The sequence below is a fragment of the Colletotrichum graminicola genome (genome assembly GCF_000149035.1).
Source record: "Colletotrichum graminicola M1.001 genomic scaffold supercont1.8, whole genome shotgun sequence".
Lineage (NCBI taxonomy): Eukaryota > Fungi > Ascomycota > Sordariomycetes > Glomerellales > Glomerellaceae > Colletotrichum > Colletotrichum graminicola.
The window spans coordinates 1,069,231-1,137,566 of record NW_007361012.1 but is presented as its reverse complement, the minus strand read 5'-3'; the positions used below and the strand labels follow the sequence as shown (position 1 = coordinate 1,137,566).

Sequence of the window (68,336 nt, the reverse complement as noted above, 5' to 3'; positions counted from 1 at the left end):
GGCGAGGATCGAACCTGCCCGACGATCCGTCCCTCTTCTCCCGCCTACCCGCACCGCCGCCTTCCATGCTTTGTGTGCTTGGTCAGCCTCCATGTTGTGTGCCAGGCTAGCGAGCCCGTTTTCTTGCAGAGTCGTGACATGACCCTGGCTGCACACAAACGGTCATCTGATAACACATCACACACGACCCGTTAAGTGCATCGCAAGTGTTTGCTCCAGCACAGCAACACCACGTCTGAACCTGCACCCTAACCCCAGGCCCAGCATCAAATCACATCTCATTATGCCGAACTGAGACATGCCCAGCCGCCCCCCCCCCCCTCATCACAACATCACGCTCGCCAGCGCACCAACCAACAGCGAACAACAAATCAACCTTCCCTCGTCGAGAAGGCTGACAAGATATGCTGCAAACCAATATACTGCTCTACGCGGAAAAGAAACCGCACCACCACCCTCTCTGCCTTTATAGTATCAGGTGTGGGATCTTGACCATCTAACTACACCGGTAACCGCACCGGCAACCGCACCGACAACCGCACCGGCCGGGCCGCTGCTCGTTCCATCATAGACATGATAAGTGAGTAGGCCCCGGCCGCCCCGCCATGGGAAAAGGCGCCGCGAATCGGCGGTCGTGAGTTGTCATCGATGATCGGCCAGAACATCGCATCGAGCTGCCTGCCCAGCCCATATTGGCCCTCTCGCCCTCCTGGTCTTGCTGGGCACTTCCTCGACATCTGGCGGCAAGGAGGCGCAACACATTGGTCCATCCATCCATCCATGCCATGCCCCTTTGCCAGCGACTGTCAAAGACCTGATGGCAGCATAACGTCCGCAGCCTGCACACCCCTCTTTCTAGACAAGTCTGTATAGTTTCACGTTCCCTGCCCTGCCCTCCCCTCCCCTTCTTCCCCCTCGAGGCCTCTCGTCTTTTTGGTCCCCAAAGTCTCGAATAATCTCACATGACTTGAAATGGCGTTTCGCCGCTGGCTCTTGGCAATGCCCGTCCCGCGACCTCCGAGGTCACACAACACCACGCCGTCCACAAGGCTAGCTTCCGTCCCTCCTGTGGTTTGCCAAGCATAGCTTGCGGGCACGTCGTCTACCGTCGGCATAGTCGAGATAACATATCTCCGACACACGAGAAACCGGGAGGGGCAGGACGAAGAAGCACAAGAAAGCGTTCGACAATGCGGGGCCGCATCATTCAAAAGTTGATTAAAAAAAAGGCGACTACTAAAAAAGACCTAACGTAGAGGGGAACCTCTTATGCAACCCTTTTCCCCCGCCGCATCTCCAAAAGACTCCCCTCGCTCCTCATCCGTCGTTTGAAATTCCTAGTTTCCCTACTTTGGTGGGGGGTGAGCAACGGCAGCAACAACCCTTCCCCAGCGAAGGACGGCTGCTCTGCTCACCCCCTAACGAATGATTTGTTATTGTTGTTGTGATTGTCGTCGTCCTTGTTATGTCGTAGTCGTCGGTGTTTGCTCATACATACTCCCCCCCACAAGCAATATTCTCCTAATTGATTCCAGTTTTCGTTTTACCCCGCAATGCAATATCGAAGAGAAGACGGCCACGACGAGAGAGAGGGGGAAAAAAAAGGCCTTTGCCTGGGCCCGAGTGACATCCCTTCTCATGCATACCGGAGAGGGTAAAAATATCCTGCACGCCCCGCCCACCGTCCCGTCAAAATCCATGTCTCATGTACCCTTTCATTCTCTCACCTCATGCTGGTTTGCTGCATCTTTTCTCTCCCCCTCTTACTGCGTGCGGTAGAACTTCTTGTACAGAAGATGCAGCAGCAAGTTGACGTTGAGCTTGAGATTCCCTTCGAAAAGGTTCATGAACTGGTGAGCCTCGAACTGTGCCTGTAGCAGATCCTCAATCGGTATTTCGGCGCTGGCGCCTGGCATCTGGATGTGGCCGCGGGAACCCTCGAGGGAGAAGACGCCCACCTCGTCGCAAGAAATGGTGAGGTTGACCCTCTCCCAGTCGGTGACGCCACTCCACCCGACGAGCACGCCTTTCTCCGCGAGAGCCCGAGCGCTATATTTGTAGCTGCCAAACTTGGGGACCCGCCCGGTACGTTCCAGTTCGCGCTGGTGGTTGTACTGCTTGGTGAACGGAAGCAGAAACCGTTTCTTCCTATAATGACGAGATTTAGTCAGCTTATGGCGACACACATGGACCGTGCTTATAATATGGAGAAATGGGGGGAGGTGGACCCATCCGGGGTCCGAAAGGTTGAGACGGCACAATGGAGTTCGATAGACCTACCCTTTATTCTTCTGTAGCGTCGCCATGGCTGACTCGATGTAATCGTCATAGCTCTTGCGTTGCTGCTCGAGGTACTTGGCTTTCTCGTGCAAGTTGGAAAGAGTCGACCGGACACCATCCAGTTCGCGCTGCCGCTGCACGCGTCTTCTGCTCTTGGTTCTGATGTCGAGAGCGATGGCGTTGAGGATGTCCTGGTAGTAGTTGTGCTTGGAGATTCTGCCCATGTGCTCCAGTCTCAAGATGTTCTCCAGAGCTATCCGCTTCAGGTCGTAGTATGACATCCGCGTCACGTCCAGCATGTTGGCGTCCGAGTACGCGCCTCTCGTGTTGGCGTCCTTTGCGAAGTCGTCGTGCAGGACTGCCCGCCACTTGTGCTCGTCCTCGGGGTTGATGGGCTTGACGAGGATTTCCAGGAGATTGGCGCCCGTCTGTACGCGAATAATGTAGAGAATGCATCGCTTCGTCTCCATGAAGAGGGCCTTAACCTCTGCTTCGGGGTCGTCAACGTCGTGCAGCTTCGGTGTGAGATACATTTGAATGTCGGATGACCCCGCGGCGAGCATTTCGTTCTCGTTGTTCTTGGCACTACCCAGGTCTTGCAGGATTTCCCGGAGGACATCATCACGGTTGGGGCATATCGTCGGGAGATCGCCAGCAACCAGGTTGTGGATGGCGAAGATGTCCGTCATCTTGATGTATAGGGTGGGCTTGTTCTTGGAATACAGGTCGTTGAATTCGTCAATGTCGAAGTTGCGCTCGGCATCCGGGACGGAGATGAGCTCGTGGGTGATCTGAGCAAGCCGCTCCATCGAATCGCCCACGAAGGCGTTCAGAGGTTGAAGATATATGTTTTCGCCGCCAAATGGTCTTCCAGATGCGATCTGGCCGAGTACCTTGGCAACCTCGCCCAGATTACGCTTCTGGAGGGGGCTCAGCTGTTTCTCTATAACGCCAACGTTCTCGGGGGCAATGACAGCGGGTTGCATGTAAAAGCGCCAGAGCCAGTTCGTGACGATCTGGAGCAGGTGGTGCTGGGGCTCCTTCTTGAAATGCGCGCAGAGAGCCTCGAATAGCTGGCGGCAAAGGAAGCGGAGACCGTAGGGCATCTTCGGAAGGAGATCCTCCAGAGCCAGCATATACTGGTCGCAAATCTCTCTGAGGTCGCGAAGATGGTCGATGAAGAGGTCGCGGGTCTCTGGGTCCTTGATGGCCATCTCTCTGGGAACATCCAAGGGGCGTCGGCTGGGACGACCGGTCCGCAACTCTTCATTGTTGATGGCTGCTCTGTAGATTTGTAGAGGGTCGCTTTCGAGATCGAGGGCCGGATCCTCGACGATATTGTCTCGCACGATCGGACCAAGAAGCTCTCGGAGGTACTTCCGATCGCGAGGGGATCGTGTGTAGTTGGCCAGGAGCTTGGTCCAGAAGAAGTTGCCTCGCAGATAATCCTGCAAGCTTCTACTGCCCTCAATCTCCTCTCGCATGGAACGGGCGAGGAGCTTGAGGAGGTAGTACTCCTCACGGCGCTTCTGAGCGTACCCGAACAGACCCATCATCAGGTGCTCAATTCGCTTGCATTCCTTCTCGGGAGTGCCTTGTTCGCGGATGCGCTTGAAGAGACGTGCGAGGTATTGGGGTTGTGTCTGGAGGTTGAAGAAGAGCTGCTGGTACGATTCCAGCTTCTTCCGTGAGCTCTTGTTCAGCGCCTTCAAGTCAAAGTGGTTGGTGGATGATATTGACGAATTCGCCAGAAGACCGATGGAGTGCCCGCCGTAGTTGTTTTGGTGCCTGATAACCTCGTCTAGGGTGATCTTGTTTTTGACGAGCAGCGCAATCTTGATGTCTAGCTGGTCGATGTATTGCTCCAACATCTCGTTCTGGCGGACTTGCTGGACCACCGTCTTTCTCATTCTTTCAAACTCCATCTCCTCGTTGAAATCGAAGTCGCTGTCGTTCAGGAGATGGACAAAGTTCTTGACGGCGTTGACTGGCGGGTTCTTGCCGTGGGTGAGACTCTTGTACGCGTCTCCTTGGATCTTGGCGCGGACGAGGCTCTGAATCTTGACGACCTTTTGCATGTTTTCGTTGAAGTACCGCTTCTTCTCTTCGAACTTGGCTCTGACAATAAAGGCCTTGGCGGCAGCCTGCATTTCGGTGATGACGCTCTCTTCTTCTTCAAGATCCGAGATGAGGTTGAAAACGTCTCCTCTGACCATCATGGCGCGTGCAAGTCCCTGAAGCTTCTCAATCGCTGGAGTGTGGGACTCGAGCTCTTCGAGAAGCTCTGCATGTTGCCGGCGATGCTGGTAACCCCGAATGCGGGCCTGGAGTTTGGTGATCTTCGGCTCGGCACGAGACAGAGCGTCTTGTTCGGAAGCAACGCGGCGTCGCTCCATCATTCCGCGGATGAGAGACTGCAGGTCGATGAAAACCGCCTCGTAGCTGCTCAACTCATCAAGCGTCTCGGCAACATCGCGTCGAACGGCTGCTGCTCTGGCGTGTGCTTGGAGTTGCTCGACCTCGGTGACGTGCTTGGCGAGCTCTGCCTTTGTCGCTGAGACCTCAAGGCGCACTGCGTTGCCTCGAGCCGCTGCTTGAAGATTCTCAATTTCGGGAGTGTGCTGAATGAGATCGGCTGTCGTCGCAGCGACCCTATCGCGAAGTGATTTGCCTCGGATCGCGGCTTGGAGACTCTCGATTTCGGGTGTATGTTGACCAAGTTCCGCCCTGATAGCACCGACTTCGGTACGAAGCGACTGGCCTCGGATCACTGCTTGAAGAGCGGTCCATTGCGGCGCGGAGCCTTGGAGATGCCCTTGTTCCCGCGAAACCTGATCTCTAGTCAGCAGCGCCCTGGCAGCAGCCTGGAGCCTGATTATGTTATCGGCCTGTTTGTCCAGGAGGTAAAGGTCATCGGCAACACGTCCTCTCAACAGCATTCCGCGGACAGCAGCCTGAAGACTTTGAACTTGTCCAGATGTTTGTACCGTTTCCTGCTGTTGGATAACGAGCTCCTTTCGGACCAAGAACCCCCTAAGTGCTGCTTGGATTTTGCGAACAGGTCCAGCATGACGGGCCAATTGAGATCTCTTGTCTCGCACCTCATCGCGGACCTTGTTGGCCCGAAAGATACTTTGGAGCTCCAAGATGTCGGGTTCCAGCATCCTCCACATGCGCTCCTTGTTGGCCATCTTGTTTCGGACGAGGAATCCGCGAGCAAGACTCTGCAGGTCAACCGCAAAGCGTCTCATCTGAAGCCGATAGCCAATGACTTGACGAGTAAAATCGGCTCGGATGCGAGATTGCAGATCAATGAGAGCCTGTTCAACGTCCCAGAGCTGCTGCATGGTGTCTCCCAGGCGCATTCGCACCATGGCTCCACGGGCTTGTGCCTGAAGCTCAACAATAGACGCCTCGTTCTCACCCAGTTCACGGTCGATTCTCTCCTCCTCGGTCTCTTCGGGCTCCGGGGTTGCGGGTTCGACGCCGAAGTCGGCTCCCATGTTGCCGAAACTGGGCATGTTAGCGCCGAGTTTATCGAGACCCTTTTGCATGGCTTCGAGCTCGTGGTGCTCGAACTCAAGCTGTCCGACAAGGTTACCGATGCGGAAGTCGACTATGCCCTTTCTGAAGAGAAGCCAACTCAAAGCATGGATACAGTGGATGACTTTGGGAATGTTCTTCTTCTCGTATAAGTCGATAAGTTCGAACCTGAACAAGTCTGGGAGTTCGACTTCGTCCAGGTATCTGAAGAAGATGGCGATGTTGTCGGAGTGTCGGAATTGCAGTTTTTGATGCCGGAAAATGCGGAATCTTCTGTCAGGGTTGAGAGCCTCGACCACCTCGGCGAGCGTGACTCCATCACGAAGGGCCTCCTCCAGCTCAACGATGGGAGGAATGGCCCTGTGAATGATGTCTTCGATCCACTCCTTGGCTTCACCGATATGGCAGAGGTATTCGTAGGCCTGGAGAAACTGACGCTGCTTGTCCATCCAATTTCGACCTTCCCAGCCGTATCCGCCGGTGCGCTGGCCAGCGCGAGTTGTGTTGGGTTGGCCTGCCCTCTGCAACCTGCGACGGCCCCTCAGGCCTACCACTTCTTGAGCTGGTGCCGTGATTGCAAAGTCATCGGCAGATTCGGACTGAGCAAGTTTGGATAATGTGCGCAGCTGGCTTGTCGAAGATCTGCCCAGCTTTTCTAGGTCCGGACGGGCAAGTGCGGCAGAGTGTACAGCGGAAGGGGGTTCATGGGCGTGGGGCAGGGCCGCGCTTCCACGGCTGACCGAGTCGGAACGGGGGATGAACATCGAGTTGGGGCGGATTGTCAGAGTTCGTGACAGCGGAGTCGGAGACGTGCTGCCGTCGCGTTGGGAGTGTGAGAGCCTGCCACTGTCAACGCTCTGGGTGCGTTCATGGCGGTAGGTTGAACGAGGCGGCGAAGGAGTTGAGGGCGTCGTCGTCGGCACGGTGGCAGTGGCACGGGATGGCGAGGCGGGAGCTTGGGGGAGTGGACGAAGCGACTGCCTAGCCATGGAGTAGATGTTGTTGTCCTGGTCTTTCTTGCGGTCTTGGTTCTCGCCTCCGAATGAGACTTTTTGCAGCCGTGAGCCATCGCTTTTGCCCCTCTTATGAGAACTTGGTAACGAGTAGCCGCTGGAAACTGAAGAGAGTTGAGTGCTTGCTCTGCTGTTTTCAGAGTACAACGAGTACCCCGAGGAAGCAACGGACGATGTGGTGGAGGACTGACGGTTGAGATGGCTGGGGTAATCCAGGGTATGCGACTGTCTGAGAGGGTGTGGTCGGTGCGACATGGTGGGCGGCGATGATTATGATACCGTAGGAAGCCTGCAATCGAAAATCTGTGGGCTCAGGAATTCGGATGACAACATTAGGGCGCCTTTGTCGGACGTCGATGGTAGTGGAATGTAGCGAGACGGATTAAGGTCGACCTCGGGGTCTCGTTCTTCTATGGTGCTCGTAAGGGCCTCTCGACAAGACAAGCAAACAAACGCCGGGTTAAGATTCGAGGCGGCGGGCTCGGCGGTAGGTCGAAAATGCGAGTGAAGAATGGGGTGGTTGGGGGGGCCTCGAGACGCAACATGAGCGCGCGCTGCGCAAACGAAACAAAAATCAAAAGAGGTTCGACAACAGCGAGGAAAACAAGGCCGACGACAAGGGCAACGATGATGATGATGATGATAATGAGAAGACTGTTACGGCGGAATATGAACAACGAACAGACAGACAGCCCACTTCACGCCAGTGCAGCCACTGCCATTCAAAGCGCAGTCGCAATCTCGTCAAAATGGACCGACCGGGTGTAGGCGGGATGTTGGGTCGATGGAGGGGAGGCGAGGGGAGGGGGGAGAGTGGGAGGGAGTCGGGACCTGTTAAGGCAGTTTGTTTGTTTACTGCTGCAAGTGGGAAGCGGCAGCAACCAGCCCAGCCCAGCCCAGCCCAGCCTCCTTGCAGCCAGGGTACCTTACTCCGTACATACTCAGTGTCCGTAGGTGGTAGGGTACCTAGGTGCCTAGGAAATCCGGGTGGCTTGTGGCTCACCAAGGGTGGCCCCTGCGTCACACCCGCCCGGCTTCTTCAAAAGATATGGGTCCTGATGCGCCCAATCTTCCGTTGCACGGCCCTCCGCCCCCTCCGCCCGCTTCCGCTGTCCGTCAATTGGACTGTCGTCCGGTTTTCTCTGGGCCACGCGCTTCTGCCGAGGGCTGCAACCTGCCGAGGGCTGCAACCCAAGAAAAGTCAACGAGACCATTACCCGGTGAGGCCCAAAGCTGCCAGGCCGATTAAACTACCTACTTATTGTAAATGTCTGTATGGTATACTGAGGTCCTTACTTCACCTTTGAGAGCGGTTGTTGGGGAGCAGGCCAGCATGCTGTCTTTCTTCATCTCTGATTTAACACATGCGGGCGTCTGTTCCCTCTAGAGAGAGCCCTCTGACACGTCGGCCAATCTAACCCCAATTGTCTGTCGTCTCAGAAACGCCGTCTAGTACCTACCTACTGCGTAGTTAGTGTACTAAATTGGGAGACTCTCTTGACTGTCCAAGTCAAGGTTTGATGGGTCGTGCCCAACGACCAGGATGAGCATTGCGTTTTCAACCTGCTGCATGGATCACATTGCAAAAGTGACGAACCCCCCACGAACAAAGGTCTGGCCCATTGCTGTGGCACCACTGTCTTCTAGCTTCATTGGTGTATCTACGACTTGCGAATACCGCAGCGTACGTATGCCATCCACTCGCGGACGGTTGGCATCTGTATGGCATTATCGTCTCCTTACCTGGCGCCGCCAACAAATAAACCCAAGCAAGAGTACGCCGACTACAATATTTGCCGTTGTTTGGGGGGTTTGGTGCATCCATTGTCCTCCGAGTTCCAAGAAAAAGACTTGTTGTTTTCCATCGGATGTCTTTTCTTTGTTCCTTTTTTCGATGCAGCTGAAACAGCCAATCATACTCTCGCGTTGGTCTCGAGGGGGGGTTTTTCGCTAGTTTTTTTGTTTTTTTTTTCCCTTTCCTTTTTTCCCTTGTTTTCTTCTCCTTCATCCTCCCACACAGTTTTGCACCTTCAGCAATGTGTTTTGACCAATGAGGCACTATCATGATATCCACACAGATAAACGTTTTGGCTCGTAGGCAGACCATCAATATATGAAAAAGGCTAATGAGCGTTGAGGCTCTCGGGGATTGGATGGGCTCGGTTTCTCCAGTCGCCAACGTCCACCCTCTCCAAGTATGCGTTGCACTGCGCGGACATGAACCCGTGTTTCAATCAGACGCTACCGGTAGTTGGGCCTAAGCGACATAAAAAAGCAACAGTAACACCACCAGTCTTATTGCATTCGTATTCCCTAACATTTGGCGGCGTGGAGACTTCGGACCTTTTCACTTTTCCACACCTTGAGGGACGGGTTCGACGATGCCTTGTCCCACCGCCTCCCCGTCGTCAAGCGCAGGCATGTGTGATGCTCGACGTGTCAGCCACTGCCCAGTTCAGTCTGGTCTGCGCAACTGCAACAGGGGTTGCTGTCGGTCGGTTGCTCTGGCCAACCAGACGCTACAGACTCTGCAGCAAGACCGTTCGACAAGGCATCTTGGTTTTATTCGAATTGAAAAATTTTGCACAAACGCAACATATCGAAATGAATCCGTGTGGGCGTACATCATCAAGAAGGGCCATGCCCGTTTGTTATCCTCTGACTGCAACAATCAAGGTAGTTCTGTTCGATCTTGGAACCGCTTATTTTCCTGCCCCTCGCCCCCAGGGTTCCATGTGCTGTTGCGTCATTTCGAAGGAGCTCCGATGCCTTCTTACATAAGGCTGGGTCTACGGAGTACTCCTGTATATCTGCCATGGCCAGACACTGGCTGCTGTGCTTAGAAGCAGTTCCGGCTGCACCAGACAGATATACATACAGAAAGAGTCGGGAACACCCTGGTCTCTGGCATCTTATATTATATTATGCAAAGAAAAATTAAACACTCGCTGTCTGGTATGCAGGTGGTCACAGGTGAAGGGGAAAAAACAATGTGCATTTGTACCATGCTTCTAGGAAGAAAGCATAAAAGGCAGGAGTCAAAGTCGTCGCCTGTCACAGTACATCTACCACTCTTATAGTTGCGCCGCACTGTATTCTCTCACCGCCTGCCGCAGTTGCCCCTCGTTTGGCCGCCCGCGCAGTGCTCAGGTCCGTTCACGTTAAAAAATTTCCTGCGGGGTGTCGTCTCAAGATTTTTTCCCTCTTCTTTCTTACGGGAAGAAGAGACATAACCACCCTTAGTCTTCGAATCGGCCTGACTTTGTTTTTCTTGCTCCAATTCGAACGACTAGCTGTTTCTTCAACTCCGTTTTTTTTAACCTCTTCTTTCTCCTGTTTCCTCGAGAAGAATAGAAGAAGAAAAAGAACTATACCCTCCAAGATGCCTTCCACCAACGGAATCAACGGCGCCAAGGTGCTCGACTCCAAGTCCGCGCTGCAGGTCTTGAAGGAGTACGAGAGCCGCGATGGCCTCGACATCCACGAGCTCATGGACACCAAGAAGCACGGTGGCCTGACCTACAACGACTTCTTGCTCCTCCCCGGCTACATTGGCTTCCCCGCCTCCGCCGTCGTCCTCGACTCGCCCGTTACCAAGAGAATCACCCTCAAGACCCCCTTCGTCTCCTCCCCCATGGACACCGTCACTGAGCACGAGATGGCCATTGCCATCGCTCTCCAGGGTGGTCTGGGTGTCATTCACCACAACTGCTCTCCTCAGGAGCAGGCCGACATGGTCCGCAAGGTCAAGCGTTACGAAAACGGCTTCATCTTGGATCCCGTCGTCATCAGCCGCGACACCACCGTCGGCGAGGCGAAGGCTCTGAAGGAGAAGTGGGGATTCGGAGGTTTCCCCGTCACAGGTTTGTCAACCCTCTTGGATTTTTTCTTACTCGCCCACCCACGTTACTCGCTTTCATGATTACAAACCTTTTCAATATAACTTTCGTTCCACCTACTTGACGACCATGTCGTTCTGAGGAGACATTTTATAATATGATCGAAGCCTTCTACACGGATTCCTTACTGCTGCAGCAACCTTGTTTGGAAAAACATGGCTAACAAAGTCCTGCAGAGTCCGGCAAGCTTGGCTCCAAGCTGCTGGGTATCGTCACGAACCGCGACATCCAGTTCGAGGAGGATCCCAACCAGCCCATCTCCAAGGTCATGGTTACCGACCTGATCACCGCCCCCTCGGGCATTGACCTCCCCGAGGCCAACAAGATCCTGGCCAAGTCCAAGAAGGGCAAGCTGCCCATCGTCGACAAGGACAGCAACCTCGTCTCCATGATCTCCCGCTCCGACCTCAACAAGAACCAGCACTTCCCCCTGGCTTCCAAACTGCCCGACAGCAAGCAGCTCCTCTGCGGTGCCGCTATCGGCACCCGTCCTGAGGACAAGGACCGCCTCAAGCTCCTTGTCGAAGCTGGCCTCGACGTCGTCATCCTCGACAGCTCCCAGGGTAACAGCATGTACCAGGTTGAGATGGTCCAGTGGATCAAGAAGGAGTTCCCCGGCCTCGATGTCGTCGGCGGAAACGTCGTCACTCGCGAGCAGGCTGCCACTCTGATTGAGGCTGGCGTCGACGGTCTCCGTATCGGCATGGGCAGCGGCTCCGCCTGTATCACCCAGGAGGTCATGGCTGTCGGCCGTCCTCAGGCCGCCGCCGTCCACTCTGTCAGCAGCTTCGCCGCCCGCTTCGGTGTTCCCTGCATTGCCGATGGTGGTGTCCAGAACGTCGGCCACGTCGTCAAGGGTCTCGCCCTCGGCGCCTCTACCGTCATGATGGGTGGTCTTCTGGCCGGTACCACCGAGTCCCCCGGTACATCCTTTGTCTCCCGTGAGGGTAAGCTCGTCAAGGCCTACCGTGGCATGGGCAGCATCGACGCCATGCAGGACAAGAAGGCCGGCAACGGCAGCAAGGACAGCCAGAAGAGCAACGCCGGCACTGCCCGCTACTTCTCTGAGGGTGACAGTGTCCTCGTTGCCCAGGGTGTCACCGGCTCGGTTGCCCACAGAGGGTGAGTTTACATCCACCACCACTACCATGTCACGCACAGAATGCTAACTGTTCCTCAGTCCCATCAGCAAGTTCATCCCCTATCTGGCTGCCGGCCTGAAGCACTCCATGCAGGACTGTGGTATCCAGTCTCTCAAGGAGCTCCGCGAGTCCGTCGACAACGGCACTCTCCGCTTCGAGATCCGTACTGCCAGCGCTCAGCTCGAAGGCAACGTGAACATGGAATCTTACGAGAAGAAGCTCTTTGCCTGAAAAATGGCAAACACAGCTTTGCAGACATGATGGAATGGTTACAAGACGTGAATGGGACATAGGCAAAAGGTTGATGGGTATCAAAAAGGAGGTTGGCCAGGGGAAGGAGGGGGGAAAAAACTGGGTTTCTTCAAGAAAACATAGAAGCCTCCCCCTCGGGAGCACACACATGCACACATGCCAAAAGAAGGGCGAAGCAAAAAGATGGCTTTTATAGGGGGTTATCGGGCGGCAGTTCTTCAGTCTAGCGGAGTTTTTGGAGTCTATACAATGGGAGTGGGCCGAGTCGCCTGGAGACGATGCAGCGTTCTGAATACCAAAAAAGGGAAAAAATACACAAACCCTCCATCGGGAAGAGAAAACACTCAACGAAACAAAAACCGAAATCTCGTTCCCAATGTTGCCGACGGTGCTCTCTGGTGCTGATTGTGACCTGTCCTGTCCGTTCTGGGCTCTGACCTGCCAGGCGGATATGCCTTCATGTTGCGGGCTGGGAACGTGACAGTGTCGTCCGGAAGGCGGAGGCGAGAGTGCATCTGCCGCTTGCGCTGGAGCATGGTGAGGATGCTGGGAACGACGACTTGTGCGAATTCGTCGCGCCACGACATGTCTCGACCAACGGTGGCGTAGATGCCGGGGTGAAGCCTGAAGCGGGCTGCGCCAGGCGGAAGAACGTTGCCGGGGTACGTTGCGGGATGGAAAATGCCCTTCACCTTGCGATTAGCCACAGTCGTGACCTCGGCCTCCGGGTCGTACTTTGGGTAGTACATGAGGATCATGTCGCCCATGTCAGCTCGCGCGGGGGCCGTCTAAATCTTGTCCTCAAACCCTGCCCACATCTTACGGTAAAGTGTTATGATGAGGACGGTGAGGTCTCTAATATAGTTGGCGAGGATAATTGCTGAGACGAAACATATCGCGTTGGACTGCCCACAGATGAGATTCTGGAACATTTTGCCATCATCCTTTTTGCCCTGGTGGGCCTCATCGACAATGATTCGGGCCCAGGTTCGTTTCCAATCGGCCAAGCGATGAAGGATGCTCCACCTGCCGACGAAGCAATGAGCCTCGGATTCATCCAAGACAGCCTCATACTCATCCTCTGCGAGATAGTCATGGGGGGGGGAGGTGCTCACAAGTCTCGTCAGGTATCCCCAGACAGCGAGACGAAAGACCCGGAGCACTCGCAGGGCGCCGGGTCCCGGGTGATCGACCAACAGGTCAGAAAAGAGAGAGATCATGCACACATCGATGGAGAACATGACGGGAATTTGGAAAGTGACAAAGCCGTCAGGTTGTCCGCATACTACTCGGGTTGCCGCCGAAGGGGGTGGGGGGGCCCTGTCGCGATTCGAGAGTTCTCTCAAGCCTACGCGGGTCGCCTAGATCAAGTACAAGAAGGTTTCTACAGCTCAGAAAGGTAACTAAAGGGTTTGTCATCTCCGCCAGCAGGCCCTTTCTTTTCCTTCCGACTGGCCGAGCTGAACAGATTCAACCTTCCAGGCAAAGGGAAGGGGGGGGGGGGGGAAGAGAAAAAATCTCCCGACTCACACGGTCCGACTCACAACAGTGGTCTGGTTCGGACCGATCAAGACAGACACACGCACATGTTTGGGAAACACGGACACGGGCAGAGATGAACAAGAGAGGCCTCGTAACACGATCATGGTTGGTTGTTAGATGACTCGGGGGGGTTCCATCGCGGGGGGGGGAAAGAACCCAGAAAAATGTCATCCATGCGTCATGCATGCTGAATCGTATTACCCGCTGAGATGCCGCCAGGACGGAGCTAGAAAGAAAAAAAAAACCCTCCGAAATAAATCCAGTGAACAATGCTTTTTTATGGTAGTCCCTCGGAACAACAATGATCGCAAAAGCCTTCCCTGCCCATGCCAGATGCCAGCAACGAATGGATGGCCTTGAATGTATATGCCTCCTGTCCTGCCCTTTCCAATAGCAAACCAAACGAGGAGAAACAAAACTGATGCCGGTGGATGGATGGGGGTGGAATGTTTCAATCATAAGAGGGGCCGTGGATCTCGTGTTTCGCGTCTCATCTTCGAAAGCCTGTTTCGATGGCCAAAAAAGAAAACAAAAAGGCCAAAAAAGGGGGGGGGATCTCTGCATGCCGCGAATAGACGGCCGCCTTCTACGAACGGGAAGGGCTGACGGCGTCGTACCCCTCCGGCCCGTTCTTCGCGCCCAGCAGTGGCGCCGTCTCCGTCGGCGCGGCCTGGCCGCTGCCGGAGGCGACGACACCGCTGCCCTCGCTGGCGTATCCCTCGTCGCTGACGCTCTCGTCCTCCTCCGCCTCGTCGTCATCGCTCGCGTCGGGCGTCTGCGTCAGAGCGTCGTAGTCGAAGAGCATGTAGATGGGGATGGCGCCGAGCAGCGCCGTCAGCGCGAGGAACCAGTACGCGACGATGATGTAGCCCCGGGCGACGCCCCAGCTGAAGGCGGCGCCGGCGGTCGCGGGCCCGAAGGCGCGGCCGAAGCCGCTGAACATGGTGGCGAAGCCGTTGAGGGTGCCGAGGATGCGCAGCGACGAGGCCGAGTTGGTGAGCAGGATCGTCATGCAGGGGAAGCCGACGATGACGGCGAAGGCCTTGACGAACATGACGGCCATGAGAGCGGCGTAGCGGCCGGTGCTGCTCTCGAAGAGGACCACGTAGGGGGTGAGCATGTAGACGACGGGGAAGGTGATGGCTGGGGATGTTTGTTAGCCAAGGTCATACCAGTAACAGAGGGATGGCTGTACGCACCGCAAGCGCGGAAGCAGCGCAGGACACCAAAGTGATTGCACAGAGGAGGGAAAACAAAAAACTGGATTACGCCGCAGGTGATGCCGTAGATGGTGAAGATGGTGCCAATGCGGTCCGAGCTGAGACCGAAGCCGCCGGAGAACTGGAAAGGCAGGTGGGTGTTGTCGGGCGTGTGGGCCTGCACGGGATAGTTGAGGAAGACCGGAAGGATCTGGTCAAAGGCCACGGAGTGCAGGGCGAGGAAGGTGTAGCAGAGCAGGTTGATGCTCGTCTGCGCGGTGAAGACCTCCTTCATGCTCGGCGCCTCCGTGGGCTGCTTGGGGTCCTTGGTGTGGGAGTTCACCTTGGTGGGGACCAAGGGCGCGGTGGCCTCGCCGTCGACAAAGGAGGTGCGTCGGACGTTGGGACGGTGGTAGGTGGGAGGGCGGGAGCGGCGGAAGGGCCGGGTGAGGCGATGGCCGAGGACGAGGCCCCAGTCGGGCTTGTGACGCTTGCTTTCGAGCGTCTCCTTCAGGAAGAGGGTGGCGGTGGCGACGGAGATGAGGAAGAAGACGGCGGCGATGAAGTTGGGCAGAGCGAACGGGTACGCGTTGAAGAACCAGCTGTCGCCAAACACCGAGGGGAAACGGCGGGCGGGGTTGGCGAAGAAACCGCCAAAGGCTGGGCCGAAGATGGAGCCGACGGACCAGATCAGGGGCATGATGGAGAACGCCCGGGGTTGCAATTCCTTCTCGGGGACCATTTCAGCAACCATGGTCCTGATGATTCCAACTGAAGCGTGGCATTAGCACTCCGCGCACCCCGTGACAGAAGGCAAGCAACAGGAGCTGCACATACCGTTTCCGTTTCCGCTGCCCAGGATGGCTCGCACGACGATGGCCATCGGTAGGCTGGTGGACATACCCCAGACGACGAAGAACACCATGGTCGAGATAAGACCGACAATGATGGTCGGTTTCCTCCCGACCCGGTCGGAGGCTCGTCCCCACGCAACGGCGGTCACGCTCTGAGAAAGGGAGAAGACGGCGGACGTGTAACCGGCCCATTTTGCGACATCGTTTTGTGCAACGCCGAAACTCCTAATCATCTCTGGGAGGTAGGGAAAGACTGATGTCAACGCGAGAGGCTCCGCGAACCGTGCAATAGCTGTTGTAGAGTTAGCATTACACTGAAAGCTCATTAACCGGCAGCATTCGGCCATGAGGTATGCCGAGTTGTAGTCGAGGCCTTGTGTTATGTCCTCCTCGACGTACGCGGCCACCTTGGGCTCATATGACGTAGTCGACCTCCACAGTTCACAGTGATCAGGCACCTTGAATGATCAGGACCACGCTTGCGTCGCATTTTCGAGGTAGGTTCTTGAGGTATGTGTGTGGCTAAGGACAGGCCGGCGGCAATATGGCGAAACATGCAGGTATCCAACCGGTCCCAGAGCTCTCGATCCCAGCAAATGCGACCCCACGACTCCCACAAAGCCTCCCGCCGCGTGTTCCCGAGTTTGCTTACAAACGCTTCCCGCCGACCTGCTTTGGCTCATCGGCACTTGCCCAGCACTTTGACGTCGTCCGTAGAGAATCGAGGTTTGTTACCAGGGCAGTCAAAAGCAATCGCTGGGACATGTTCTGAAATATGAGGGCATCTTACCCAGGATGGCCAGTTGCTTGGCCGGCAACTTTGGTTGCGTTGATTTGGTCATGATGACGCTGGAAAAAGGGACAAGCGGCCCGAGGAAACCACAGGAACTACTGGACAAGTTCGTGGGAAGTCCAGGCTGTGATGCGAGGTCTTGGGCAAGGGGGCCGAAACCGAGGATTCAGAGCGGGGATTCCGAAAAAACGCAGCAAGTCTATATGCGTGATGCGGTATGGCAGTATGATGTCGAAGGCGAGCAGGTCGGAGCATAAAAGGAAGCAGGGTGGTCAATCACTTTAAAGCAAAGACTTTTGGAGAATTGGAGAGGAGGGGAAGAGTCACAAGTACACACACACAGCCCGGGCAAACAAAGTAGGTAATGAATGGTTCGTCGAGCGCAGACGGAAAGAAGGGAAAGAAAAAAAGAAAAGAAAAAAACCTAAACAACTGTAATACCCCACTTTCCATCTGCAGGCTCGCGGCTGCACTGCACTGGACAGGGAATAGCAGTCATGCCCCCCAGCTTCCTGCAGGAGGTCGTAGGCCGCAAGAGAGCGGAAAGGGACCGGACCAGACCCTTTTGTGTTGCTCGACGCTGATCCCCGCGCCTCTGCTGACGAAAGAATCCCATACGGTTACTGGTCAGAAGTGCGGTTATCCATGGAGGGGTGAGCCACTTGGTTGCTTGGGGATGGAGACGGGGCACTTGGAAGGCCTCGCCCCCTGGGGATTAGCACTGCTAGTGCGATGTATAGATTGTGAAGTGGGAGGTGGGATTTCCCGCCTGCGGTACCCTGACTTGGCATTCGTACACGCGAGCGAGCTACGAAGGACACAACTGCGACGACATCCTAGCGCATACCGCATTAGGGATCAAGTGCCAATGGCGAGCGCGAGACGCGAGCAAAAATGGTCGAGATGCATTGCGGCAATGGATGCCGTGTGTCTCGGGTACTTTGTACAATCGAGTGCGATGCCCAGGAGACGCTGGTCTGGCTTGTATGGTGTCGCGTGTCTCCTACGTCTCTCAGGGCTCAAGGCTCTGCGAGCCGAAGGCGATTCCCTGTTGCTGGGGCAAAATAAGAAAAAGCAGTTGGTCCGGGCCAAGCGATGCAGCGGGCAGGCAGTGTGGCAGGGAGGAAAATGTCGTAAGTGGGGTTAGCCGGCGTAATGCTTTGAAAGGCTCCGAGGTTGTCAAGACCGTCCGTTGTCGGCAGAGGCGTTTACTAGGGTATTCTGTAGTGGTAATAGCGAGTCGGTGAGGGTGGTGTGAAAAAAAGCAGGGGTTCTCGCTGTAGCCCGGTGGTGTGTACAGATAATCCGACCAGGAGCAGATGATGATGCTCTTCTAAGAATCCGCCTCAAAGTAAAAATAAAAAAAGATGGAACGGAAAAAAAAGAAAAAAAAAAAGGGCAGAAGAGTCGAGAAGACCGAAGTCGCCCCCCCCGCCATTGCCATGACGTCCAGTTTTTGCCGGTGGGGGCCTCTTCTTCCCCGGCGGCGTCTGGCCGATTTCGCCGAAGCCGGGGCCGAGCATCGGGGAAAGTGCGACAAAGCTAAGTTATCAGATCGAGGTGGCTGCGCAGGGATGACCTTTGCTTGTGAGCGCCAGCGAAGAGCAGCGACAACACAACTGCCCTCCGGAACTCTGTGTCGCGGGCGGGCCCACCGCCCCGAGACACACACACACGCGCATTGCGAGATGGGAAACACACGACGAGACCGAAACCTCACAGGCAATATCTAATGCATTGAGATCGCAGAAACGCCAGGTTTGGGCGGTGGTGGTTGCCTAGGAGCTCACCGAGAAGACTGATTGGACGGAACCCCACCAATCAACTGCTTGATTGCCGATGTTAGCCGGTACTTTTACCCGTCCCTGCGGAGTGTGTGTGTGTGGTGTGCGTGTGCGCGTGTGTCTCATCTCTCTCTCTCCCTCTCTCTACTGAGTGGACTCGAATCCAAGATAAAAGACAGGCGGCGGCGATGGCGTTTCCCTAGCCAAAGCTTACCCCAGTTCAAGAGATAAGATGATGTAACAGGCCAAACGTCACGAGTCCCCTGTGTCTCTGTTCGCCTGTTATGCCGTTGGACCTAATCAATAGCGCGAACGTGAGACGGTCGATGCGGCGTCACAGGACGGATGCTGGGGCCCGTCTGAGCAGAACGATAGCAAAAAGATAAATGAAAAAATCAACCGTAGCCGTACCTCCGTGCCTTGTTGGAGGACCTCGTTTTTACTCATCTCCAATCTTCCGGCCAAGAATCGGCACCGGACCGCCGATGGCCCGCAATGGCCCTCTTTCGCCTGAGTGCCCGAGATAGGAAGGAGCGGGGTGGGCCCCAGTGAAAGCACCAGAGCCGTTCAATCAGGTTTCTTTGCCAGTCGGCGGCAGCCGATCGGCAAACCGCACTGACTGATTGATGCTGATAATGATAACATGGACGAAAGCACGCAATGTTTGTAGTGTAGCAACTCAACTCTCAACTCTGTTTCAACGACATCTCGGGCCAGAACGCGCAGAGGCAATTTGCTGTCAAAGTGCTTTCACCATGGCAAACGAGTAAGTAGCGCCCTCAGTCGCATGCCTCGTCATCCTCGTGATCTAGGAGTCCTGGTCTAAGCTGGCGTGGCTGAGCATGGCCCGCAATGATGCAACCATCATCGTCAGCCACACGCGTCTCATCCGTCCTCCTCCTCCTCCTCCTCCTCCTTCTCATCACTCGAAAACCATAAGTCCAAGCCACGCGCGCGCGCACATACACACACACACGAGAGATAGGTAGCCATACTAACACAAGCTCAGAAAGCGCAGCGACGAAAAAATGTCTAACGAGCGGACGCCGCTCATCACCAATGTCTACATTGGTGCGCCGCCCCGCCGTTATCCGAATCATGTCCTTCGTCGCTTTTGCACCATCGCCCTCTCATCCACCCTCATCCTCTGGTCCCTCTGCTTTGTAATCGCCCTCTTCCTCGACGAGCCCCCTCGCCACCACGGACACCACCATCACGGCTGGGCCTGGTCCAACAGCATCAACCGTGCTCCCATCACCCATGAGGAGGTGCAGAATATCCTCTTCGAGGTGCCCTCGTCTGAGAAGGCCGAGGAGTGGAGCAAGTATTACACGGCTGGGCCTCACCTTGCGGGCCAGAACTACTCTCAGGTATGAAGTCGAATCTATCATCTTCAAGGAACTAACTCACTTACACTCTTCAACCAGGCTCTGTGGACCAAGGAAAAGTGGGAGTCGTGGGGCGTCCAGTCCAGCATCGTCTCGTACGACGTCTACCTCAACTACCCCATCGACCACAGCCTCTCCCTGCTCTCAAAGTCCAAGGACGATGAAGAGTCGTCCTGGAAGGTCGACTTCAAGGCCGCTCTCGAGGAGGACGCCCTCGAGGAAGACCCCACCTCCGGCCTGGAGAACCGCGTGCCCACCTTCCACGGCTACTCCGCCAGCGGCAACGTGACCGGCTCATTCGTCTTCGTCAACTACGGCACCTACCAGGACTACGAAGACCTCGTCAAGGCCAACGTCAGCCTCGAGGGCAAGATTGTCATTGCCAAGTACGGCGGCATCTTCCGCGGCCTCAAGGTCAAGCGCGCCCAGGAGCTCGGCGCCATCGGCGCGCTCCTGTACAGCGATCCCGGCGACGACGGCAAAGTCACCGAGGAGAACGGCTACGAGGCTTACCCCAACGGCCCTGCCCGCCACCCGAGCGCCGTCCAGCGCGGCAGCGCCCAATTCCTCAGCCAGCGGCCCGGAGACCCCACCACCCCCGGCTACCCCTCCAAGCCCGGCGCGCCCCGCGCCCCCGTGGACGACGCCACCCCCTCCATCCCGTCCATCCCCATCTCCTACGCCGACGCCCTCCCCATCCTCAAGGCTCTCAACGGCCACGGCCCCCCCGTGACGGACTTCAACAAATACTGGAACAGGAACCTCGGGCTCAAGTACAAGGGCGTCGAGTACAACATCGGCCCCACCCCCGACGACGTGGTGCTGAACCTCTACAACGAGCAGAACTACACCACCACCCCCCTGTGGAACGTCATCGGCATCGTCAACGGCACCATCCCCCACGAGGTCGTCGTCGTCGGCAACCACCGCGACGCCTGGATTGCTGGTAAGTCGAGCCCGTCGTCGTCGTCAGACGATCCATCTGCATTGGGCACGAGCACTGACACGAAGCAAGGTGGCGCCGGCGACCCCAACAGCGGCTCCGCCGTCCTCAACGAGGTCATCCGCGGCGTCGGCGTCGCCCTCGCCAGCGGCTGGAAGCCCACGCGCACCATCGTCTTCGCCAGCTGGGACGGCGAGGAGTACTCCCTGATCGGCAGCACCGAGTGGGTGGAGGAGTACCTCCCCTGGCTCTCGGCCGCGTCCGTCGCCTACGTCAACGTCGACGTCGGCGTCCGCGGCCCCAACTTCAACCCCTCGGCCGCGCCGCTCCTCCACCGCGTCCTCCGCGAGGTCACCCAGCTCGTCCCGTCCCCCAACCAGACGGTCCCCGGCCAGACGGTCGGCGACGTCTGGGACGGCCGCATCAGCACCATGGGCTCGGGCTCCGACTTCACCGCCTTCCAGGACTTCGCCGGCATCCCCTCGCTCGACTTCGGCTTCGGCGGCGACAACGGCGAGGCCGTCTACCAGTACCACTCCAACTACGACTCGTTCCACTGGATGAAGGAGTTTGGCGACCCGGGCTTCGTCTACCACCGCACCATGGCCCAGATCCTCGGCCTCGTCGTCGCCGAGCTGTCCGACGTGCCCGTCATCCGCTTCAACGCCACCGACTACGCCGACGCCCTGGACTCCTACGTCGACCAGGTCGAGACCAAGCTCCTCCTCGCCGACGACCCCGACGCCGAGCCCGCCTCGGACGAGGAGCTCTTCCGCGCCCGCGCGAGCGTCGTCGCCGCCGACGCCGACGTCCGCGGCTCGCCGTCCCGCTTCCGCGCCTCCCTGCAGGTCCTCCGCACCTCCGTCGCCGTCCTGCGCGCCAAGGCGGAGAAGCTCGACGACACGGCCGCCTGGGTCGACTGGGAGCTCAGCGCCGGCATCCCCTGGTGGAACCTGCTGCGCCGCATCAGGGTCGCCCTCGCCTTCGTCCGCGTCAACAAGGCCTACAAGGGCTTCGAGCGCCACTTCCTCTACCCCGCCGGCCTGGACGGCCGCAGCTGGTTCAAGCACGTCGTCTTCGCGCCCGGCCTTTGGACCGGGTACTCTGGAGGTTAGTACTTCCCACAAAAGTCTTTTCTTGTATTCGCTTCACTTTTCCGCGAACAAATGCTGATCCGCGACTACAGCCGTCTTCCCCGGTCTGCAGGAGAGCATCGACGCCAAGGACTTCGACAACGCCCTCAAGTGGGCCGGCATCGTCAACGAGTGCATCGCCTCCGCCACCAAGAGCATCTAACGACAAGCTTGGTCGGTGACGCCCCCCGTCGTCCGGTTCACTGAAACACCCATCATCCTCCCCCAATCTCCTTGGTTTTTGGTGACACCGCTTGTTGGAAAACCTCTCTTCTTTATTCCATAGCTTTTTTTCAGCCGAAAAGATCCATCTCCTCGTACACTCGCAAATAGTACATCAATCAAATGCATATCTCGTGAAAAATGTAAAGCGTTTTGTGGGAAGGGGAGGAACCCCTCCGAACCGAACTCGGTGGACGTGAGAAGAACCGGGGGTTTCGGGATACGACCCGCCATGGTCTATACACTTGCACCGTCATCATGGAACGTGAAATGGAGCGCATGTTCATCGGCCGATATGTATCAGCATTTGATCAATGGCTTCTGTGCCTCTATCGCCTCGGCTATTCATACAATCACACATCACAGATTCTCTCCCAACAAGAGCGCTCTCTACGCTCCCCAGACGGTCTCACGGCCCGCGCGCTTAAAACTTGTAGACCTGCTCCGGCTTGTAGCCGAGCTCCTTCAGAGCGCCGACCAGCTCGCCCTGGTCCTTGGGGCTCTTCTTGTTGCCAGAGATGGCGTTCATCATGCCGGGGGGGCCGCACACGAACACTTTGATGTTCTCGCTCTTGGGCTCGGGGAGGACCTGCTTGAGGAGTTCCTTGGTGATGAAGCCCTTGTTGCCGACCCACTCCTTGGGCGGCTTGTCGAGGACGTAGAAGGCGCGGAAGCGCTGAGGGTACGTGTTCTCGAGCTCGGCGAACTCCTTCTTCAGCAGGATGTCCTCCTCGGTGACATTGCCGAAAATGAGGGTGACCTTGGTCTTGTCGTCGGGGTTGTTGAAGATGGCGCGCGCGAGCTGGTACATTGGCGTGATGCCCGTGCCGCCGGCGACGAGGGCGATGTGGTCGTGCTTGTTGGGCGACCAAGGGTACTTGGGCAACGGGCCCTTGAAGTCGAGCCGCTGGCCGGGGGTCATGTCGTGCATGTGCGTCGACATGGGGCCGTTGGGGTACTTCTTAACGAGGAGCTCGATGTAGCCCTTCGCGTCTGCGTAGCTGTTAGTCTGAGAAGGGGGGATTGGGGACGCAGACGGGTCGTCAAGAAGGGATCCAGTGAGGGGGGGGCAGACTCACCCTCGTCGCTGGTGGGCGTGTAGGGCCTCAGCGTAGCCTTCTCGTCCTCGGGGCCCTTGTACTTTGTCAAGACGGCGCTCGCGACCTCGAGGCCGGAGACCATATCGTCCTCAGGCAGCTTGAAGCGGAACTTCTTGGTGTTGTGGTTGACGATCTCGACGTCGTCGAGCTTGAGCGACACGAAGCCCTGGTCGCCGCCGGTCAGCGCTTTTTTGGGCGCCGCACCAACGGCCTCCTTGACCTTGGCCTCGGCCTTCTGGGCGCCCGCGGGGGCAGAGCCGGACAGGAAGTAGTAGGCGCCGCCCGCGACGGCGGCCGCGGCGCCGGCGTACAAGGCCGCGTTCGAGCCGCCTGTTTTGGTGGGCTCAGTGGCATAGCGGCGGGCTTGCTGTTACGATGGATTCTGGTTAGTTCTGGTGATTCAGTCTCTGGTAGTTCAGTTTGGGGGGGGGGGACAGCAGCGAGGCAGGGAATGAGCTGAGCATCTTACCAGCTTCAGAGGCTGCGCGGCCCGGAAAGCAGATCGAGCAAACATTGCGATGGAGGGCTCGATTGAGATTTTCAAGCCGTTGAGAATCGTTCAATTGATTGGCGTCGAGGGAGAACAGAGGTGGAGGTTGATTGGGAAAGCCTGATTTGTTGCCGGGAAGCTTGCGTAGATTTGGATCCGAGACAACAGCTCTAAAGCCGGGCAACCCGCAAAGCTCTCTCTCCCTACCTCTCTATCCGGTCGGGGGGTGGGGGCATTGCATGACGTAAAATGTCACGTGAGTCCACCCAAGCTCCTTCTCGGTGCCTGGACCTCCGTTGGCCGGACCGGAGTGATAACCGCGTTGCATTTCTCGACACAATTGCCAACGTGCTCAAAGGGCATTGTTGCGATTCGGTCGCTTGGGACGGTGGTCAGCGTCATAGTATTTTGGGTGAAAAAAATGGGCAAATGCCGAATGCCGAGTATGCTGGTTTGTATCCCCCTCGCACGGGGAAAACCCCGGCGGCGGTCGCGCCCAATATATTATGTACAAGCAAGCAGCTTCAACTTCAAATGCTGAGAGCTGAGCTTAAAAATCCATTCCACATTTCTTGGGCGTTGTGGCCAGATGCCTGGTGCTCAGCCGCCCAGCATTACGGCCTTCCTTCTACATTGAACCCAAATGGGCCCTTCCACGGGGCCATGACCATCCACATTCTTCGTCATCCAAGCTACATGCTGAAAGCGACCGACCAGGGGCTCCTCTCTTTATGTCTCCTGAAATACAACAATACGCCTCTTGATCATCAAAGCGAAATCAGAAACGCTCCTCCCTAACGTTCCTCATAGTACATATTTATGGCAGATGCCCCGAGAAAAGGCATCTGCCGAACAGAAAAATCTAGCCCTCCTCGCACGCTGCGACAAAAGCCTTGCCAGCCTCTCCAACAATATCACCGGTCTGTTTCCATGGCGTCGGACTCTGCGGGCTTCTCGCTGGGAGTCTTGGCCTTTGGCGTGCTCGACCGATCTACTAGTCTGCTCTCTGGAATCGTTTCCGTCAAGGGGCTGATTTGAGAGTCCCTTCTTTTCGCAATCACATCCTGGCTGCCCCGACGCATCGTACCGATGTCCTGGTGCGAAGCCAAAGTAGGGGTGTTCGCCTGGCTGCCACCTCTCTGACCATGATAGTGAACAACTTGGGGAGGGGGTTGTCCAGCCTGGATGCCGAGTTGCTGAGTGGGGTATGGATCCAAGTCTTTGCTGGAAGTAGAGAATGTCGATACCACGGGCTGGTGATAACCATTGGATGAAGACTGGCTGCCGGTTGGTGTGTGACCCTGGGGTTGATGTTCCGCTTGCGTCGGGGTTCCAACGTCATTTGGAGAAGTTGATCCCTCGCCCAGATTTCCGGTGAGGCTATTCATCCCGCCTTCGATGTCACGGAGCAGGCGGACATATTCTTCCGGTACGAGTCCACTCTCCTGCGTCTTTGGATCTTCAGCCACGAGCCAGCCTTGGCCGTGTCGATACGAAACCCATATAATCTGACCCTCCAACAATGGCAATTCGTTTTCGTTTTCTCTCTCAAAGTCGAAAAGGGCAACGGCCTTACCGTGCATCTCCTCGTCAGGTGAGGTAATGGTGAATTGGTAGTCCCGTGAGTATCTGGATTGGTCGTCACCGCGGAAACCCGGCGAGGATGCTGAGCTGGAGTCGTCCGAGTAAGCCTCCTGTTCCGCGTACTGCCGAGGAGGTAGGTCACCCAGCTGGTATGTATGGCTGGAATGTCTCGCATCGTCAGGTGGGTAAGTGACATATTCCCCGCCCGGTCCATTTGCTTCCCCTCCTTGGTTCAGATAGTATCGCTCGCTGCCATCACCGCCGGTTCCGACATAGAAGCCACGCTCTTGCTCATAGAGTGAAGGGTTTAGCACGTCGTTGCTGTTTTCTTGGGAAATTCTTGAGCGGGAGCTTCCGCCAAAGGCCGCAGCAGAAGACTTGTGCTTTCGGTGCCTAGAACTAACAACAGGGCTCGCCAGATCTTCGTCCTCGCTCCACGGTGGGCCGTCTCGAAATTCCATCGGCGGCAGATCACGGGCCTTGCCAAAACCGTCCCAAGAACCGGCATCCCAGGTCATTTTGGGTTCCCAGACGGCGGCAGGATCGGAGAGGCGGCGCGACTCGCTGGCGGGCGTGCTGAGACCAGAAGCAGGATGTGACGGCTCTGGCACGGGACCGTAGTGCATGGGGTGCATCATGGGATATGCGAAATCGCGCACCAGAGTGTAGGGAAGGTTCGAGGTGAAAATTGGGAATAGGTAAGAGGGCGGTCGCGAACGCGACGGGACGGAGCCCGTCGAGTATTGCGACAGGCGATTCTTTGAAGCGTGCGACATTGGTCTCGGTGCGATTGATCGTCGGGTGACCGGTGATGTTATTAGCGGCGGGAGTGGGGGATGGTTCGAGTTGGCGGAGGGAGAAGCTGCAGCAGGTGGGGATGTCGTGGGCGAGGAGTTTTGTGACAAGAGCGTGGTCATCCTGAGATTATTGCAGACGTTGGGGAGCCAGCATGAGGATGACAAGACACTCGATTTGCAGATCCGACGGCCTCGTACCAAGCCACGCAGCAAATTCTTCGCAGAACAGCCGACCGTGGTTTGCCGGCGACAATTGAAGGGCAAGAGGGGTTATGATTGCTAAGAAGCCAGTGCCAGGCAACAGCCGCAGTGAGTACAAAGGTATGCGCAGGCGTAATCGAGGGTTGTACTGCGCCGCCAGAGCAGAGCGGGTTGGCCCAAGTATGCGGGCTGCTGCGAGGACCGTGATTTGAACGAGGCGAAAAAAAAATAACAACTTTGGGTTGAGAAAAGCAGTAGCGGCGGCAAGCAGGCTCGCTCGCAAGGTGTCGCAAAATGAAAGTCGTCGCACGCGACGCTGTGGGTTGGAAATTGAAGAAGGAGCGTCGAGAACGAAAAGCCAAGAGCAAGGGTGCTGTTGGAAGTTGGGCCGCGGGGTCGCTCGGCGTGCAGCAAGAGGAGGGTCGAAGAACGAAGCGGGCCAAATGGTGCAGCGGATGGAAGGAGAAGGATGGAAGAAGAGAAGAAGAACGGAAGTATGGAGGAGTGGAAGAGGAAGTGAGGTTGGGAATAATCCGTCTGGGTTCAGGTCGCTGGCGCTGTTTTGGTGCTGGGCAGCCGCTGCGCAGCGAGAAGAGAGAAAGAGTCCAAGTCCCAGGTCGCTTTGCTGGTGAGATGGCGGGAGGGTGTGTGTGTGGAAAAGAGAGGGACCGCAAACTGTCTAGCACCCGTGTCTGTGTACTACAGGGCAGAACAGGGAGTGGAATACCTACGGCGCGATACCTGGAGAGAAAGACAGAGAGAGAGAGAAGGGGGGGGTGTGGCGGGCAGAGAGAGGATGTGTGTACGTGGGAGTGTGCTGTATCCGGCCCGCAGCTAGAAACGGCCGTCTGTGCCTTTTCGCACCAAAGGCAGCACAAGATTGGACTGGACTGGACCAAAATGGGCTGCAACAAGCTGCCTACCTCAGGTATTGGTCCTGAGCCAAGGACACAAGTATACGTACCCTGATATTGTACTTTTGTTAGAGCACCCTTTCACCAGTGAGCAAGCAAGCTACAGAATCACCCCTCGGGAAGGGTTGCACGAGGGAGCCAGCGGGCGGACCACTTACTCATCGGCTATCCCAAGGTACTTGTAACCTTGAGAAGGAAAGTTCAGGGACGCAAAGAACAGACACTTCGACCCCCAAACGCACCGGGACTGCACCTTGCTGCCTCTAAGCGCGTCGCGCAGTGATCCTACTGGCTGTTGGCTGGAAATGGCAGGAAGGGGTGGAGGGGTGTTGATGGAGTGAGAAGCGAGGAGGGAAAGGAGGGAATGGGACGGTGGGGAGAGGCGCAGATGTCTCTGTAAGATAGAGAGAGAGAGAGAGAGAGAGAGTGTGTGTGTGTGTGTGTGTGTGTGTGTGTGAGCGCGCGTCAGAGTGAGAGGAAGATGTGTTGGGAGGTGAGGGGGCGGGAAAAGAGAGGAGAGAAAGAGGATCACAGCAGAGAGAAGAACGGTGACAACAGCAGCAGCAGCAGAAACAACACCACCAGCAGGGACACAGCTACAAGTTGGGGTGTTAGGCAAGCACGCAAGGCAAGGTACGAGAAGGGAGGGAAAGAGGCGAAGAGAGGGGTAATTAGAGGGCGGGATTCGGACAGGATTTGGACCTCGCTCGTTCGCTTCCCTTCTTTCTTTCTTTGCTTCTTTGCTTCCTTCCTTCTTTCTCTCAAAGAAAACAAACAAAAACAGCAAATGACAGAAACAGAAAGAGACGCCCTGGAACCGAGTCAGCGCCAGCTTCTGCAATCGGCAGGACGAACTACACTATGGAACTTGCCGCCACACCTGGGTAGCAGCACATAGTAGATCTGAACTGGAAGGGTATATCCTCCGTTGTGGTCGTGGGTAACAATATCTGGAGACTTGTCTGGGAAGCGGATGCTTTGCGGCTCGTTCTCGCAAGGGGGGGGGTGGCGGTCACGGCTTTCAGCCCAATATGGAAGGCCAGGCGAAAGCAGCGATATGCTGATAAATACAGTAGGGTACCTAGGGCAAGTAAACAGACAGAGCAAGAAACAACCTGGAGAGGTGCAGGTCCAGATGCGGGCGAAGTCTCGAGTAGAGGCATGGCTCATGTATCCCGGATACGCATTCGCGCAGCTGCTGCCTTGCGAGATGGTACTTGATCATGTATCCGTACTCGCAGTGTCTTCACTTTTCCGGCTGCCGCTAATTCAACAGATTTAGTCACCCTCTCTATCCTCTCCCCATTTCCAACGGTTCCATCACCCGCCGGAGCGTAGGTACTCCCCCCCCACAACGGTCCATCACAGAATCCAAAAGGAAGAAGCCTGTCGAACAGCACAGGGCTAGAGCGGTACCCAGCGTGGTTGTTGGTCCACCAACGGCTGCTGTCAATTAAAAATTCGACACTGACCACTTCAACACCGGCCGGCGCAGATTCCCGTTCAGGTCGCACCATGGTCCGATACTGGCCGGCCCACAGCTGATTAGCGAGGACGTCCCTGGCGCAAATCGCAGGATCTCCAGACTGGTCACCCACTGACGTAAAATTCGCCCTCATGGTTCGAACCATAACGATGGGAATCTTTGCGTACGGGCGCCAATCACAAGGAACTGGAACTGCTCATAATAAAAACTAGTGTGAACTACCTATGCGTACGTTGCGAACAGACGGAACCGGAAGAGATGGCAAGGATCAGCATCGAACCCCATGCCATAGCCGTCACCTATATTACTCCAATATCCCCTTCATGCCCAAAGGTATTGGACTCGGACATACATCCAAGACCTTCCTACACAATGGTGCCGCATGCTACCATCAAGCTCTATACCCAGGAAATTTCCCATCCGTGCAGTCTTTTTGCCCGAGAGCGGACAGCCTAAAGCACAAACAGCCAGCGGTTGGTTAGCCAAGCACCATCCAATTAGCTGAATCGTCCCGAACATCAGTGCCAACCGTGGGGCAACCCGCTAACAGATGGATGGGTTAGTCGAAATTGCGTTTTCCTTCCCAGTCCACAGGGTGGAAATAGGCATGGTGAAACTGCAACGCTGATCCATGGTCTCCTTGAAGCTCCTGGTTTTGCCATCAACTAACTGCCCGTGGCCCCACGCAGAAAAGCAGTCGCTGGTGTTTCTGGTTATTACATGGTGGGGGATGGGCAGGAAATGATCCGGCGGCTCGAGTGTCGTTGACGAACCTCAGCCCTCGCCTGTCAACAGTTCCAGCCGGGCTACTGCCATTGACGTTGGCCCATCAGTTTTCTTCTCGCACGAATGCATCTGGAGAACGGCAGCGACAGCGGCAGCGGCAGCAGCAACCATGCAAAGCACTGAAGGGATGCGACGGACCATTGGATAGCCTGAATAGGACTAGAGCGAGCGGGAAGCGTGAGCGCTGCATCAAGCTCGCCACAGCGCAGGGTGGGTTTACAGCTCAGCCGTCGACCCAAAAGAAAGACAGGTGTTCCGATCAGACCCATTCTGCTCTTAACCAAGGGTAGCACCATACAGGTGCCCCTAACACTGGACTGATGGGCTGACCGCAAACCCTTGTGTGAGAGAGAGAGGTCTAGCCCGTCAACGCTCCGAGGACCAGAGTCGTCAGGGTCCATTTCGCTGGCCCAGCTTTATTGTGGCTTCTACTGGAGAGCCTGCGAGTGAGGTACGACCTGTACTACCACGCGTGACAAGGACGTGTGTACATATGTGCACGTCTCGCCGAGGGCGGACAAATGTCTCCAGCCGAGACTCAAGACTCTAGGTAGACGCATCCGCCGTCAAGTCGCCTCATTCAATGGCTGTTCTATTTCTGGGCCGTGTGCGCTGCACACGGCATCTGCAGCTGGGCTGCTTGGAGTTGTTACTGATTGGTGCCCTCGTCGCTGTCGTTTGTTTCAGAATCTGCGAGCGCCTAACAGCCAATCACATGGGCGGACTCGGAACAGCCACGTGAGATGACTACCTGGTAGGTAGCGTGGACCTGGAGGTTGGTTGAGCCATACGAGCCTCAGGCAGGGAAAAGGGTCGTGCGATCCCTGTCTGCCTTTCATGGGCCGACGTTCAGCCGAAAAGCGAGCTGCCTGCCTAGGTTATTTTCTCCAGCCATAAAGAACGTCATTGCGATTCTGGTAAAACTTTTCCTTTCATCAACAACACTCGTCGGCTTTGGAGCTTTCAAAGCCACGACTGGCAACGTTGAACTGAAGATAGGTATTGGGTTTCACGCACCCTCGAGGAGGCAAGGACAAGATAGATATTTTACTCCCACACATTCACGAATTTGGTTCGATCAATTCCTCTCAAAAGGTAAGGCAAAACTCGAGCACAAATATGCCTTCGAGCAACCTCGCATGATGAGTCTTTTATTATTGGAGCTGTCTAAATCCCCATGTTGACACACTTTATACCGTATACGCTTTTTGTCTGATATCGCGATAAACCTGATTTGCAGTGGAAAGCATTTGAATATGTCGGGATTCTTGGCTAATTCAAGACACAGATCAAAATTATCCCCCCAAACGACCGGCAGACGAACGAGCCACGCCCGCCGCGATTTCGAGTGACTAACCAACAAGCCGCGGTTTTCCTTTTTTTTTTTTTGTGTTTTGCCCTTCTCCGGCCCCACTTTCTTCCTTCTCTTCGTTTATTGACTGCTGCCCATCGATACCCATTCGAAGCTCGTAGAGCTCGATCCGTCTCCAAGAACCCCACCATCATCGTTACTTTACGTGCAATTGTCACCATACCCTCTGCAAACATCACGGGCATAATGGAGGTCGTGAATGGTACTGGCGCCGCGCAGGCTGCAGCTGCGACAGCAGCGGCGGACGCGACAACGCCTAACAACGGCAGTGAGTCTGGGACTGGAGACTTCAAGCTCAAGTTCTGCACAGTCTGTGCCAGCAACCAGAATAGGTACGTGAGGCTTACTGCCCTGCCCGTCAACACCAACCTACCGTCGCAGCAGCGCCGTATGCTTTCTTCGCGTCAGCGGCGCAGTGAACAACGGTCTAACCTAGTCATTTTCCCACAGATCAATGGTTTCCCACCTTCGACTTGCAAACGCAAACTACCCCGTCATCTCCTTCGGCACCGGGTCCCTCGTCCGTCTGCCTGGTCCCTCGATTACGCAGCCCAATGTCTACCACTTCAACAAGACATCATACGACTCAATCTTCAAGGAGCTCGAGTCGAAGGACCCGCGGCTCTACCGCGCCAATGGCGTCCTCAATATGGTCGACCGCAACCGTCATGTGAAATGGGGCCCCGAGCGCTGGCAGGACTGGCAGATTGGCATGCCACGCCTCAACCACACCGAAGACCGCGGCAGCGTCGGCGTCGAGGGCGGTGTTGTTGACATCGTCGTCACCTGCGAGGAGCGCTGCTGGGATGCCGTCATCGACGACCTCATGAACCGCGGCGCGCCCCTAAACCGCCCCGTCCACGTCATCAACGTCGACATCAAGGATAACCACGAGGAGGCCAGCGTCGGAGGGCGCGCCATTCTCGACCTCGCAAACTCCCTGAACACCGCCGCCGTTGAGGAGCGCGAGGCCGTTGGCGCCGCCGCGTTCGACAGCGGCAGCGCTTCTAGCCGTGCGAGCTTCGACGAGAGGGTTCCGGATATCCTGGCCGCGTGGCAGGATCGGTGGCCGCATCTGCCGGCTGTTTGGACATTGGCTTGGTTTTGAGCGGGTGTTGGGAGCCAGACGGCAGGTTGGGAAAAGCTTTTTTTGTCGCTTACATGAGGGAACGGACCGAAGCGAACGACACATCACATCGGCCCATTCATCCCTTGCGGGGCTCCTGCAACATATTGATATCACCGATCCGAGCGACGAACAGGCTTGTGATGTCAACGTCGATATCAATACCAGAGCTCTTTGTCCGGCTCCGACCCACGAGTCGGCTTGCGGTGTCCAAGGACGATGCATGTTACAGTCCAGAAGGACCGTGTAAAGTGAACATGGGGAAGCTGGAACAGGAATCCAGCTTGCGCCTTTATTGACCAGCCGTCTATGTGGGAGTCGAGAGATACCACTATCGAGCGAGGAAGCACCAGGGTACTGCTGGGTGTAGTCGGCATGCCTTGGGGTGGCAGCAGAGGTAAAACGATAGCTGGCGGGTCAGGAACAGCGACAAGGAGGCGTCGAGTGTTCATTGTTGACGGGGAGCCCTTTGAGACGTGCCACATGTGGTTGGTGTCGTAGGTGCGATTCATGGAGAGAGACGGAGCACGGAGCATGTTCCAGAGCAGCTCCTCCGACTGGGGAGCAAAGCTCGGGGAGAGGACCAGACAAACGAACTATAACGACGAACATGAACAATAACCATCCTTGATGAGTTCCTAATCCTGCCGCGCATCACCTTCTCATTGCACGGTTCATCATTTTTTTTTTTTGTGGTTTCGACCTGACGAACCCCAGAGAACGGTTCCACAGCGTTTCGCTACCGTCTGTTAACCCCAGAAGCCATGTGAGGCCGCGTTTCGAGCTCAACCTCGGTCGAGGCAAGTTTCAAATCGCGAAGCCCCGGGAAGGAGCGGATGCATGCACGGTCGGAGCCCCCGAACCTGCTGCGGCGTTGACCGTTAACCGTTGACCGTTCGCCCCCCCCCCCCCCCCCCCCCCCCCCCCCCCACACACGAGAGATTCGACGAAGAGGGAACAGATTCGAGACTCGGTATGCAAAAGGCCAACGGCGCGGCATGTATGGGGGGGGAGCAGCAGTGCGGCTCCGTGGTGCGACTCCCGCCGTTGTGGTCGCGTGTTTGGTCTTCCTCCTTTAGAGCTGGTTGCTGGTCCGTGAGCTTGTGTCAAATGTTTGATAAAATTGCCGCGGACGGTGACTGGCGTTTGGGGGGGGGGTTAGTGAACTAGGAGGAGAGGCTATTGGGCGTGACCCTCCCCCCCTTCCTTTCTTCCTTTTCTTCTTTCTAGGAGATATCCGTACAGCTCACCGGTACACGTCTGGCCCGACAGGGAAGCAAGGCTGTGTGGTATGGTTTATGAAACGACTGCGATTTTTGAACATGGACCCGTCGCATATTGGGATAAGGGGAGAATTTGAACGTTAACATCATTGCATATCACAAGGGGGTCAGGAATGCTTGGGCCGGTGGGGCGCGGCCTCACGCGAGCCGCGTAAAATGGGCATTATACGGAGTAACACGCGGAAGGGGAAAAAAAGAGAGAGAGAGAGAGAGAGAGAGAGAGAGACTTTACAGAACCAGGTCAAAAGTCTGTTTACAGCGATAAGGACAGCCAATCAAAAGCTACAGCGGATGGCTAAGGCATAAGGCCTTTGTGGCGCACTGTGAAGTGACCTCGAGCTATTAATGGGTCCTCTCTTCGACTCTTCCTTGGGTTATCCTTTTTGCTGTAAACAAACTTTTGACCTGGTAATGTACTTATCATGCAGTTTGTATCATGGCCGACTCGCTTCCTGTGCATTTTCTTGCATCGCTCACTTCTCTTGCTGCCCGCCCCCCAAAGTCGGACAAAGGGCTGATGCGGTCTGAAGATGCCATGTTCCACGTCGCGCCCAGAGCCTCACCTCACGGCTAGACGTCGCCCCTCCCCATCCGCTTCCTCCCCACTTGGAACCCGGGCATGGAGTGGTCGGCTCGGCAGGGAAACCCTCAGAGGCAGCCGAGTCGGGGGTCATGCTTGAATCCCGGGTACGGGATGCCCGCGAAAGTGGTGTACAGACAGCCGATCACCGACATCAGGGTGATCGGCGTTTGTGCCCGAAGGCTCGAGGCGCTTGCTTTGTGACGGGGGATCCCTCTTCGCAACAGCCTACAAGGGCCAAAAGGGTCGAGCCTGTGGTCTTATTTTATTTTTTTATCCAAGCAAATGTAGGAAAGTGCAGGGCGGTCCAGACGAGGCGTAATCTTAGCGGCAATCAAACGGCGCATGGGGCCTGGGCAAAGAGAACCGGTCGAGGCTCCGACACCGACTGCGGCTGGACGGGGGGTTGGGTGATTTTACAAGGGGCATCCATTTTCTAGAAGCCCATTCAGGAATGAACTCTCGATGGGATCCGGGTATTCTAGTTTATTCGTACGGCACCGACCGCACTGGAAACTGCATCCTACCCTACCCTGGACTGCGGCGCTGACAGTCTCTTGGTGCGTTGATCACAGCAGCCACTGGAAGCAAGGCCAAGAGTCTGGGCAGGATGCTAAAGCCAACCCGCATCCGCGTCCGCGGGCACCAAAAAAGGGCCAAGGCGAACGACAAGCAGCTGCTGATGTGATGTGCAGAGTACGTAGCACACTACTCGTGCGGCAGGCAGTATGAACCGTTCGTCAGCGAGTCGTCAGCGAGAGAAGGGGGGGAGCATATGGCCCGTCTTTTTCGCTCACCTCGACAACGGCATGTCATGGGCACGGAACCGGTCATGCTGAACCCACTACTCGCGCAGGGACGCAAGCAAATCGCATCTCCACCATGCTTAAAAGCCATCCATGTCAGCCGGGGGGTTCCAAAGGGAAAAGGGAAAGGGCACGTCCGCATGGCCAATGCACAACGGCGAGGCCCCATGTCGTTGTCTCCAGATCCTGTCCATTTCCCATGCAGACAGACACTGCCACCGTTGGGCGACAGGCCAGGTCCCTGACGAAGATCCACCCTTTGGAATTTGCATGCTAGCGCGCGCCAGTGACAGAGAAGCAATAGCCGGGGGTTGGGCTGCGCCATCGGTGCAACGGTGGTTAACGTATTTGCTCAAAGCAGGGGAGAGGCTGCATTGGTCGTCAAGATCTGGGCCCTATATGATAGCTAAGTGTGGTGCAGGCACAGGGTCGCATAAGGGACGGGTACCTGGGAAAGGATGGGCGATGCGCGGAGGCACACACATGAACTAGCTAGCTAGCATGAGAGGACTCGATGACGAGATCGAAAGGGGAACGGGCGGTTCAAGGGAAGTTTACACTGGATCGATTGGAGACCACATGTGGATGGATGGATGAATGAACGAACGCACGCGAATCGTTCCCGTCACGGAGCGGTACGTACTGTACATGTCGAGGGCAACAACGTTAAAGTGGCAGTCGGCATTGGTTCATTCCTGCCAATACCCGCGCAGAGTAGTAGCGAAACCCACACATCCTGGCAGGAGCTCAGGGGTACGCTGGCTTGAGAGGGAGAAGATCGTGGATGGGGGGGGGGGGATCCGGATTGTGCCTATTTCTTTCTCGGTGCGCTTCGTTCCCTCCCCCCCCTTCTCCGTTCCTATCATGATCCCGTAGGGCTCGGTCCTGCGTGTCTCGTGTGCCTCAAAGCAAAGCCCTCATCCGACTGCCCGGACGAAGGAAGGGTTCAGAAGCGCGAACGGATGCTGAGGGCGGCTTATGCCGCGTTCCAAGCAAGCAAGCAAGCGAGCAAGGAAGCTGGAGGCCTAACGTTGCAAGCAAGGTTCATACATTGTACATTGGAAAGAGTTTGAAGTCTGGGACCATGCGATGCCTGGGCCTTCTCTTTTCGCCCGTCTCCACCCAGCATTAGCTTGTTTTGACCGGTCTCTGGCTTTGTAAGAGTCCAACGTCTTGTCGGCCCATGTGAAGGCAGTTTGCTCGCTTAACTTCAAGTTGAGTCAATTCGGGTTGCGTTCTCGAGGCCCGATATGGGGAAATAAGAAACATAGGTTTGAAGCTTGCTTGTTTGCCGGGTAGCCGCTGGATGCTATGATGACATGGCACCACCCACCGGCGTACATAGTAGGCCAGCATACGGATAGGATAGTATCTGAGGGAACTTACAAAAAACAGTCAAGAAGTAAAAAAAAACCAACCGAGTGGTTTCTTTACCACTGCGTCATTCATCGCAACCATGGCCAGATTCTTGGTTTTCCAGGTTCGGCATTCTTGCCGGATATCGTGCCTTGGTTGCTGCTCTTCATGCATGTACGGATAGGATACTCTTTGCACATACGGCCACCGACCATTGCTCTCGATATGGCCAAGGATAGATAGGAAATCATATGGGCGCCATCAGGCAGGCATCTGGACCAGACACAAAAGAGGAAATGGGCATCGCTATATGAGCAAGGCCCTGTTTTCCATCAAATCAATATGGACATCAACATGTGCACAACTGCCAGGGCATTTCGTGTTGCGAGACTCATTACAACAGCGGCTGTTCTCCAGTGTCATTTCCCCTCCTCCACACCCCCTGCACCCCCCTGTCCTTCGCCTTCCCTTTCGCTCCCTTCCCTGGCTCTAGCCTCTAGGTCCCCAGTACGTGCCAATCCATGATTCCATTGCAGTTGCGTGCCAGCTCCAGCACCCAGATCAATCCATTACCGCCGCCAAGTTCCTCCTCTCATTCCCGTCACAACCGTGCACAAAATACTCCGTATAAACACACATATACATACACACGCAAGGTACCTACCTAATTTACCATCCCACGGCGTCCACATTGCAGCACATACCTCCCGGTCCAAATCCCCGTAGCAGCACTAACTGAACTCTCGCTAGCGGCCTAGATCTTAGTGTACTCCCCCCCCTTTTTTTCTTTTGCCCTTTCAACCCCCCTCCCCCCCCCCGAGCACCTGTTCTTCTCCCGGTCCGTCCATTGGCCAAGGCGTCCCAGCCAGTCAGTCACCTTGACGTTTCATGCCTCACCACCTCCGTCGCGGGTTCTGCTCTTGTTCTGCTCTCCGCGCGCTACCCTCAACCTTTCTTTTACGCTACTTTGCTCTATTCAGGCTCTGCTTTGTCCTTGTTTTTGCAGTCTGTACCTGACTACTTACTGGTGGCTGCAACATTTCGTCCCATTGCTTCTTTGCGGCATTTGCTTTTTTCCCTGCATCCCCTTTCGTCAACCTACTGTGTACCGCTTCCGAATATCCCCATTCGACCCGGCATCCTCCCGCCAGCCCTGTCATGCCGTGTCGCAATTCCGGTCCAATCTGAACAAGAGCAGCCACGCAGGAACCCTTTTTTTTCCTCCTTCACCCCCCATCGCGCCACCCCCGAGCGAGACATCGACACCGCCAGTTGACGCATTCCTCGACCATTTCCACCTTGAGACATAACCTTCAGCCGACGGGGGACGAGAACACAACGGAAAGAGAGAAGGAAAAAAGAAGAGAAAAAAAGGTTTCTGCGACACACACACACAGTACGTGTTTGGTCTGACTTTGGAGGTTTGACCCAGTCTTGGGTACGAGCGTATTCTTCCTTGGATTAGGATCCCGTCACACACCCGCCAGCAGAGAAGAGTGTGCAGCAGAGTGGAACAAGAAAAAGGCCCTCTTTGCTACTACCCTCGATCGAATTGAAACGCCCATCCTCCAACCTCGATCTCGACCTCGATCTCGACCTCGACACTCCCTTTGTTCACTGCGCCGCGTCCTCGTTCCCTCTGGGTAGTCAGTCTCCTGCTCTTCACGCGACAGCTCCCTACCCCAACGCATCTCGAGATTTATCATGAACGGTCGCAATGCGCCCCTGTCACCTGTTTCCCTAGGTGGTAGCGAGTGGTCCGTTGGCAAATACCCAAACAACGACGACCCGTACGCAAGCAATCGTGGCAACATCGTTTCGCCCCCGAACTCCGGCGGCCCCAACGGGGCCATGAACGGAGGCTTCCCTCCCGGGCCTCGAAGCGCCAGCGGCCCTTCCCCGCCGCCCTCTGTCGGCCGATCCAGCAACGGCACAAACTTGTATGCGAGGAGTGAGAGCGGGAGGAGCATCCGCGAAGAGCAAACCGAGGGCATACTCGCTGAACACTACGTCGCTCTAAAGAACTATCTGAATGGCGGCCAAGGAGGGAAGCCCACACCCCCGAACAAGGCTCGCGACAAGCTGCTGCGTCTGTCGTCTGTGCAGTTCCTCGAACTAAGTACTGATGTCTTCGACGAGCTGCTGCGGAGGCAATCCCTTAACCGCCGACCTTCGGCCCCCAGCGCCCCCGCTCCCCCCCCTTACCTGCTACCTGAATCCAACTTCCATCCAAAACGCAATCAGGCGAGGCAGAAGCTGTCCTCGCTTGGACCGCCGCGCTTCCGTGATCTCGCGACTGACGTGTTCTGCGAACTGGAGAGGAGGTTTCCCCGCTTTGCTGCTGGAGACATACCCAGAGTGGGCAGCCCCGTATCGGTCCGCTCACAAGCCACAGTCAACGGAAATGGCTACCCTCCCCGGAGTCAAAGTCGGATGCGCCGGCCTTCCGACGCCAGCTCAATGAGGGGAGGTCCACCACCGCCCGACCCCTACGGCGTGCCGCCTTCGCCAGGCATGCCGCCGAATGGCGACTATAACCGTCCGATGCAGAAGCAGTTCCAGAGCAACACAATCGTACCAAACAAGAGCACAATGGTGGAAGAGGACGACGACGGCAGTCCCAACGACGATGACGCCGAAGAGTTTGGCCTTGAACGGACTGCCACAAATCGCAGCAAGAGAAGTGAAGTGACAGAGCGGAGCGCTGTGGCATCAGAGGTGGTCTTTACCCGTCCTATTCCATGTTTCCGGTGGAGACGTTAACACGAATGACAGGCCGACAAGAAGCTCCTAGATGAGTACCAGTCACAAGTTCGCGAACTGCGGGAAAAGCTCGACGCCATGGAAGATGCGATGAAGAAGAAGGACGACGAGATGAACAATATTCTGGACGGAGAGAGATCACGATCAACAGCCGCCAACTCGGAGAAGAAAGAGTTGGCTGATCTCCGGTTGAGCCTGGAGAACAAGCTCGCCGAAGCTCAGGACCTGAACGCGTCAATGAAGCAAGAGCTGGATCGCATGAGGGACGACCATGCCAACGAATCCCGGCAACTAAGAGAGCAGTTGGACGAACTGCGGCAGTCCGGTGCGGCCGCCGCCAACATGAACTCTGGCAACGCAGACCGGGAGCTGCAAATGGAAAACGAACAGCTGCGCGCGGCTCTGCGAGAGCAACAGCAGGTCACGGAAGAGGCTCGGCGCGAAGCTCGGGAGTTCCTCCGGGAGATGAAGATACTCTCGCAACAGAGTGGCTCGACTTGGCAAAAGCAGGAAGAGCTGGAGAAAACGATCGAACAACTCGAAGCAGAGGTTCGCGAGTGGCGGAACCGATACGCACGGACCAAGACGCAGCTTCGCAACATGCGCGCCTCCTCGTTCGGGTTGACTGTTGAACAGGACGCGGCCAAGTACGTCCGAGAGAAGGGATTTGCCCACGAAGGCGGCGCGGTTAAGGACGTCCATGTTACCAAGTTCCAGATCGCCATCGACGAGCTACTCCAGCGCGCCCGAACGGAAGACCCTGACAAAGTCATTGACGCTATGAAGCAAGTTGTCGTCGGCGTTCGCCGGATCACTAAGGATATCGACACGGCGGCAGCCGGCAACGAGGAGCTCCTCCAACAGCGTTCGAAGCTCAAGGGCAAGGTTTCCTCCACCGCCAACCACCTCATCACAACATCCAAGAACTTCGCTTCGTCGGCCGGCATCACGCCAGTGTCCTTGCTCGACGCCGCTGCCACTCACCTCGTTGCAGCTATTGTCGACATCCTTCGGGTTGCCAAGATTCGGTCCACTCCCGCTGAGGAGCTTGAGGACGACGACGACGGTACGGTCACGCCTGTGGACTCGACGGGCTTCTTCTCACCCAGGACTGCTTCGAGGCAGGATTCGATAACACAGGAATCGTTGCCGGCGGTGGCGCCATTTCGGGGCCTGGGCGGTGGCAGGACCAGCATGGATTCCTCCGCTTACAGCCCTGTCAATTCCCCCCGCCAGTCAGCAGACGCATACCAGTCTCGAGGGCCCAACGGAATGAACGGGATGGGCGGGATGGGCTTTGCGGGGATGAATCAGAACGGACCGATGAATGGGTACGGCAACGGCATGCGCCAACAGAACCAGGCCGAAGATCTCAAGATTTATCTCGAAGATCAAACCGCCATCTTGGTCCAGAACATCCAGAACCTGGTCGGCTCCATCCGAAGCGATGCATCAATCAACCAAATCACATCCGAGATTAACGGCATTGTTGAAGTCGTTGACAAGGTCATCTCCGAGACCGACGCCTCCGGAAACGGCGGCATGGTTACCCGCCTGATGGCGTGCCGCGATCGACTACTGGAAGCCAGTGATCGCGGTATGGATATCGACCGGGGACTAGACGTGGGCGCCAGCGGACGCAACGATCGGGAGTGGAGAATGTGGACGCAGACTCTGCCGCCCATCGCCTTCGAAATCGCTAGAGAAACAAAGGAGCTCGTTCAGCGAGTCGACCGGTTGGCCGGGAACCTAGACGATGACTTCTCATAAGCTCATCGCACGGGCAAGAGTTGCCGTCGGTCGCATCGAGTTCCCGACTTTTCCGACTTTTGAATTTCATGGCAGGCCCATTCAACCTGCCACCCCCCTCTCACCCGCTCGACGATACGCCCAATCTCGAAACGGAACCTCCCATTCCACTTTTTCGCCAGAGAAAGCTTTGATACCCCTGCCGTCCTCGGGGCGGCTTTGCTTGCATGTTTCGGGTTTGCGGGATTCATTCGGACGCTGAAGAAACGGAAAGGGAGGCTTACTTGTTATTCTACTCGGTTCGCTTTTTCCTTTCCCATTTGCACGGGGAGCGTCTCCTTTCCAAGGCCTCGTCTCCCCTCGCCCCGTCGGTATAGATGGGCCCGCTCGTTACCACACCAGCCTGGGGGCGTTCAATTTGCTCGATGGGTGTTATTTTTTATCTATACGCGCAGCATGAGAGTAGGATCCGAGGCTACGTTTTTGTACACGTCACGCGCACGAGTGAGAAAAGGACTTTCTAGTGTGTTTCTTTTTTTAGGGGAGCGGAAGTTGAGCTCTCCCACACCTGGCCACGTAATTCAGGATGGGCAGGGTGAATAGGAACATTTGGTGACGGACATGAGTAAATAGAATAGTCTTTGAAAGGACTAGTTAATGTTGAGAGTGCCCGCGAGGCATGCATTCAAAACAGAAAGAGCTTTCCCTCCTCCCCCTTGGGCGAAATCGCTTCCCGCGCATGACTTGGGGACTTGGAGGCTGATTTTAGTACCGCTGCGGGCGAAGGGGGCATCCTCCCCCGATTTGGTATTTCCGGAGCGATTACCCAAGCGGAGCGCCCCGAAAGCAGCTTGGCAGGAGACGCCGGCAGCGCGCACCCCACGATGCATCAAAAACATGCTTTGGGCCAGAGAGTTCAAGGCTTGTTCCGATCGGAGAGCGAGCCGAGTCCCTCCCCACTCCTTGTCCATTTTGCCTTTCACACGTCGGGACGCTGCTGCAAATGAAGCGGCGCGGGGGTGGGGGGAGGTCTCATGAGATAGACTTTTCATGCTTATTTTTACATCTCGGTTTCTTAAACAGCATGACGGGCCGCCATAACTCACACCTTATCTCGTCTGCGCCTGTCTCCATATGGGAGAGGGGATGAGGTAGACCGGATCGGACGAGCCGGGAAAGCGCTGAAGGTCTGAGACGTTTATTCGGCTTCGCCGGGGCCGATGAGGGGCGGCGGGATCCGGTGGTTGACGGTACGCGTCCGCGGACGTTCACGAAAGAGGCCCAGGGGCATTTCGGAACAACGGATTCCAAAAGACAAGTCGTGTAAGAAAGACACTGAGAAGGAACTGAAAAGAAAAGGTGTACTATGACGTAAGACGTAACCCCTTCCCCTCGGTTGGCCAAGCTCGTCTCGTCGTCGGAGAGTCGGCGGCACGGGTGGCGGACTTGACGACTGGACTGGGGCCGGGTTCATCCCTCGAAAGTAGGGGAGAGAAGTAAGATGCCGGAACTTGCTTGGAAGCTTTGCAAGATGGATTGAATCCCACATCACCCCCTGTTTGGTTGTTGACGGCAGCGGGGTACGCTTACGAACATCCGTTTCCCAGACATACTTGACATCGCTTCCTTCGTCGTATCCTCGTCTAATCACCGCCGCCGACCGCGCTCCTTCACGTCTGGATGAGCTGGCTAGCTGGGTGGAAGGTCTTGGTCGGCAGTCAGGCTGACGCCTGTCAAGGTCCGAGGTCGAGATTGGGACTTTGGAAACCTGCCTCTCTCGCACGGGCTTCGCTGCCGGTCAGCTTATGTTCCTAGTCTGGCAAGCCACCGCCGCGTGGGCCAATGGAACCTGCCGTTTGCATGCAAGTCTCCCCCGCCATCCGGATGGAGGGCCTTTTGTGTAAGACGGGACGAGTGAGCCTGTTGGATACAGTTCGCTGCCGCGCACGATTGGGGGCCCAGCCTGGGCTTGGGCGAGCGAGGCGAAGGTGATATATAGTTTTCAGGACGCGCCCATTTTCTTCCACCCTCGGCTTGGTGTTCTCCTCCTCCGGTTTTCATGTGACTCTTTCTTCGTTGCGATCTGGCGACAACTAAACGATCGACAGTTCAGTTCACTCTTGCTCCGTCTCACGCTTGGCATTACTGATCAATCTAAAACCCGCCCGGTCAGCATCTTTTTCGAATACGCATGGCCTGGTGCGGCCCATTGCTTCTCGCCTCATATCTCATCTAGAAATCCATGAATGCCCTGCCGGCCGCCATGCCGGGTACGTCAGTGATGGGATCGGGGGAGGAAACGGGTGATGCTACCAAATCAACGGGCTTTTTGGGAGGAAACTACCCCCTTCTAGACCTCCCTCTTGAGATCCGGCTTCAGATATACGGCTGGGTTCATGCCATGCACCCGGTGGAACAACCGCAGCTCGCGCCATGGTATCCGAATCCAACAGCAACTGTGTACTTGCATAGACTCGTCAAGCCCCAAGGCAGAGCTGAGGGCCACTCCGGGACAGAAAAGGCCTCAGAGCACCAGTCAGCCGACGAGGATGACAGAACGGACCCATGGCAAGAAGATATGCTGCTGTCACCGCACCGCCCGCTCTGCGGGATTCCCTCAAGCCTCATGTGCACCAGCAAGCAGGTCTACAACGAGTGCCGGACCCTGCCCCTGCATGCTAACGAGTTCGTCTTCTTCAACTGGTTCTCCTCGGGCATGTGGGCGGCACGGTCCTTCACGCGAGGGCTGCGCCCGTGGCAGCGTGACGAGATGCGGTTCGTGCGGCTCGAGATGCTGGGGCGGGACTTTACGGGCCCGACGCTCAAGGAATGGGTCCAGCTGTGCGGACACTGGGCCCCGGGGGTCCAGGGTCTCAGGCTCAAGATTCTGGTCGGGGGCGGGTTGTTCGAACCCATGGCCACATTCGCCGCTCTGAACGGCAACGCGGAGTCGAGGGCCCTGGGGCTGGCGACGGGGACCGCGCCGCGTAGCGAGCCGGTACCCGAATGGATCGAGGAGGGGTTGAAGCGGATGAGGGCGTTGACGAGGCTAGAGGTCGAGCTGATGGTGCTGGACTGGGGAAACGACGAGAAGATTGCGTGGTGCGCCGAGCTCGGGAGGATTCTGGACGAAAACAGGCGGGAGACGGGACAGGAGAGGGTCGTCGTCAGGTGTGTCGAGAGGTTTATGGAGGAACCCAGGCCAAAAAGGCAAGTCTCCGGCGAACCCACGAAGAGCTGAACCCTGCTGAGCCTGTCACCAGAATAGAATGGGACTTTGGGGACTCTGGGTGACATCCGTTGGTTGACTGGAGTCTGTACGATATGGTGAATTCAATAAGGGGCTACGGGTGATGTGTTTTTCTTTATTTCCATTGTTTAAGGCCTTGGTCTGGGACTCTAGTGAATATGGCCCGTGTTGACCGGCACTGTTCTTGAGGAAGGAGGTCGGCAGGTGAGGTTGTCCGTTCCTTCCGTCTGGAGTTGTTGCTGCTGCAGTTCCTGTAACTTCCTCCGGCTTTCAGGTCTCTTTGCTTTTCACCTTTTTATATCTCCTCAATCTTGTAACGCGCCCTTCTCAACCAATCTTACAAGCAACGGATTCTTCCCCGACACCTTGTCAACCTGGCTCATCCTTCAGACAGACCTTTTTTAACCCTCCCGCCAGTATCCTTTGTACGCATTCTTTAATTGCTCCCTACTATTCAGAAGTAGCTTTCTACTGGAGTCACCTACAGTCGGGCCAGAACGAGAGCAAGATTTACACCAAGTGAGTTTTTCAATGTGCCCCAATTTGACAGTGACTAACAAAGCATACGCCGTCAAGCCTTTGTGTGACTCTCGCCATACTTGATATTATAATCAAGGAGAACCAGTTGCTTCTTGCAAGAACAATACAAGGTCCATCTTAGTCTTGACACTCTTTGAAGATCAGGTAAGCCGCACAACGTACCATAACCCCAACGTCCACTGACCAAGGCTAGCCATCATGTGCGGCCATGTTATGCGCGGTCGTTTCGCTCCCCGCTGCCCTGATGGTGACATGGACTTCACCACGGCCTGGGCTCCTGAGCTCCGCATCCCGGTCCTGATTCTCATCACTCTTTTCTTCATGTGGATGCACCCTGCCGTTGCCGACACTGTCAAGCGGATCGTCTGGGTTGTGGTCAAACCCTTTGCGCTCGTTGTTGGCTGGGCCACTGTCGCCGTGGTCCGCTTTCTCATATTTCTCTTCATCGATGGCCCCAAGATTATTACCATTCTCCTTACTCCTGCCGTTCGAGAGGACGTTGACTTTCTTGGTTTCGACGCCAAGAGCATCACCAAGCTTAACGCCATCTGGAGCCGCCTCCATGACGAAGATGACCAGCATGTCCCCGGCGGCGTCTTTGACAAGAAGTATAAGCCGTACCTCCCTTCAACCAAGATGAAGCTCTCTGGGGGTCGACAGCGCAAGGCTCTTGCTCGCAACCGCGGCATCTCCTGCTAAGCTACCCTTCCCTGAGAAAGACCGGCATGCTAAAGCCCGGCCGGTGTGAGCAAGTGGGCCATTTCTTGGAGAGCTGTTGTGGCAGAGAACATCTTTCGACTATTCCATTATCCAGCGACACAATGAAAATGGCATGGGACTTGGCTTATGACAATTTTTTGTTGCGGGACAGTTTGGGAGACGGCGACTTTGGGTTCGAGCTTGCGATCCATAGGGAGGCTCCCGCAGTACGGATTAGCAACTGTAATGGCACTAGAGACTTCAGCATGGAGGCTTATGAGACACACGGGTTATATGAATTGGGTCCTGAGCAAACGAGTAGATTGGGAATGAATTTGGCGTTTGCGGTCAGGGGGGGACGGAAATCCTGTGGTCGCGCAAGCAATCGGGCTTGCTCTTACAACGCTTTTAATTTCTCAACACTTGGTTGGGGAAAGGCTCCTAACAACCCGGGGTGAAATAGAAGGCAGTGATTGCCTAGATAATAAAGATTGAGTGATCAAGTTTCTGACCTTGCCTCTCATACGATTCGTGACATCGGGTGCTGGTGACAGAAGTGAAGTTGAACCTACCTCGACTGCAGTGAGAATGCAGCAGTGCCACCAGCGCTGGTGTCTACCTAGTGTTCACAGGCGAGAGTTTTCGTGCGACTGATGCAGAGGTTGGCCCCTGATACCCAGTCTGGAAGTTCAGTCGACTCTTTGCGAACTCCTCGTCAACTACATCCCCCCTTGATGAATCATAGCATGGCCGTAGTCCAGCCGAGATGGGAATCGGTCAATTCGCACGATTTACCAAGTTATGATGTTATAAGAACGCGATGGGTTGTAACTGAGATAAACCAAGTCTGTATAGTAAGTAAATCGGGTATTCAAGTCTACTTTGGGAATAAACCCCATCCTTCTCTTTACACACCGGCTCGGCTTGTCCACTTCTAGGAGGGCCGGCTCCTCTCTCCTCCTTCTCTACACTTCCTGTTCGGCCCCTCCCCTATGGACACGCCTCCCATGTGACTTCGCGTCTGTCTCGTTCCCCCTCTCTGCCTCCAATCTCACCAAAAGAGGCCCCAAGGCCGACCCCGCACCCCCGGCGTGACTCACATCTTCACGTCGGACCCCATGTCACCGCAACGCTGGGCGGACCGTAGTTTCAAATCAACGGGAAGATGGCGTACAGGGGACGCCTGGATAATTCCATATTGTGTTTAGTCTACTGTTTGGTCGGTTGCTGGAGGGTGATCGGCTTCGCGTCTTTGGACCGCGCGCGCGCGCGCGTGTGTGTGTCATGTGGTTTTGCCGGTGGTTCGCTTGGTACAAAAAGGACGGGAGGATCCCGCGCGCGCGTGTCCGTTTCGGGGCACTTCTGCAGACTCCTCCTTTATCGCCCGAGGAAACCGGGCCGCCTCCTCACCCAACTTACAAGCGAGGCACGGTTGACCACGACCTCACTCGTTCCTTGGACAACTAGACTTACCACCTACCCAGCATCCAATCCGTAATAGCTACATGCTCGCCGGGACTCGAACGGTACACTCCAAAGCAACCCCCCTCGGCTCTGACGTCACAGCCAGTGACTCCACGCTGACCACCCCCTCCAGAGGCATAGCCGGTTTCCATCAATAAACTAAGAAAAGAAAAAAGAAAAGAAAGAAAGAAGAAGAGAACGGGGGGAAAAAAACACCACCCCGAAAATGGATGCACGATGCCAGTGCGGCGCGGTGAGGTTCAAGACGCCGCTGCCGAAGCCGCTGCGCCTGTACGTCTGCCACTGCGACGAGTGCAAGCGCCAGACGGGCTCCGCGTTCGGCACGTCGGCGATCTTCCCCAAGTTCCAGCTGCCCAAGGCTGAATTGATGGGCGTCTACGCGTGAGTTCTCAAAACTTGAAGGGGAGTCTGTCGGGGTGTAGGAGATGCTGGGGGGTTGAGGGAGAAGTGGTGGTGGTGGCGGTGGTGGTGGGAGGTGAGAAAGAAAGGAAGCCGTCGTCGCTGACATTCTCGGGACGCAGGAGGCCGACTGCTTCGGGGGCCACTCTATACTGGTGAGTTGCCGTCGCAGAGATACGGCCGAGACCGCGACGACTGATGGGTTGTTGCTCGATAGTTACTTCTGTCGAAACTGCGGCACCCGGCTAATTCACGCCACGCCGGTACGCCATCAACGCGCCCCCCGCCCCCTTCCCCCCCATGCCTCAAACGGAAACCAACCTCCGTCGGCCCAAGTGCGCAGTAGTACGTTCTAACAGCAAAATCCTGTAGGACAAGAACGTCGTCTCCGTCAAGGGCGGCTGCATCGACGGCCTCGACTGGAAGACGGCCGTCCACATCTGGACCAAGAGCGCCATGGTCCCCATCCCCGAGGGCGCCGAGTCCCACGACGAGGAGGCCGAGTACACGGACTACGGGCCGACCCAGGAGGCGCTCGACCAGCCGACGGACCTGCGCGGCAGCGGCGGGACCAAGCCCGACGGGCGCTGCGAGCTGAGCGGCGGCGCCGTCGTCCATCATTAGTGTCGTGGAGAGACGGCCCAACCGTAACATGTCCTTTGTCTTGTCTGTCAAGCCGGAAGATGACGCATCACGCGGCCAGTAGCTCGAGTGAGGCGAGCCTGGGACGAGGTGGGATGATTAATGGCGTCTGTATACCGGAAAAGATATCATTATAATACTGAGTGTCACCAAGTCTGCAATACCGTCGAGAACTTGGCTCTACCTAAGATTAAAGATGATATTATACAGTGCGGGTAAATAGTGTATAAGCTAGTAGGCAGGGGAGGATGAAGTATCATCGAGTAGACGATGAATTAATACACTGGTGACAACATGTTGCTGACAAAACAGGAAGTAATATGCAACGTTCCTTTCAAAGGGACATACATGGTGTTCGAAATGGCGTATTAATCCATGGTCTATTTGTCAAGACATCGTTCATCCTGCTCTGCCTGTCGCGCATTACTCCCTACGCAATATACTCCCTAAGCCAAGCTTACGATGACTGCCCAACGAGCGACTCCTCACCGCTCGGCCTCCCGTTTCCAGGCTTGGCAATGGACTCGTGCTGGTGGCCCTCCTCGGCGCGGGCCCCGGCGTCGGAGTGCTTCGCCGGGTCAAAGACGTACATGGGGAACTCGAGGAAGACGGTGCGCTTCAGGACCGTCGGCAGGCGGGCGTACAACTGCGGTGGGAAGGGGACCAGGATGCTGGTGCACTCGAGGTAGCGCCGGTAACCCTCCCAGTTCTGGCCGTTCTCGTAGCGCTTCTTGGCGCCGGGCCGCTCCTGCAGCGTCAGGCCCGAGACGAACATGAGAAGCAGCGTCAGGAAGAAGGGGCCGAGTATGGTGGCGTAGAGGGCCTTGAAGGCCTGGCCGCCGACGTAGCCGTCCGCGGCGGAGGACACGGCGATCATGTAGATGCCTAGCGGGATGGTGTTAGCCGAGCGTCCCGGAGGCGATTATTGGCTTGAGTTTATATGCTGTGCCATGTCGGCTGCCAATCATGCGGTTCCGAGGTGTATGATGACATGGCGCGCGTACGAGGAGGGGCGGGAGGCGAACTTACCGAACTGGATGAGGATCTCGCCAAAGTAGTTCGGATGCCTTGAGACCTTGAAGAAGCCCTTGTCGCAGATGGCCTCCCGGCCCGGATTGTCCCGGCGGAAGCGGTACTTTTGGGCGTCGCTGACAGACTCCATGACGAAGCCGACGGCGAAGAATAGGACACCGACGATGTCGCGGCCCGTGCCGAAAGCGTGCTGCGGGTACCGCGTGACGTTTGGCGAGTTGAGCACCGTTACGGGCAGCGAGACAGTCCAGACCCAGATCATCTGGAAGATCCAAAAGCCGAGGAAGGGGAAGAACTTGTCGCGCTTGTCGTCGAAGCGGTCGTCCTTGCCCGTCTTGAGGATGCGGAACAGGAGGAAGGCCGAGAGGCGGGCGCCCCAGAGCATGATGAAGATGGAGGCGACGACCTGGCGTGCGTGGGCATGGCCGCTGAGGGAGAGGGTGATTATGGCGAGAACCACAAAGTTTGTGCCGCCGGCGAAGTCTGCGTCACCGTCAGTCTTGCGAGCTCTTTGAGCGGGCGGGCACTCGTCTCCCGGTGGGGGAGGGAGGTTGATGGTGAAGAGAGGGTGGTGTTACCCGTGAGCTTGTCGAACTTGAAGCTGAAGGCTATCGAGAAGAAAAACAGCTGATATGCAACTGTGATGAGTGCCGTGATGGCCAGGTAATAGTCGTCGAGGACGTGTACAGTCGCCATCTTGAAGCGAACTGCTATTTTCGGCGTCGGTTTCTCACTCGTGGTGGTGTGTGTGTGTGTGTATGTTGTAGATGTGTGGACGCGGGTTCTATCTCACACCTGAGACGCTTTGCAGAGAGGATTTGAAACACCACAGTTGACGGGCAGCCGGCCGGCCCGCTGCGACTTGAGAGTTTTATCGAGCAACGCGACAAACGAGATATCCGGACCGTTCTATCGACGCAGTCATGGTAGGTCCCGGAAGAGCCGTGGGACGAGGTAGTGAACAGCGCGCGACAATCGCGGAAGGACGTCTGCTTAGCCTCAATTAAAGGTCCAAGGAAGCCTTCACTGTCGTCATCGACTTGTGTGTGACCCACTGGTTCGGACAAGCTTTGGAAGGGGTACATGTACCGATGCAGGCGAGTTTGTATGATGAGGATACATCGGGCGGTGCCCTCCATCGGGGCTGGAGGAGCACCGAGGGCCGCGTCGTCAAGCCACATTCTATCGAGCTCCAGCTCCAGCTCCAGCCACAGTCGATGAGATGAATTCCCCTTTGGGCTAGGGAGTGACTGGACTGGCAAATGTGTAATTGTCAGCAAGCACATACATACCTACCTAGTCGACTGTTTAATTGTTTAATGCCGGCGGTTTACGGACCTCGTACACGTAGGCTTTACCTAGCGGATTGAGTGAAACGAGAAGAGACTGTGGAGCACGACTGAAGGCCGGCTAAGGGGTGGCTTGATGGCTACCTAGTGGTGGCCGCACGAGGTCTCAAGCTGGTGTCATGGATCGATCCCCACACCAATCGATTATAACTGGGCAAACGTGCTATTAACTCGGCTGGCTTCACCTTCGCCAATCGTCCGGCAGGCAGTGGGCGTGGTCACTGGCGGCCCCCCCCCCCCCCCAATATGTCATCATCAAACATGTCGCTTGGACTTGTCGTCGTTTGACCCATCACGTCGTCACGCGATTCGGCTCAGTCGAGGCAGAGAATGAATGTACAGCACACTACCGGTATGCTCCGATGAGCCATAGGATTTCGCGTGTTTCCTGCTTGTCCCCCTCCTGACTTTCACTTCACCTTGGGACGACCATCTCATCGTCTCGAATGTCGTTGACCGATCTCTCACCAAGCACGAAAGGGGGTTCGACCGTCTAGAAGAAGAAGAAGAAGAAAAAAAAAAAGAAAAAAAAAGAGGACGTTGCGTATTTACCCGGGTGGCCGGCAACGAATCCCGTCTCGCCGAGCGGCTCGTTCACCCTTTCGAAAAATGACGACGACGCTCGCATGCAAGGAATCAAAGAAAAGGTTGGGACGGAGATCATACTTGTGCATGGCCGTCGTCCAGAAAATTTCATCTCTGCCTCGTCTGTGCCCATCCTGTTTCGCGACTCATGAGATGCCTACTTAGTAGTGGGCTGGCGGCGTGGGCATCTGTGGGACCGACGGGATAGCGCATCTGAACATACCTAGCCTTCGTGCCCTCTCGTGCAGGATGATCTTCACGTGGGTGGTGTGGTAGGTACGGTAAAGCATGGGAAAAATTGTCGTCGTTGCGTTGCATCGTGCGCCGCCCCTCCTGGCCTGTCGAAGCGTCGATCAAGGGCTGACACAGGCTCCGTGGGCCCCGACCAGCTCCCTAGCCCACCAGTCGCGATGCGTCCTGTGTTTTGTTCAGCGACAGTCGCTCTCTTGCGAACGCAACATAAGATCCATTCTCGACAATCTCGTTTTCCAATTGCGAAGGATATCTGTCCGTTTCGCATCGCCCGCGCAAGCGCGCGGAAAGTAAAAGACTGCGTCCGCGTTATCCATTTGTAAACATTGTTTCATCTGTCTGTCATCTGCCACCACCACTTGCGATCTGGGAGTTTTGGCAGGGGGGCACAAAAAAGCTAACAAAAATAGCTGAGGAAGCGAGCCACTGCCCGCCTGTCTTCCCAAACATGGCATCACGTCAAACACATCACGCGCGTGTTATCCGTACTGGCTGCAGGAATGCGACCTATGTGACGAAGGCGACGACGACCTCGACGTTGACAACCTCAACGTTGACTGCTGAGTACACTAGTATGAGAACAAGCGCCTGCCTAACAGCGACCGCGACAACATCAACAACACGACGGCGCAGTTGGCGCTGCTGTCACTGCTGTCACTGCTGTCACTGGCTCGGCTGCCCGCTGCTACTGCGACTGCGACCACACGCACACACCCCCCTGGTGGGAAGTTCGGGGATTGTACCCTCGTCTCAGACGAAGACCGTCTGGGGCATGTCTCACACCCTTGAGCCTTACCGGGTCCCGTGCATGGGTATCCCTCACCCCGTCAGGTACATGTTATGGGATATATCGAACTTTCTACGGAGCTGTGGGCTCCCGCAGCACCATGCTACACACGGCTTCCATCTCCGATCGAGTCTCTGACGATCCTTGGGGGCATGAACCATGACCTATGGGGCAACAGCGACCCTATCCCACATGTAGCCTCCCTCCTACCTACTACCTACTCCAGGTAATAGGTACGTTTCTTGGCACTCCTGAACCTCACTTTTGAGTCTGCAGCGTTCCTGGCTGGCTGGCTGTGCCCCCCGGCTCCCAATAATGAATGCTTGAGCCGATTCAGATGGGGCGAGTCACCCTGGACCAGACGCCTATCCGACACCACCATCGTACCAGGTCTGGCCCTTTTCGGGGGGGCCACCGTCCAACACTTTACGACCCTCTCACGCCTCTTCGCGCCGCCTCGCACATTTCATCTCGTCAAAGAACCATCCCCTCTTCGTGGGCGGTGTACACCCGCATCGCCAAGCATTGGCGACCACTTTAACCACTGGTACGTCTGGGGGGGGGGAATTCAAAAAAAAATTCCACGGATGGGCGCGTGTTTGATTCATATTGCATGCATGGCCAGGACCAGCAGGACCGACCTAGGCCAAGTCGTCGGTTTTGATGACATTCTCGGTATTGCTTCTCGATTAATCTTTGCGGCTTTCCCGCAACTCAAGACTCTCTCCCTCTCTCTCTCTCTCTCTCTCTCTCTCCTTCACCTCGTGTGATTTGTGGCGCCCATGTCGTTCTGCTTCATCCCATCTTCCCTCTCCCCTTTTGCTACCCTCCTCACCATCGCGACTACCTATCCCAGCCCAAACTCAGCCTGGAACCGTCCTTGTCCCTGACGAGAAGCTCGGAACACACGGCTCTCTTCTCTCCTTTGACCGAGAACCTCTCACTTCCCTCACACACTCTCTTGCCATTCACCGCAGACATACCCCTTCTTTCCTATACCTCCACTTCTGGGGTCCGTGTTCCATCTAGCCGTGTCTCTCGTCCATTCTTGGTATCTGCACACCCTCATTACTCGTGGCCTTGGCCATCCAATCTTCTCTCTGGGCATTGTTCTGAAGGTCGCCACTGATCTGCCCCCAAACTTCCTCCCATCCTCTCGTAATCGTGAAGGTTTACGGGAAACAACCACTCCACCATTAACCTGTGTATATACTTCTTTTCGTCTGTCTTCGATCCTAAGGTTGATCCCATCGAAGCTTCATCGACGGCTGGTCTGTTGAATCCACTCCTTACAAGAAAGTAGGAAAGAAGGAAAAAAACCAACAATCCAAGAAGGGGGTTTCAACAACAACGACGACATCAACAACGGCAACACTGGAAGGAATACGACTAGGGCAAGGAAAAAGAAAGCGGCACTATAAACTGGAGGAACGCTGCGCGACGTACGACGGTCGCCAGCTTTCGCCCCCGAGCCCACAATGAGACGAGGTCTCCTCCTTGCCGTGGCAGCTCTATCGACAAATACTCAGGTTCGTTCCCTCGACGCCCACGGAAAACAAACCACGGGATTCTCACACAGAAGCAGGGCGCGGTCGTCGACAAGAGACAGAACATCCAAGTCGATGGAAACGGCAACGTCAACGTGCAAGGCCCCGGTGCCGCGGGCGTAAAGGTGACGACCTTGGACATTACCGACGCCGGCGGGGCGGGATTGGGCCAGGGAGGCATTCTTGCCGGCATCTTGGGCGCCCTCAATGGAAACGGGAATGCCGGCAACGCCGCCAACTGCCCGCCGGCGCCCGCGCCCGTCACTGTCACGACGACGGTGTTCATGAACGCCTCGGTGCCTCCGCCGTTGACGGTCTTTGTCACGCAGCAAGCCCCGTGAGGAACCCCTCTCCCAGAATAGAGGACGAAGGCAGTCAGCTGGGCAGAGAATGCTAATCAAGATCGTAGGCCGCAAATCATCACGCAGTTTGTCACCCCGACGCTGCCTGCCGCTGCTGCCCCTCCCGCGGCCGCGGCGCCATCAGCCCCAGCCGCGGCGCCATCAGCCCCAGCCGCGGCGCCTTCTGCCCCTGCGGCATCGTCGCAACCCGGCCTCGTCGTCCCCGGCACTACTCGGCCGCCGCCCTTTGCCGGTCTCTTATCCTCTTCGATTCCGCCGCCGTCTGCGGCAACTACTGCTCCTGTTGCAGCTGGTGCGTCTTTACCGCCCCTGGGGTTCCATCCCCGTGATTCGACGGCTTGCAAAAAACAAAACCCGCAGGAGTAACTAACACCATCTACAGAGCCCGCCTCCTCCAAGTCCGCCGCCGCCCCCGCCGCTTCTAAAGCCCCCGCCGAGGCTCTCCCGCAGGTCGGTGGCCCGGCCGGCAACAGCAATCCAACGAAGTCTCTGAACCTGGGCGGTCTCACCGGCACCGCCGCCGCCGGCGCGCCCGCCGCCGACATCACGCCCCCGGTCGCCGTGAACCCCGCCCAGCCGGCGCTCGCCGTCAGTGGCCTCACCCTCAGCAAGTCTCTGCTGCTCGGCAACCTGCTGCAGCAGACGGGCCGGCTGCCGGCCCGCGAGACGCCTGCGTTGTAAGCCGGAATGAAACCGAGCACCGGCAAACCCATTCCGAGAGCAGCGTCTCGATGTTCCGATGTTCCGATGTTCCGACGTTCGATGCATGCCAAGCGAGTCTTTCTACTGCTTCATCCCTCGATGGCAGATGTGGGGGTGGACTGTTGTTGTTGTGGCTGCAGAATGAGAGGGGGGGCGGGGAGTCGTCAAGGGAGATGGCAGAAGCACCATTGCATTCGTGGGGAGGATATGACCAACATCGTGGATCATCCACTTGGTAAAAGTGGCCCAGCAAGCGGCATACGAAATACCCTAGATTTCCTTTTCTTTTCGATTCTTGTGTGCGTGTGTGCTTGCGCGCGCGCGCGCGTGTATGTGGAATAAGGGGGGTACGACACAGACATTTAGGAGGTAAAGCGTGAGGGTTTTTTTTTCTTCTTAATAACGAACGGAGAGGTGGTCCGGACCTTGGTACATAGGAGAAGGAGGAGGAAGAAAGGAAAGGAGAAGGAAAGAGGTGGGCAGGCAGGCCAACGAAACCCCCGAATACCACCAGTACGGATTTCCTCTTCCTACGACGTCGCGGCCGCCACCCTGCGTCCCCCGCCCCCCATCGTCCGTCCTGCATCCCGCGCGGCGATGGGGCGAGGCCGTGGCATCGCTTCCAGCAGCAGAGAAGCCTTACATGAAGGGGGGTAGGAGGAGGAGGAGGAGGAGGGGAGGGGAGGCCAGCTTGCATTCGACATAATCCCCGGCGGTTGTATATAATTCATTTCTTTGGGGGGAGGGGGGAGACACGCACAACGGCCAAACGTCTCAATATCCCATTCTCCCCCCTTTACCCCCACACCCTTGTATACGATAGCATTTTTTTCCCCCCAAAAAGATAATTGAGCAAGTCTCATGATTCATCTAGCCGTCTTCCCGGTCTTCGAGAAGCATGTCCCATTCGACACCCCATGTCCGCACCGGGTCCATCTGTCACTGATCATGTGTGTGTGTGATGCTGTTGCTGGCGTTGATGCCTGTTCTTTCTGTTCCTTCTATGGGAGGGGGTATCATAAAGCGTAAACGACGTGTGCCCGCCCAATACAGTGTTCACTTTGCCTAATCTCATCAATCTTCATCCATCGCCAGAAAAAAAAGGGGGGAGGGTGAGGGTCGTGTTGACTCTACGCCGCATCCTTTTCCTTCTCCTTCAGCGCCAGCCTTAGCTTCTTGGCCTGCCTCTTGCTCATCGTCTGCGGCGCGCCATCGCCCGCCTCGTCGGGCGTCTTGCGCTTCTGCCCGTTCCCCCTGTCCTCGCTGCCTCCGCCGCCTTGTTTCGTGCCCTTGTCCCCCTTCCCCTTGCCACCGTCCTTCTTCCCCTGCTGCTGCTGCTGCTGCTTCTGCTTCTGCTTCTGGGCGTCCTCCTCCCGCCCGCCGATCTCGAGCACGTTGACGACGCCCCGGAACCCGCTCCTCTTGATGCCCTCGTTCACGACGACGCCGCGCGGGTTCGCCCCGAGCGCCTCGGTGGCCTTCTCGCTGGCGAGGCCCCACACGGCGAGGAGGTTGACGACATCGTTGGGCGCGCGCAGGCCCAGGGCCGAGCGGGCCTCGGAGCCGACGACGACGCCCCTGCCCTTGGTCGCGCGCACGAGGGAGGCGAGGTTGGAGATGAAGGTGGCGCGGGCGCGGGCGTCGGGCGCGCCGAGGACCTGGGCGTAGCACACCTCGAAGCGGACGCCGCGGGAGACGGCGGCCATGAGGGGCTTGGGGCGGAAGTGGAAGGGGAAGTGCTGCGTCAGGTCGAGGGAGATGAGGGAGGGCTCGGCCATGGAGAGGCAGGCGGCCTGGAAGGCCTTCTCGGTGGTGGGGCGGACGGCGAGGAGGTCGTAGGCGGCGGCGAGGGCGGCGAGGCGGTAGTTCTGGGAGGGGTCGGAGAGGACGACGGTGACGCGGTGGAGGACCGTCGGCCGGGGGCTCTTCTGCTGCGGCGGCTGTGAGGGGGCGGCGGCCGACGCCGACGACGGGAACTTTGGTAGGGGGTTCGTTATTTGCGACGGGATCGGGGGCGTGATGGTGTGGTTCAGGGCGAGGACGGTGTAGCCCAGCGAGGAGGCGAAGGATATCGTGCGAGAGAGGTCGGCGGGGGTCGTGGCCGGGGACCACGGGATGTTGAGGTCGTAAAGCATGGTTTGATGAGGGTGGGAGGGATGAGCGAAGCTATCGTGAGCTTTTGCGCATGGGGGTGGGTGGTGTGTGGTGAGGTACGAGTCAACAGTGGGCAGTTGTTGTCGGGGCCGTTGGTGACCGTAGGATGTCCAATTGCGCCGGGGGACGACGACGACGACGATGATGGCAATGTGGAGTCTCGGTGTGGTTAAGGCGCCTATGCGTGTATGTGCTTGCTTGCTGCGTCGTGGTGGTTGAACGGACCGTATTTCGCAAAGATGGACTTTTTGTTTTCTTTTCTTTTTTTTTTTCCGAGACGGAGGTCGGTGTTAGGTTGGTTCCGCGGGGCAGCCGGGATGACGGACGTTTCCTTGTTTTCCCCCTTCGTTTCCGGAACGTGGGGCTGCATGGCGCTAGAAGCTTTCTCCGCCGGCGGTTCTTCAGGCTGCCTAGGTAGTCTTCTACTTACCCTTGAAGTTGCCTCGACTGGAGGTGTGGGCAGCGGGAAGTCCGGGCGGGAACATCGGACTAAAGTGGAGGCAACTTGATGCCCTCATTGATTCTTCGCGGGCTGCCTCCTGAAGGGAGGAACAACCCACCCAAGGGATAGTGAAGGTTGAGCTTAGACGCAGAATTATGTCAGCACAGCATACTTTAGGCCAAGACAGGCATAGTTTAGCATTTAGAAGAAACAAGCATAATTATTATTACTTTTTAATAGTGCCTAGAGGTAGATCTAGGAAATATTAATTTTCCTATAAGAAAAACATAACCTATAACTAAATACCTAAAGAATTAGAAACAGACACTATAATAATAGCTTTTTCTAAAAAAATAGTAACTCTTAGATAGCTAGAGGTGTAAAATTCTTTTAAACCTACTTCTTTTTTTCTTCTCTCTAAGACTATATAAACGTAACTATAACACTATAAATATAATAATACTACTAAGCTAATTACTACTAAGCTTCTAGGACATCCTATTTACCTTATATTTAAAATATTACTAGATTAGACTTTACCTTACTAAAACTTTACTTTACTTACTACTCTTAAGAATAAACGCTAATAAGATAAGATAGCTATTACTACTACCTCTAGCACCTTTTAACTTAACCTTATTTAAATTATATATATAATAGCTACTAAGTATATATATACCTATACTAAGAATAAAGTCTAGAGGTATTAAGATACTTTTAAGGAGGTCTTTAGAAAGTATATATAGGTAGATATAGAGGTTAAGTCTAGATAAAGATAAAATATAAGATAGGATATTAAGTTCTTCTATTTACGCTAGAAGAAAAGAACTATTACTAAGTACTATAATAGTAAGAAGGGACTATATATAAAAAGAGTTATAGCTATATTTATTACTTTTAATAATAAGTAAATAAAAGATATAGCTAACCTAATACGTATAGAAGGCTACCTTTAGATTAAAGAGAATAAGGAGGTTAGGGAGACATAAATTAAAACCTAACACCTAATAATAAATATTTTAAAGCAGCTAGTTAGTAATAGCATATATACCTAACTAAAAAATAAGAATAAGGTAGTAAGATTAATAGACAGCACTTAAGAAGACGTTAACTCCTTAAGACTAACTAATAAGGATTTTAGGGAATAGTAACTTAAAGTTATAGAATATATAAATATTATTATAAAGAATCTTTACTAGTCTACTAAAGTCTACTAATAACAGGCTATATAAAATCTTAATATAAATAGCGTTACCTAGGCTGCTGCCTACTACCTTATAGCTAAGACACTTAATATTATAATAAAGACTTTATTTTAAGAGGGAAGAAAGTAAAAGATAAGAAATATACCTAAAAAAGTTATAAATATAAATCTAGAGACTAATAAGATATAGGTAATTAAGGTAGAAATATAGAATAAGGATAAAAGGAGAATAGTAGAACAGAAGAAAAATAAAAGAGCGTAAATCCCTAGAGTTATAAAGGAAAAATAATACCTTAAATATTTAATTTTATAACTTATAACTTTTTAAAATTAAGAATTTCTATAACTAAGGAAAAGCTTCTAGATATAAAGAAAGTGTAGATTCTAAAGAATCTTAAATTCTACTAGGTCTAACCTAAGGGTTATGTTCTAGACAGCTAGTATAAAACTAAGGGAAAGAGAGCTTAGAAAATTTAAAGTAAATAAGGTAAAGATATAGAAGTAAAATAAAGAGATACTTCCTTTACTACTACACTTAGACAGCTAGGAACGTATAGACAGAGGGAAAAGACGTTCTAACCTTAGTATAAATAAGCCCCTCCTAGGATATAGGGAGAGGAGGAGGAACTTCTCCTAATTATTATTAAAAAAAAGAATTAAAAATTATAAATAACTAAACTTTTTCTCCTTTTAAAAGGAACTATAAATTAAGAAAGATATAAAATAACTATTTTAATCCCTAACTTAACCTAAGGAATAAGTACCTATATATTCTAACTATTATAAACACTACTTTTAAGTAGTAACCTCTAGAGACAGCTCTAGACAGGCACCCTAACTAGATACCCTAACACCTTATTATCTTCTCCTAAAGCCTTTAAGATAATATTAAAGATAAACACACTACCCCTCCTATAAGCACCTAGACTACTAAGATATATAGTTAACTAAGTGTCCCTTATTAAGGTAACCTACTCTAGCTATCTATATCTAAGGATAGAGATAATATCTATATCTATAATATTATAGAAGGGTTTAAGAACCTAAAGACACTATTATATATATCCCCTCCCTATAAATTTACTATAACGCTAAATACCTAAACACTAATATAATTATTATCTAAGGGACTAAATACTTTTACTTCTTTAGGAAAAACTTTAGAGAAAATAGACCTTAACTAAAGTAAGAATATTCTATTAAGACGTCCTAATAATTAAAGACCTTAAATTATAATAGATATATTTAATATAAGCTAAGGTTTAGTATTTACTAAAAGTAACTATAGGATATTTACTAAGGAATATATTAACCTAGTTAAAGCTATAGTTAACAGACTACTACTAATAGATAAAGTAAAAATAGACTATTAGTATTTAAGTATTTTTAGAATAAGACTTAAAAAGAAGGCTAAAGATTAGTTTAACGCTTTAAAGAAGGAAGATAAATAATCCTAGTTAACTATTAAACGCTTATATAAGAAAAGGTTCCTAAAGACTAATAGTATAACTAAGTGTACTAAGATAGTTAGGGATATAATATTATTTACTTATAACACTAGAGAACTAATCCCTTAGTTCTTAAGAAAAGCTATAAAGATATATAAGAAGCTTCTAATAGCACACTAAAAGGACTTTATTTAATAAGTCTATATTTTTATTAATAATAGTAAGAAAAATATTAGCCTATAATAGTACGTATCTAACTATCTCTTTTATAAGGACAAGCTAGATAAATATAGGATACTAAATAGGGACTACTCCCTAGAAATCCTAAAGACTACTATTAAGATATATCTTAACCTAGCTAGGGTAAAAATAGAGGATTTAGACTCTAACTTAGAGGAAAAATAAAACGTTATAATTAAGCTAATTAAAAATATAGAGAATAAAGATAAGAAGATATATAACTTACTTAAGGAAGCTATATATATACTATCTATATAGAATAATAAAGTAAACGTAACTTAATAACCTTATAACCCTTAAAACCCCTAAAGTAGAGATAATAGTATAACTAGAGGAGGCGACTTTAAGTAGTGCTTTAACTATAGAACCTAGGGATATATAGCCCCTAAGTGTCTAAAAGCCTAAGATCTTACTAAGTAGAAAAAGAATAAGTAAATATAAGAAGATAATAGTTAGGAGATAAAGAAAGTAAGAAAAAAGTAGCTTAAGATAAATATAAACTTTATCTTTAACCCTCTAACTATAATAAAATAACTAACTAAAGTAAATATAAATAGTTAGATATTAATATATAACGCTACTAGTAATATTTCTTTAGGATTATAAGGAAACTTATTAGAAGTAAGAATATCTCTAAGTATTCTTATACTTCTTTATCTTATATTTCCTCTATTATAGAGGTTATATATATATAAAATATATATATTTATAATCTACTTACTTAGCAGATTAATATATATATTGATTACGTAAGTATACCTAATTACGTAATCAACCAAAGATTAGAGAAGGTACTAGAATGTCTAAGATCTCTCTAAATCCTACCTTCTACCTCTATTATTCCTATAAGGTTATTATTTTAAGTTAGGGTTATTTACTTAAGGTTATTATATTACGTAACTAAGGGTTAATTTATAAGCAGCTTACGTAAGTATAGAATATTCTAGTAAGCTGTATAGGTCTATATAAGGGCTAGAATTCTTCCTGTTTTTAGTTTCTTTTTCTTCTCTCTCTAAGCAAGCAAATAGTTAATAATCTAACTACTATACTCTCTTTTAACTATATATCCTTATATCCTCTATTTATCTACCCTAGGTATAAGCATTTATATCTCCCTTTTATCCTATATTCTTACTTCTATAGGATATATCTTTATATAAGAGATATACTCTCTTATATTCTCCTAAGCTAGAATTCTCTATCTAAGAGACTAGCTTACCTGTTATACTAACAGGTTATAAGCCTAGGTAATATACCTAGGGTATTTTTATTACTATAAAAGTATATATAAACTCTTAAGTAGCCTATTTATTTATCTATCTATAAAGTAGATCCCTTATACTATTTTTTCTTTATAAGAATATTAAGGTAGAAAAAGTAAGCCCTTAGTATCTCTTATAACTAAGAGAAGTATTAAATATCTACTATAGATAAAGGCAGTATAAGTCCTACTATAGGCAGCATAAGGTCTTTTATTTAAGAGGTAGTATAAGTCTTAATAGCAGCTATAAAATCCTCTAGCTGCCTATATATCTTATATATATAAAGATATATATTTATAAAGAGGTAGAAAAAGTAAGACCTCTATAGGTTATAAGAATACCTATTTAAATCTAGTAAAATACTAGAAAAAATAGCAGATATTATTAAGGCTACTATAGGCTGTTTACTGCCTCTAGAATAACGTCTCTAGGGTATAAAGAATTAGAATTCCTAGATTACTTCTATTTATCTCTTTTTTAAGCTATTAAAGCTTAATACTTATTTTAAAGAAGAGATAAGATATAAGGATATCTCTAAAGAATAAAAAACATAAGCCTTATTAATTATAAGGCAGAATCTTTAAAAAGATCCCTTATCTTTAGTATTTAATTTAAAGGATCCTAAGGATACTTTAAATATACTAAAATCTTCTTATAAGGGAACAGGCCTTATTCTAAGGTAATAGTTATACTTAGAATTTTACACTATTAAATTAGAGAATTATAATACTTTAAATAAGTTTATAAGCTCTTTTAAAGGTTATATCTCTAAATTAAATAACGTAGGGGCTAAAATAGAAGATATAGACTAAAAAACGGTCTTTATAGCTACTTTAAGTAGCTATTTTCCTATTTAGGCAGAAAGATAGAGAAGTGCTTTAAGAACTAAAGAGCCTCTTTCTCTAAAAGCCCTTATTAATAATATATTAGATAAAAACTAGCGTAAAAATAATACGCCTATATCTAATAATTATAGTAGAAATAATAACCCTTTTAATAAGGGTAAATTCTACTAAAGAATATAAAGAATCCTTTTAATAAGGATAAAGAAACCTTATAAGTAAGGTAATAAAGGGTTTAAAAAGACCTAAAGAAAAAGGTTAATACCCTAGATTTAACCTACAGCCTTTTAAAGGTAAAAAAAAGGTAACTTTTATTATAAACTAACAAGCTAACTAGCCTCTAGAAGAGGATATTTAAGAAGGTAAATATTACACTTATAAAGCCTATTATAACTATTTAAACTAAAGGAATAAATAGTTATATAATATAGGTTTAACAGTCTATATATTAAATAATAAGGACTATTTCCTAGACTTATTAACTAAAGAAGATATTCCTTTAGTTAATATAGGAGCAGGACCTATTAGACCTAAAGGGATAAGAACTATACTACTTCCTATCTACTTTAAGGGGGAAATTAACTATATAAGGCTTAAAAATACCTTATATATACTAGAATTTCCTATATCTATATTTTTAGGCCTATTACACTATAAAAGAGGTAGATTCCTTATTAACTAGAATCTATATAATAGTAATAAAGAACCTTTTACTAATATTAATATAGCAAAAAGAGGTTTCTACTTAAATATTACTTATACTCCTAAAAATAATCTTCTATATAATATAGAAGATAATAGCCCTTCTTTATCTCTAGAAAATACTAAAGAAAATATATCTTCTAATATAGAAAATAATACCTCTATAAATTAAGAAAAAAAAGAGGTATTTACTATAATAAAAGAATAGTATTAAAAATTAGGTTATCCTTCTTATCCTTACTTAGTTAAAACAGCTAAGTTAACTAAGGGAATTCCTTTAGAAAAATTAAAGGAAGAGGACCTATACTATCCTAACTATATAAGCTCTAAGTTAACTAGGCACTAGCCTAGAATTAACTATAATAAAGCTACTTTTCCCTTAGAAAGAGTATATATAGATACTCTTAAAATTACCCCTATATCTATTAATAGAAATAACTACGCTATTCTATTTATAGATAATTATTCTAGCCTTAGAGATATTAAATTCTCTAAGAATAAAGAAGATATAATTAATATCTTAAAAAATAAGCTAGAATACTATAAAAACTAGAGGTTTAATTATCCTAAATAGATACGCCTAGATAATAGCACTAAATTTAATATAGGAGAATTATCTACTTATATTAAAGAAAGAAGGATTATATTAGAACCCTCTACTCTTTATACGCTAGAGTAAAACAGAATAGTAAAAAGAACAAATAGAGCTATTCTAGATAAATCTAGGACTATTATAGCAGCAAATAACTTACCTAAGTTTCTATAGGATATTATTCTTAAAGAAACTACTAAGTTATTAAATTATACTACTATAAGAAGACTAAAAAAGACCCCTATTAAGGCTTTTCTAGATTACTTTTATCCTAATAAGGATAATAAGCCTAATTTATCTAATTTAAAGAAAATAGGCTCTAAGGTCTTAGTTTATAGACCTAAAGAAAGGCGTATCTAGTTAGATAAACTAAATACCTATATAGAAAAAGGTATTTATTTATCTATAGAAGGAAATAATATATATAATATATATATTCCTTTTAGGCCTTATAGGTCCTTTATAGTAAGGACCTTATATATTAAATTTATAAAAAGTACTATAAGAGAGAGAGAAAAAACTACTATTCCTTTTAGTACTTCTATAAATAAGGAAATTATTCCTTCTTTTAATATAAAGGTTAGATTACCTTCTATATCTAAAGAAGAAAAGGATAAATATAAGGCCTATAATAATACTATAGAATAAAACTATAGTATTAAACCTCTAGAGCCTATTACTTTAAAATAAGCTCTAAAAGGACCTAATAAAGACCTCTAGCTAGAAGCTATATATAAAGAAATAGCTACTATTATAAAAAGAGGCACTTTAAAAGCAGTAGATCCTAAAGAAGCATATAAGTCTTCTAGGGTACCTTTAACTATAAAATAGGTCTTAAAGAAAAAATTTAATATTAATAGTAATATTAATAAATATAAGGCCTGCCTCTATGTTAGAGGTTTCTAGTAAAAATATAGGCTAGATTATTTTTAAACCTTTGCTATAGGTAGTAACCCTACTACTTATAGGGTACTATTAGCTATAGCAGCAGCCCTAGACTAGGAAATCTAACAAATAGATATTATTAAAGCCTTTTTATATAGGGATCTAGAAGAAGAGGTATATATAGACCCTTCTAATATCCCTTTATCTAAATTCTTTAAAATCTATCCTAATTTAAATACTATAAATTAGGAAGATAATAAAGAATAGATATTATTACTTCTTAAGGCTTTATATAGCCTTAAACAAGCTCTTAGGTAGTAGCAGTTAAAGATTAAATCTATATTAAAGGATATAGGTTTTATATCTTTAAAATCTAATAAAGCTACTTATTATAACTAGGATAAAAATAATCCTTATTACATTATTACCTATATTAATAATTTTCTTATACTTAATAAAGATATTAAGTATATAGAAAATATAAAGGGTAAAATCTCTAAATATATAGAGATTTAAGACCTAGGTAAAGTTTCTAAATTTCTAAGGCTTTATATAACAAGAGATAGATCTAGAAGATTTATAACTATCTCTTAAGCCTATTATATCTAATAACTTCTAGAAAGATTTAATCTACTAGAAGCAAAAGGAAATAATATACCTATATCTCTAGGTATATTAAGTAGCCCTCTAGGTAATAAATTAGAAGGTTATACTCCTTCTAAGGACCTATTAAAGGAATATTAACGCCTTATAGGTTCCCTTATATACGCTATGTTTATGACTAGGCCTAATATAGCCTATAGCGTATCCTTTACCTCTTGTTACCTTTATAACCTAACAGAATTCCTACTTAAGTAAGGAAAGGGTATTTTAAAATATTTAAAAGAGACTATTAATTATAATATTACCTATTAAGGTAATATAGATATTAATAACTCTAATAATACCCTTATTCTAGTAGGATATACTAATTCTAACTAGGCAAGTTATAAAGAAACTAGAAAATCTACTTCTAGTTATATCTTTACCTTATTAGGGGGTCCTATTAGTTAGAAATCTAAAAAACAGTTAACTATATCCCTATTTACTACTAAGGCTAAATTTAATAGCCTATAGGAAGCTATTAGGGAGGCAGTCTAACTAAAAGGCTTATTATCTAAAATAAGGTATAATATAACCCCTATAAATATTAAAACAGATAATAATACAGCCTTAAGCTTAGCCTATAACCTTAAATACTATTAGAGGACTAAGTATACTGCCTTATACTACTACTATACTTATTAAGAAGTTAAAAATAGTAATATAGAAGTAGAATATATTCCTACTTCTTTTATGCCTGCAGATAGCTTAACAAAACCCCTTCCTAAGGTTAAATTTTAAGAATTTATTAAGCTTATAGGCTTATTTAATAATAATAAGCCTATATAATATACCTATATATATAGTATATTTTTCTTACTATTATTAGGATTTTTATTAATAAGTTATTATACTTATTAATATTTACTCTATACGCTACTGCGTAACTCTAGGGTAACTCTTTTCACTTAACCACTTTTACTTTATAATAGAGCAAAAGAGGGAGTATTAGAAGTAAGAATATCTCTAAGTATTTTTATACTTCTTTATCTTATATTTCCTCTATTATAGAGGTTATATATATATAAGATATATATATTTATAATCTACTTACTTAGTAGATTAATATATATATTAATTACGTAAGCATGTCTGATTACGTAATCAACCGAAGATTAGAGAAGGTACTAGAATATCTAAGATCTCTTTAGATCCTACCTTCTACCTCTGTTATTCCTATAAGGTTATTGTTTTAAGTTAGGGTTATTTACTTAAGGTTATTATGTTACGTAACTAAGGGTTAATTTATAAGCAGCTTACGTAAGTATAGAATATTCTAGTAAGCTGTATAGGTCTATATAAGGGCTGGAATTATTCCTGTTTCTAGTTTCTTTTCCTTCTCTCTCTAAGCAAGCAAATAGTTAATAATCTAACTACTATACTCTCTTTTAACTATATATCCTTATATCCTCTATTTATCTACCCTAGGTATAAGCATTTATACCTCCCTTTTATCCTATATTCTTGCTTCTATAGGATATATCTTTATATAAGAGATATACTCTCTTATATTCTCCTAAGCTAGAATTCTCTATCTAAGAGACTAGCTTACCTGTTATGCTAACAAAACTTAATCCCCCTAAAGTTCTAACACCCTAATAGGATAAGAAAACTATTATATTACAACAGATCCTATAGTTAACTAATAGACTATAACTAAGATAATACACCTAGGTGTAACGCTATAATATAGGACCTATATAAAGATGTCTATATAGTAAAAAAGATAAAAGATAAAGTGTAGTTAGAGAATAAATTAGAGACCTAGTAAGACACACTATAACTACATATAAATAATAATATTAAAGGACACTACGCTACCTAGAGAGTTACTAAAGAGGCCCTCTATAAGATATACTAAAAAGAGTAAGAGAGACTTAATAAGATAACACGCTTATATATATATAATAGACGTTATTAGAACTTAGACCCTAAGGTAGGACCCTCTTAACTACAAACCTAAGATTACTATTTAGATATATAGTAAGGACACCTACTAATACACCTAACAAAAGGAGGCTATAATAATTCTAATATAGGAGACTAAAAAGCATAAGATAAAAGAAAAGGTAAGGAAAACAAGATAGCTAATCCTAAAGCAAAAAGCCTCTTCCTTATTAGAGCTACTACTAAGTATAACATACTAAACTTTAGCCTTAGGGATTTCCTAAAGGACACTAAGGTTAGTATATTAGTCCTATAACTTATATAAATTAGCCTAACTATTTAAGCTAAAACTATATTCCTTATATAAGTAGATCTATTTAGGTCCTTAAAAGGAAAAAAGATAGTATATATAAACGCTATAGACTTAGAATACTATTAAGTAAGCCTTATTATATTAAACAGTAATATATAAAGACATTAATAGGGAGAAAAGCAGAAGGTCTACTTCTAAGATATTATATATAACCTAGAAGACAAGGTCCCCTTAAGCTTAGGATATATTAATAGCGTTATTAAGTTTACTCCTACTAGAAATATCCTCCTAGACATAGAATTAACTATAGACGTTATAAACCTAATATTTATAAAGTAGTATAAGTTCCCTAGGGTTAGAATAATATAACCTATACTAATTAGACTAGTAGATAATAGTATCTTACTTATTAAAGAATATAGCCTGTTATAAGTTATAATAAGAGGTATCCTTATAGTTATTTAGGCTATTATTATTAGGCGTTCTAATAAATAGGACTTACTCCTTAGAAAATAATAGTATAAACAGGTAGGCGTAGTTATTAACTATTAAGTAGAGAGTCTTATGCTCTAAGGACGTAAGGGAGTCTAAACTAAAGTATATATTAAACTATTACCCTAACTAATAGAGTTCTAGAGGATCTATAACTACTAGCATATAAATAGAAAACTACTTTTTAATAAGGATAACTTTAAGATAAGAGATAATAATAATATAATAAGATATATTAACTAAATATTAGGGGAGGTATATAATCAAGTATAGAACGCTAATATAATAGTAAGAAACGCCTAGGTCCTAAGGGGATAGGCTAGAACCCTTAGGGACATAAACATTTTAACACTAGTAAACATAAGGTCCTAGAAGAGCGTTAAAATATTAATAAGTATTAATAATAGGGTTTAGTAATATAAAAGGAACAGATAATTATAACTCCCTAGAACCCCTAATTTCCTAATTCTAATTCTAAACCTCCTTATTATCTTTAACTATACGTCTTCTACTTTTTAGTAAATAACTATTACTATTAAGAAAAATTTTCTTTAAGCACCTTAAGCTACTAAGCTAATTTCCCTTAAGTTTCTTAACTCTTAGTATCTATAAATTTACTAATATATTACTCCCTAGAAGTATAGACACCTTATTACTATCTTACTACCTAAAGACCTATTAGGAAATATATAGTAAAGTATTATAAAAATATCTAATACTACCTTATATCTATAAAAAGAATAACTAAGTAAGTAAGTAAGTAGTAGTACTAAAGAAAGCTAAATAATAAAATATATAAATAGAAGGGGACTAAAAAATAAAATACACTAGAAAAAAAAAGCTTAAAATAAGTTAATATAGAGGACAAGGACCTAATAAACATACTAACTTAAAATACTTAGCTTAATAAAGGGGAACTAGTTAGATATAATAACCCTTAACTAGAAGACAGAATCTAGAAGCAGGACACGCTTCTAACACTAAGGCCTACTAGGAATATATAGATAGAGACGCTAGGACGTAACTTAGAAGGGGACCCCTAGGGATAACTAAAGTTAAAACCTTAACCTAACGCTCCTCTAGATAGATATCCTAAGGGGGAGGTAGTGCCTTTATTAATAGACACCTAGTATAAAGAGACTATAAGGACAAAAGGATACTATAGCGTTAATAAAAGATATAGCTAAGATATATATAAAGATATAGAAAACATAATAAAT

The 68,336-nt window shown here is 51.4% G+C and overlaps 15 protein-coding genes across 15 annotated transcripts; 8 read left to right on the top strand and 7 right to left on the bottom strand.

Annotated features, from left to right (window-relative positions):
* Nucleotides 1–1,763: 1,763 nt before the first annotated feature.
* GLRG_02988 (GTPase-activator protein for Ras-like GTPase) lies at nt 1,764–7,091 on the bottom strand (the record flags this gene model as incomplete). Its single annotated transcript, XM_008093673.1, has 2 exons — nt 1,764–2,148; nt 2,281–7,091. 2 exons carry the CDS (start codon nt 7,089–7,091, stop codon nt 1,764–1,766), a joined length of 5,196 nt encoding a protein of 1,731 aa, XP_008091864.1.
* A 3,127-nt stretch (nt 7,092–10,218) lies between these two features.
* GLRG_02987 (inosine-5'-monophosphate dehydrogenase) lies at nt 10,219–12,108 on the top strand (the record flags this gene model as incomplete). The annotated part of the gene is made up of 3 exons (XM_008093672.1): nt 10,219–10,699; nt 10,912–11,857; nt 11,916–12,108. The coding sequence occupies 3 exons, from the start codon at nt 10,219–10,221 to the stop codon at nt 12,106–12,108; spliced, it is 1,620 nt and encodes a 539-aa protein (XP_008091863.1).
* A 365-nt stretch (nt 12,109–12,473) lies between these two features.
* On the bottom strand, nt 12,474–13,370 carry GLRG_02986 (uncharacterized protein; the record flags this gene model as incomplete). Its single annotated transcript, XM_008093671.1, has 2 exons — nt 12,474–12,901; nt 12,953–13,370. The coding sequence occupies 2 exons, from the start codon at nt 13,368–13,370 to the stop codon at nt 12,474–12,476; spliced, it is 846 nt and encodes a 281-aa protein (XP_008091862.1).
* Nucleotides 13,371–14,257: 887 nt separating this feature from the next.
* GLRG_02985 (major facilitator superfamily transporter) lies at nt 14,258–16,142 on the bottom strand (the record flags this gene model as incomplete). Its single annotated transcript, XM_008093670.1, has 4 exons — nt 14,258–14,814; nt 14,871–15,641; nt 15,708–16,016; nt 16,124–16,142. 4 exons carry the CDS (start codon nt 16,140–16,142, stop codon nt 14,258–14,260), a joined length of 1,656 nt encoding a protein of 551 aa, XP_008091861.1.
* Nucleotides 16,143–19,329: 3,187 nt separating this feature from the next.
* Nucleotides 19,330–21,928, top strand: GLRG_02984 (PA domain-containing protein; the record flags this gene model as incomplete). The annotated part of the gene is made up of 4 exons (XM_008093669.1): nt 19,330–19,671; nt 19,729–20,635; nt 20,705–21,742; nt 21,819–21,928. 4 exons carry the CDS (start codon nt 19,330–19,332, stop codon nt 21,926–21,928), a joined length of 2,397 nt encoding a protein of 798 aa, XP_008091860.1.
* A 483-nt stretch (nt 21,929–22,411) lies between these two features.
* GLRG_02983 (oxidoreductase NAD-binding domain-containing protein) lies at nt 22,412–23,601 on the bottom strand (the record flags this gene model as incomplete). The annotated part of the gene is made up of 3 exons (XM_008093668.1): nt 22,412–22,980; nt 23,067–23,454; nt 23,557–23,601. The coding sequence occupies 3 exons, from the start codon at nt 23,599–23,601 to the stop codon at nt 22,412–22,414; spliced, it is 1,002 nt and encodes a 333-aa protein (XP_008091859.1).
* Nucleotides 23,602–24,491: 890 nt separating this feature from the next.
* On the bottom strand, nt 24,492–25,937 carry GLRG_02982 (SH3 domain-containing protein; the record flags this gene model as incomplete). The annotated part of the gene is made up of 1 exon (XM_008093667.1): nt 24,492–25,937. The coding sequence occupies one exon, from the start codon at nt 25,935–25,937 to the stop codon at nt 24,492–24,494; it is 1,446 nt and encodes a 481-aa protein (XP_008091858.1).
* A 4,966-nt stretch (nt 25,938–30,903) lies between these two features.
* Nucleotides 30,904–31,825, top strand: GLRG_02981 (Ssu72-like protein; the record flags this gene model as incomplete). Its single annotated transcript, XM_008093666.1, has 2 exons — nt 30,904–31,049; nt 31,168–31,825. 2 exons carry the CDS (start codon nt 30,904–30,906, stop codon nt 31,823–31,825), a joined length of 804 nt encoding a protein of 267 aa, XP_008091857.1.
* A 5,747-nt stretch (nt 31,826–37,572) lies between these two features.
* GLRG_02980 (uncharacterized protein) lies at nt 37,573–40,401 on the top strand (the record flags this gene model as incomplete). Its single annotated transcript, XM_008093665.1, has 2 exons — nt 37,573–38,589; nt 38,644–40,401. 2 exons carry the CDS (start codon nt 37,573–37,575, stop codon nt 40,399–40,401), a joined length of 2,775 nt encoding a protein of 924 aa, XP_008091856.1.
* A 2,605-nt stretch (nt 40,402–43,006) lies between these two features.
* On the top strand, nt 43,007–43,621 carry GLRG_02979 (uncharacterized protein; the record flags this gene model as incomplete). The annotated part of the gene is made up of 1 exon (XM_008093664.1): nt 43,007–43,621. The coding sequence occupies one exon, from the start codon at nt 43,007–43,009 to the stop codon at nt 43,619–43,621; it is 615 nt and encodes a 204-aa protein (XP_008091855.1).
* A 747-nt stretch (nt 43,622–44,368) lies between these two features.
* Nucleotides 44,369–44,869, top strand: GLRG_02978 (uncharacterized protein; the record flags this gene model as incomplete). Its single annotated transcript, XM_008093663.1, has 1 exon — nt 44,369–44,869. One exon carries the CDS (start codon nt 44,369–44,371, stop codon nt 44,867–44,869), a length of 501 nt encoding a protein of 166 aa, XP_008091854.1.
* Nucleotides 44,870–46,559: 1,690 nt separating this feature from the next.
* Nucleotides 46,560–47,377, top strand: GLRG_02977 (glutathione-dependent formaldehyde-activating enzyme; the record flags this gene model as incomplete). The annotated part of the gene is made up of 4 exons (XM_008093662.1): nt 46,560–46,735; nt 46,876–46,908; nt 46,971–47,016; nt 47,126–47,377. 4 exons carry the CDS (start codon nt 46,560–46,562, stop codon nt 47,375–47,377), a joined length of 507 nt encoding a protein of 168 aa, XP_008091853.1.
* Nucleotides 47,378–47,852: 475 nt separating this feature from the next.
* GLRG_02976 (uncharacterized protein) lies at nt 47,853–49,123 on the bottom strand (the record flags this gene model as incomplete). The annotated part of the gene is made up of 3 exons (XM_008093661.1): nt 47,853–48,280; nt 48,425–48,910; nt 49,006–49,123. The coding sequence occupies 3 exons, from the start codon at nt 49,121–49,123 to the stop codon at nt 47,853–47,855; spliced, it is 1,032 nt and encodes a 343-aa protein (XP_008091852.1).
* Nucleotides 49,124–52,878: 3,755 nt separating this feature from the next.
* GLRG_02975 (uncharacterized protein) lies at nt 52,879–53,990 on the top strand (the record flags this gene model as incomplete). Its single annotated transcript, XM_008093660.1, has 4 exons — nt 52,879–52,929; nt 52,986–53,284; nt 53,357–53,601; nt 53,692–53,990. The coding sequence occupies 4 exons, from the start codon at nt 52,879–52,881 to the stop codon at nt 53,988–53,990; spliced, it is 894 nt and encodes a 297-aa protein (XP_008091851.1).
* A 1,151-nt stretch (nt 53,991–55,141) lies between these two features.
* On the bottom strand, nt 55,142–56,146 carry GLRG_02974 (RNase P subunit p30; the record flags this gene model as incomplete). The annotated part of the gene is made up of 1 exon (XM_008093659.1): nt 55,142–56,146. One exon carries the CDS (start codon nt 56,144–56,146, stop codon nt 55,142–55,144), a length of 1,005 nt encoding a protein of 334 aa, XP_008091850.1.
* Nucleotides 56,147–68,336: the final 12,190 nt, after the last annotated feature.